General features: G+C 35.7%; 3 protein-coding genes and 2 pseudogenes across 3 annotated transcripts; 3 read left to right on the top strand and 2 right to left on the bottom strand.

Annotated features, from left to right (window-relative positions):
• The first annotated feature begins 15422 nt into the window (after positions 1 to 15422).
• LOC103932267 (mediator of RNA polymerase II transcription subunit 12) lies at positions 15423 to 28375 on the top strand. Its single transcript, XM_009341829.3, has 13 exons — positions 15423 to 15761; positions 16975 to 17194; positions 17551 to 17610; positions 17878 to 17983; positions 18347 to 18415; positions 18549 to 18602; positions 18775 to 18882; positions 19401 to 19550; positions 19668 to 20009; positions 20106 to 22501; positions 23069 to 25681; positions 26622 to 26946; positions 27508 to 28375. The coding sequence occupies exons 2-13, from the start codon at positions 17076 to 17078 to the stop codon at positions 27958 to 27960; spliced, it is 6795 nt and encodes a 2264-aa protein (XP_009340104.2). The 5' UTR covers positions 15423 to 15761; positions 16975 to 17075; the 3' UTR covers positions 27961 to 28375.
• Positions 28376 to 29480: 1105 nt separating this feature from the next.
• Positions 29481 to 32618, bottom strand: LOC103932268 (rop guanine nucleotide exchange factor 2). The gene is made up of 7 exons (XM_009341832.2): positions 32034 to 32618; positions 31708 to 31824; positions 31447 to 31601; positions 31291 to 31365; positions 30903 to 31196; positions 29973 to 30317; positions 29481 to 29777 (listed from the first exon to the last, which is right to left on the bottom strand). The coding sequence occupies exons 1-7, from the start codon at positions 32344 to 32346 to the stop codon at positions 29655 to 29657; spliced, it is 1422 nt and encodes a 473-aa protein (XP_009340107.2). The 5' UTR covers positions 32347 to 32618; the 3' UTR covers positions 29481 to 29654.
• Positions 32619 to 44871: 12253 nt separating this feature from the next.
• Positions 44872 to 46328, top strand: LOC103932273 (annotated as a pseudogene).
• A 780-nt stretch (positions 46329 to 47108) lies between these two features.
• LOC125468878 (transcription factor EGL1-like) lies at positions 47109 to 48736 on the bottom strand. Its single transcript, XM_048565503.1, has 3 exons — positions 48074 to 48736; positions 47517 to 47945; positions 47109 to 47277 (listed from the first exon to the last, which is right to left on the bottom strand). Exons 1-3 carry the CDS (start codon positions 48722 to 48724, stop codon positions 47206 to 47208), a joined length of 1152 nt encoding a protein of 383 aa, XP_048421460.1. The 5' UTR covers positions 48725 to 48736; the 3' UTR covers positions 47109 to 47205.
• A 5702-nt stretch (positions 48737 to 54438) lies between these two features.
• Positions 54439 to 55439, top strand: part of LOC125468928 — a 1513-nt pseudogene continuing 512 nt past the window's right edge.

The following is a 55439-nucleotide window of genomic DNA, read 5'->3' as shown; positions in this document are numbered from 1 at the left end:
TGAGTTCTCAGAAACAAAACTGTAACTGCGTGATCGGGGCCAAAGCGGATATCGTGCAATGGTGGAGTCAAGCTCGGGATGTGGTGGGGCCCTAAGCCGAGATGTGACAATTTGGTATCAGAGCCAATCCCTGGCCGGAAGTGTGCCGCCGAGGATGTCGGGCCCCTAAGACCAACTCCAATGGTTGGGCTAAAAGCCAAATTTTTTAGACTATAAAATTTAGTTTTTTGGCCAGAAACAGCTTTTCTGTTGCAATCCTTTTGGCCTAAAATTTTAGTCAGGGATTATTAAAGAATGAACTTAGGCTATTTCTTTTCTTAAATTAAATTTAAAAAAAAATAAATATATGGACTAACGTAAATTAATTTTATGAACATTTTAATCTAAAAATATTTAAATTTTGATAAATATTGAAAAATCACTAAATTTTTCACAAAGCAAGCCTTCAACTTAATACAACTGATAATTCATAAACCGCATAATTAATAAACTAGATAAACTTAATACAAACGACAATTAATAAACTTAATTAATAAAGCACATAATTCATATACTACATAAACTTAATAATCATATCCACCATCTTCACTTGGTGATGGACTTCGTGATTGAATTAGGATATAGGGTTCAGAGGATTCATCATCTTGAAACATACTCCTTAAGGCAGACTTTCGCAAAATTTCCTTTTGCTTACCACGTAAAAACTTCTTCCTCTCTGGAGTATATTTGCTAAGGTCCTCCATCATCAAATTAACTTCAAACCTCTCTTGCTCCCTATCTGAGATTTCCTTCATTTGCAAACGCATTCGGGTTATTTCTTCTTGGCAAGCGCTATGGGTTTCGTTCAATTTTGCAATTCCAATAGCAAAGTGTCCACTCATCGGATCTTGGGACTTCCCTTTTCTCTTTGCTTCCTTTTGCTTTTCTCTTTGCTGGGGCCTTGCAAAAGAAGGAGATGGGGTCATTTCATCGACACCTTTATCTCCGGCATTTGTCTGTGCAACTTCACGTTGAAATAATCTTCCCCATTGTTGGTCCGCATCGATTCTCCACCTCGGACAATCCTTGAGGATGTCCCAAGCATGTTGCAACTTAAAAACTTGATTTTTGGTGTTACTCTTGTCTTGTAAATTTCCATTGCTTTGTCACCTTATGCAAAAAATACATAAAAATAATTAGTTGCAAACTAATATTATGTACATGACAAATAAAATAACAAGAACAAAACTCACAATTTCTATGACGCTCCTTCCACTAGGCATGCCAACCACGGCTCTCTCCAGCGTCCTGTCCATAAAGTGCATGCTTTGTTGATAGTCTTCCACCGATCATAAACACCACCACCGTCCCGTCTGCCGCCGTTGCAGTTTTCTTGAAACTTTGCAATGATTTTATCTCACAAAACTTTTTTATTTTGATTTGTGCCAATTGCACCATCTTGGCTAATAGAAACTCATGCCAATCATAAAGTAACATCTTCCTCACAGGTCCAATTACGACCTCTAATATGCTCACTTGCCATGTTGAACAATTTGGAAATTGAAAGAAATGGTAGAAAGATAAATTGGAAGAATTGTAGGAGAAAATTGAGTTTTGTGTGGATGTTTGAACAAATACATTGGTATTTATAGAGTTTTTGGGTGAATTTTGAGTTAAATAATTTTTTTTAATTAATTTAGCTGTTGGATTTAAATTTGGGCAGTTAGATCTTTTTTTTTTTACTGTTAGATTTGATTATATTTGATCTCAGCCGTTGGATTCAATGTCCATAAATCACATCCCTTGGATGTAATTATAGCCATTGGGAGCCTAAGTGGGTGGCTGACACACAGCCTGACAAAGGGGCCCACCTTGTCGGGAAACCCTTGCAGGCGCACGCATGGGGCGAGTTGGAGCTTGGACGGGCCGAGACTGGCCCAAGTGCCAGCAAGTCCACTCGCACAGGGGGGAATTTGGGGGGGGGGGGGTATTTGGCTTTTAGCCCAATGTTTTAGCTTGGGGCGAAAATTTGGGGGAAATTTGGCATTTAGCCCACCATTAGAGTTGGTCTAAGGGGGGTGGCTTGTAACATCCCACATCGCCGAGGGGAGTGGATCATGTAAGCCTTATATGTATATTTTCATCTCTACCTAGCACGAGGCCTTTTGGGAGCTCATTGGCTTCGGGTTCTGTAGGAACTTCGAAGTTAAGCGAGTTCGCGCGAGAACAATCGCAAGATGGGTGACCCACTGGGAAGTTCTCGTGTGAGTTCCCAGAAACAAAACCGTGAAGGTGTGGTCGGGGCCCAAAGCGGACAATATAGTGCTACGGTGGAGTCGAGCTCGGGATATGGTGGGGACCCGGGCCGAGATGTGACACCAGAGGCTAATTTAATAGAAAGAAAAAGAAAAACTCTAAGCATACAATGGACATTGAACATAGAGAACACAATCCCAATGAAAGGAATGACAAACAACCAAAAACTTGTACAAATATGTTGAACTTCTATATTATTATACATTCAAGTTCAGACATTTGAGTACAATAGAAAGAAAAGAAAAAGAGAACATAGACATTTACATATTAGAGTTACAATGAAATAATGGTGCTACCATTAGACTACAAATGCTAACATGAAATTTTACATTTGTTGAAAATTATAATCATTAGAAATGGTAGCAGCTCTATTTGGTTTAATGGTAATATCTCCAACTATCAATAGTTGTAATACTATATATTTCCTTCACCTAGTATGCTACTACTCTCAACCAACTTAAAACAGGAGTTCAAGAGCTCATAAAGTAACCAACTTAAAACAGATATCGAAAAATTTATTTCATCTCTCATACCTTCTTTCACAAACAAGTATCATGATTATAAAAAAACTATGGAAAAAAAACCCAACAAATTATTCAATCAACGAATTTGGAAAGTATAAAAATTGAATTGCATAAAAGTTGAAACACAACAAATAATACAATGAATTTGAATCGCAGAAAAACCCAACAAATGGTTACACAACATAAGAAGAAATGTGAAAGCGGGGGCTTTTAAGTGCCCACAACTAGAATTCATTGAAAAGGAAGTTCTTGATATAAAATGCATAAAAATTTAAGGGAAATTGCCAAAAATGACCCATTTTCTTAATCTTAGAATTGAAATAGGACAAACCAACCATGCACACCATGCACAAAACTGAAATGATGAAAATACCATATAAATTGTAAAAACTCACAGGTGATGATGTCATTTTTCTGGGTTAGAAGAAAGCGATGTCGAGAGAGAGCTGTAAGCTCTGAGTTTTTTGGTTGAGCTCAAATGTGCGAGCCTTGATTTTTAGGAGAGGGAAGTGCAAAAAGAGGTTAGAAGAGTGAGCTGGGTTTTGGGTTGCCCCATGCCTTTGACTTCAAACACAGGATGTTGAGATAGAGGTGAGAAGAATGAGGTCCAGATTTTCAAGTTTGAACTCAGATCTATGAGCTATGTGTGTTATTGTTCCATACAACAAATTGTTCCATCCTTAAAGATAGGAGGTTTGTACCGTATTTTTTGTTTTGTCCGGAAAGTTCCATTCTTTCCGACGACTGAAGTTTTGGCAGATGTAGTAAGGTAGGGTGTTTAGTTCCAAGTTTCTGCATCAATAATTTATGGAATAAATGGGTTGTTTGTAAGGTGAATTAATACTTAGTAAAATTAGAGTTTGTGTTTCATTTTGAGGCATATGAGTTGTGGAATAAACTTTACTTTTTGAGATGCTACAAAATTGGATGAAACAATTTATGGTTCAAGTGTTGGATTGTAGAAATTTGTTTAATTTTTTTCTATAATGTGCATGTGGTGTGCATACAGTATGCACGACTACAACTTAATATGAGAAATGAGAATGTTCACTAGTTATAATGCACATATATTGTGCCCCAAAATTTAGCGAGTATAACCACAACATAGTGTGTCTCAGCGAAAAACAAGATTAAGAAAAAACTTAGAGGACATTACAGGTCAAGTCCATGAAATAATGCCAGCGAGGATTATGTTTTCCACGTGCACGATTAAACGATGGTCAATATACGTAACAAGACTTTGCAAACTGTCATTGAATCCTTATATACATAACAGTTATGTTTTAATTGTATCCATTATACCAATAGGTTGCCATTAAAGTTTCTTATTAATGCAAAAACTAGGTCGTTGCTCGATTTCAAGTTCTATGCATACCATGTGCATGAAATGTACATATGATGTGCAAGTCGTGTGCATATAATGGATATGGTGCGTATTTACATATTTGATAATCTTCACATTAACTTAGTTTAGGACATGGTAGGTGTTGAAGATAACAATGATACATAGTCCTAATGTTTATTATCATGTAATAGTTAGCAAATACATTGCACAACTACATTACATTGCTTAACATTTAAGCCTTCAAATTAAGTCTACCATAGCTATTAAGCATAACCATGGCCGAACGATCACCGATACCAAATTTTATTAAATGATTCGACCTCCTCCACTGTCAAAGAGTCATATTCTGGTTCATGGGGTTCATTTCCCTTCACTACCTGATGAAAATCCTCAAACCCCTTGTTGCGTTCCTTCTCCATTTCGGTATTTCCCTCTCGGGAATGCTCATACGAGTCAATATGGTTGCGACGCTTCTTCTACAATTCAAAATTTATGGATGGGATAATTTCTCAAGATGTGTCAGCCTTCGTTTTCTTGTTGCTTGCACAATAGAGTGCTTCGTTGGCTTTACCGTTGAGGTCCACAAACTGTTTTTGTGCTTTCATTAGCTTGTGGTTCCAATAGTTGATGATGCCTGTCTCATAATCGAGTCTTCCACGGACCTATCTATATTTTTCAACAGCAATTCCAAGTTAACACAGTTAAACGATAATGTATGATTTGTCTTGGGTAACCTGGAAGTGGAAGAGGTTCCATGTTGTACCACCTATGGAACTTGGTGTCAAAACCCTCATTTTCATGTCTGAACTTGGACATGTTGGTGTTGTGAATTCTTTTGGCTATCTGAGAATTGGAATGGCTTTTTCGGTATGAGAATAATAGTTATGGCAAATAAGTGTGAGGAGCCTATTTATACAAGTGTATCATTGATGTGGAAGAAAACTCATTGGGTAAAAGAGGGATTATGTTGAAAGTGTTTGTGTGGTAAGGATTTGTTTCTTGTGATTGACAAAAGTTGTAGGAATCCCATCACTCATTTTTTGTCCCTTCTACTACTTTATTTCCAACGTATAGGTTAGTGCGTTGTTAAATCTGACACCCCCTGCTTCATTTTCAACATATAACTATCAACTCCTACTACTTCATTTCCAACATATAATATAATAATATAGGTTAGAGAAATTGATCAGTGGCAGAGCCACATGGATGAGAGGGTTAGTCCAAGCCTATCTTACAATGTTTGTACTATATATCAATTGTGTGCAAGTACAAGCAATATTAAGCGTCATGTTAGTTGGTGAGCATAGTTTGTTAGTTTCAACAAGGCATGGGTTCAAAATTTGATGGTTTTTACATCTTTTTTTTTTTTTCCCTCCTAAACCTAGCGTTCTGTTTTACCATACAAAATTCAATTCCTTTTTTATTCTATACAATTTAGAAGAAGATCTAATGGATCCCTAGATCTAATTATGTTCAAAGAAAATGTCATAGTAATAAAGTTTTAAGCCATGACTTTAATTTTTTTGTTCAAATTTAATGCGATAAATTTTTTTTATTAAACCTTGTTAAAAGTTTTGTTCTTATGATACAATCGACTCACTACTAATTTTTCATATATACTTTAAAACTCCATCTCTTGTGTTTGAGTAAAATTTACCATCTTAATGTGTCTTAGAACTCCCATAAACAACTCCTTGGCCAAGGAGTTTTTTTTTACATAGCATATGCATGTAGTGTGCATATCATGTGCATATACTGTGCATAACATGCGGACATAGTGTGCATACTACGTGCATATATTGTGTATGCCATGTGCATATAATGTACTCATGTATTTGTGTTTGAATATGATTATGATAACATGGTTTTATATGTATAACTAAGATGGATTTGTATATATACCTAACAATTGACCATTATTCTAGAATTACTGACCCTATAATTCATGTATTTGTGTTGGAATATGATTATGAAAACATGATTTTCACAGTATGTTTTATTTAATTAATTAATTAATTAATAAATTGTAAAAGATATGATTGTTGGGTATTTGAACAGAATAATGTGTAACTTCACCAAAAGAAGGTTCGTGTCAGAACCATTCCTTTTCAAGGTGAAATTGTCGCAAACCGCCATATCTTTTTCCCTTATTGTCCAAAAGATACAAACCATCTATTTCAGTTGTCTTCTTAAGAGTTTGTGTTTTATTTAAAAACCACAACTTCTTGAAACCAAAACCACCTTATGCCCATACAAAGTCAAAACCATAAGTTCTTCAAGCTAAAACCAAAACCAAAAGCACAAGTTCTTGTCCAAAAGATGAAGAAAGCCAAAACCACCTCAATGGCCATACAATCTCTTCCCAACGAACTTCTTCTCCAAAAATTAACGAAGGTTGCTTCCCTGTTTTTTAAGAACACGTTTTCAGCAAAGATGGTGTGCAAGAAGTTCAACCAAATTAGCCAAGACGATCATCATATATTTGAACACACCAACATTAGGAAATTTAAAGGTTTTAACCCCCTTACTTCATGGACCAATAAGGAAGATGTCTCCAGTTCTTGAAACGGTTTGAATCTTGTAGCATGTGATTCTGTGTTGTTAATCACGTTCGTTCAAAAGTAGACTAAAATAATTGAGCATAAACCCAAATTTGACATCTTTTAATGCGTAGAGCATGATCAAGCCATGCACATAACATGCCCATAGCATGTACATACCATGCTCACATTATGCACATTTGAACTATACAGAAAATAACACTTTCAAATCTCACTAACCTGCCACCATTCATCATTGGTAAATCAATTATGGTGGCTATAAAAGAGATAGAACAAACTGAAATAGACAGGAACATCCCATAAAAGAACGAAGTAGCGAAATTACAAAAGATATAAGAATATAAATGAAAACATTCATTTGAATAAAAACTTTTCAAAGTTTCTTCAGTTTGGCTTTTACAAGAGCCTTCAACAGAGGCTAGAACATTCAAATTGTCAACAATGTTTCCATAAAATTCTCAAAAATTGTCTTTTTAATTCTAAATAACAAATACGTCTTGTACAATAATAAATATGCTTCCTTAAGCTCAGAAGACTTACAAAGTCCAACAATAAGAACATTGAGTCCAAGAACATATCATCCCTTTTGGATCACCAATAGAAATTTGTCTTGCCTGAACAACAAGTAAAGCAATGTAAGTAACCAAATCAGGACACCACCCACTTCCTAAAAACCAGCTTCATGAATATAGATCTCCTTAGTTCCTTATCCATAAACACATATTTACCATTTGTACAATGAAAACAAAAGAAATAATATTGTAGAATCATACTATCAACCAAGGCACATGATTGGATTTACGGACTAGTGATTCAATGCACGTCAAGCATACTCAACATGCATGATGAACTTGACTAAAGTGATTACGATCATTTCACATTTCGAGAAAAATGAAAAAACTTTAGCTAGTCTTTTGTAGCTAGCATAGTCGTATCAAGAAAGCCCCTTCCATATTGAACATTACATGTCAACTCAGAAGAAAGTAGTAATCCATAAGCACAATTTGCATATAGTTTCCTAGTATCTGACAATGACATTTTCACTTGGTGTCATGTGTACCTAAATTCATTTGAAATGTCGAAACCAAGCTGGAAAATTCACATAAACCAGCTAGCTTAGCTAGTTTTGGTGCATTAAATGGAATAAAAAGAAACATTATCAAATCGACAAGAGAGAGGACGCTACAGTTGATAAAAGCATAACAAACCAAGATGTAATTCACATAACCCTAAAACAAGTTCCAAATCATAACAACCCATATAAACAAGTTCAATTCACACAATCCTAAAGCAAAGATACCAAAATTCTTCCCTAATGCTAATGACCCATAATTCAATTCCGCATATGCATGAAAATCAACTTCCCTCTAAGGAAATCACTTCTTGAAAAGTGCAACCAAACAAGAAATCACCATAAACTCAACCCCATTTCTACAATTCAAAGCACCAAATTTCATTATAAAAATACAACAATTTGCAAAATTTAAGCCAAAAATGAAAGGAAGATGAAGAAAGAAAGAGTGATAAAGATGCTGAGAACCAAAAACTAGGGAAAATGGAAGATGGAATTTACCTGTGGCATTATGCAGGTCATCGACATATCTAATGGAGTACGAACGGTGGGGAAGGCAAGAGAGGTTTTTTCTTTCTCTCCTATTTGTTTTTCTCTCTAAAAAAACGAGAAATGAGGATTTCAATTTCTGGGTAACCCATTTATATGGGAGGGTAATTTGGTAATTGTAAGGTTTAGGAAAATCCTATTTATGTCCTATTGTTGTGCATGGCTGGTTTGTCCTATTTCAGTCCTAAGATTAAGAAAATTGGTTATTTTTGACAATTTCTGAAATTTAATTAGCCAAACAGTTGATTTGAACCCTAAAAAAAAAATCAAAAAAAAAAAAAATCAAAATCCCAATTTTATAAAACATAGAAAAATTTGAAGAGATTGACTTACCATTATGATTGAGTGGCGGCGAGTTCGACTAGAGTGGATGGAGTCTAGCGAGGTGCATGTTATGAATTGGTTAATTGGTTTAAACCTTGTGATTGTCTTAATCATAATAGAGTTAAAGGAATTAATAGTTTAATAATTAAGTGGTTGTAATTGCAACCTGGCAAGTAGTGTTTTGGGATGTTGTATAAGTACCAATGTTGTGATGACGATAATTTTTTTTAATAAAAATACAATATTGCAAAAATATAGTTCTCTTTGTCATCTCCTTCCTTCATCCATTTTTCATTGCTGGTACTAGTTTTACCTGCATGTCTAAGATAGGGTTTGAAAGTTAATCCTATCATTGGTATCAGCCTCTTTTTTTAGTGTTCCTCTTGTAAGCCCCACCAATCCAATAACTCCTGCAGTGTTGCCATGAACACTCATTTAGCTGCGTTTGAGTCATATATGGAATCTCTTCCTTAGATGATCATTTTTCCATCGTAGCTGTTCTGTCCGCCCACTCACATGACGTCAATACTAAGCTCGCTGTTGGATTTAAACAATTTCGTTATGAGCTCTTTTATGGTGAGGGTGGTATTTCGGTTTCAAATCCAGTTACGCCAACACCAAATCTAGGTGTTCCACCACCCATATTGCGGCTGACATAGATTTTTGCAGCATAATAACTCCATGTAACCCTCGTCATGAACATCTTGAAAGAAAAGGCATTATGCCCAGACCTTTGCGTCAATAAAGCATCGATTTCCCCATATTTGCAGATGGTGATGATCCATTAGCTTGGATCTATAAAGCTTAACAATATTTCACCTTCTATAATGTTCATGAATCTTAGAAGGTGATAACTATCTTCTTTCATTTGGAGAATGAGGCACTACAATGGTTTCACTAAAGAGATTGCTTGAACTTTACATCGACTGGGGAGAATTCACAAGGGCTCTTTGTCAGAAGTTTAGGTCATCGAAGTTTGAAGATTGCACAGAGGCCTTGTTAAAACTCTGGCAAATAGGTACTCGCAAAGAATATATCACTGAGTTTCGTAGATTGGCTAATCGTACAACTGATATATGATTTATCTTGTTGAAAAGTTATTCTTCAGGAGGTTGAAACATGAGCTGAAATTTTATGGTAAACTATTAAAACCCTTCATTATGCCAAATTAACTGAGTCAAGACCACTAGCTCTTAAGCCTTTGCAGAGCCATAAATCTATGCATACTCCAGTACCTATTGCACCTGTACTAAAACCAAAACCTCATTCCTTGCCATTTAAGAAACTTGCCCCAACAAGAAGTATGAATAAAGAAAGATAGGTGGAATGTTGATTATGTGAAGAAAATGGGTTATTGGGCACAAGCGTGCACATAATCAAGTGTGCACATAACCAACTCTTAATGCTTGATGTATTGGCTAATGACATAGAATTAGAGGAAATGGGAGAACCATTGCATACTAAAAAGCTTGAACTGCAGCATATGGAGTTGAGTGAGTGTTTTTTATAGCACATCCTCCAACTAAACTTTATAAATCATGAAAATAAATGGTGTGGTCAATTGTCAATCAGTGACAACTTCCAGATTCTAGTAGTATCCATAATTTTGTGAATGCTAGGCTAGCTAACAAAATGGGGTGGTAAATACAAAGCATTAAACCATTTGAAGTGATGATTATTGATGGAGGTAAGGTGAGAAGCCAGGGGTTATTGCAAACAAGTTCCTATGGAAGGGGGTGATTACCATTGTGCTACTGATCTTTATTTTGTACCCTTGGGAGAATGTGACATAGTATAGGGGGTGCAATGGTTATCTTTAGTGAGTCCAATGTTGTGGGACTTTTAACCTCTTACTATGAAGTTTGAGGTGATAGAGAAGTACAAATTAGAAAACAATTTATTACCACAACCTTATGTGCAAGAAGTTTCTCTTCAACAATTAGACAAAGAGTTCTATAATTCTAATCTAGGGATTTTGTTGTATTTGAGAGTATGGTACTACTAAATAGGAATGCACCCCTCAGACATTAAAAAACTGTATTTCTAGACAAATGAGTGACAATATGAATTCTTTATGATGCTTTTGGATTAACCAATGCCACAACCACATTCTAGAGTCTAATGAATGACATCTTCAAACCATTCCTCAGATAGTTTATATCAGTGTTCTTTGATGATGAATAGGTGTACATCAAGAATTGGGAGGACCACTTGTTTCACTTGTAGTTGACATTTGTGCTATTAAGGAAGTATCAGTTGTATGTGAAGAAGCAAACTATTCTTATGGGCAAAGTAAGAGAATATATGGGACACTGTATCTAGGAATGTTGTGGCAGCTGACCCTACAAAAATTCAAACTATAATGGAATGGCCAATTCCAGTAAATGTAAAAGAGCTTAGGGGGTTTTTGGGACTCACATGATACTATAGAAATTTTGTGTTTGGTTATGGTAAAATATGTCAACCTCTTTATCAATTGACAAAGAATGATGGGTTTCAGTGGACTCAAGAAGCTCATGAGGCTTTTCAACACCTCAAGTATGTCATGACATCTCATCAGGTCCTAACTTTACCTGATTTCTCCACTCCCTTTGAACTGGAGCGATGCTTTAGGAAATGGCATTGGTGCTGTCTTGCAATAAACAGGTAAACCAAATGCTTTTACAAGTCAGACCCTAGGACTAGAAACCAAGCACTCTTTACATATGAGAGAATTAATTGCCATTGTCTATGCCATCAAGAAGTGGCAAAACTATCTCCAAGGACGCCACTTTATGATCAAAATTGACCATAATAGTTTGAATTACTTCCTAAATCAGAGAGAAAATACTCTCTTTCATAAAATTGGTGGCAAAGTTGCTGAGATTTGATTATGAGATCCAATATAAGTCTGAAGTTGATAACAATGTGGCTGATGCATTGCCTAGGGTTCTAGGATCTTCTATCTTCCCTAAAAGACATTTGGAAGATGAAATTCAAGGTCAATTGTGCAAAGCCATTTCACATCCATATTTTGGGTGGTTGGATAAGCTCAAGATGAGTCTAGAACAAGATCTATGGATTTCACAAATGGCAAGTGAAGTGAAAAGAGTTTTGCAGGATCAAGTTTCAAGTGTGGATTCAGCTATATCCAATTATCACATAGATAACGTTTTTCTGAAAAGCACCATTTTACTCCTATGGCAGGTCACGAAGGGGTTTTAAAAACTTATCATAGCGTCAAAAGGAGTTTTATTAGGTAAGGGTGAATCTTTGGCTACGACTGTAGTGACACTTCAGACAATTAATTTTAGTTTTAGGGAATTCAAATATTCTACTATAATTGGAGAAATTCTTCCATACAAATGTTGTTTTTAGATTAATCTTCCAAATACAAAGTTCTTTTTATATTTACTGTTTCTCTTGCTAGTCTTGATAATTTAATCAATTATTATTCACATCCACACTTTTACATGCTGATCTTGATTATTTGATCAATTATTATGAAAAACATGTCAACTTGTGTATTAGACAATCAATATGTAATGCCCTAATATATATATATATATATATATATATATATATATATATGTCTCTGTGTGTGTGTGTGTGTGTTTATTTGCACGCATGCAGAATTTTGCATTTTCGCGCTTTGAAAGTAAGCTCTCATGCTACAAATGGAGAAAGGAAGCCTAAAAGTTCATTGCCATTAGTGGAAGTATGTTATAAAAAAGGTATGATATTAACCAAATGCATGCACATCTCCAAGGATGAGACATATATAGTCATCTAAGGGAAGTCTAACTGTTTGGAAAGGGCAAGAGCAAAGCAAGGGAAATGATATGTAAATAGCTCTCTTAAAAGATAATTGTTTTTTTGTAAGTCCATCCGTTCAGTAAGAGCAAGGCAAGAACAAAGGCAATTGTTATTCACAAATATATATTTTTTAAATTATTTATATGTGCAAGGGTGTTTACTCCAATAATTTTAAATACATATTGACCTCCTATTTACTTCTTCCATATTCTTTTTCTTCGACGAAACTCTCTCCCTTTCCTCTTCCCACCACCTAATTTTCTCACCAAATCCATAAAGCCCAAGAAACTTTCTCTACTCCAACACCCAAACTCTCTCCCTATCCCTTCCACCACCCAATTTCCTCTTACCACCCAAACTCTATCTCTTCTTCTTCTAAATGACAATCTGCCGATAACGATATTAGAGCCAGAAGGTTCATTGGTTCCCACCTCTGCAATAAGCTGATGTTAGAGATGCTCCACAAGGTCCAAGATCTGGATATCTATAATACAAGATCAAGCACCTGCTCAAGCTGAAGAACGCACACATGTGGTTAGATCACACCTAGTTCCACTGGTACAATGTCATATCGACGTCAGCTTGTCCGCTGGTGCAAGGCTGGACTTGAATTGCAAAGGCAGTTGGCGGGCTTTACATGACCCACCAATTGCCCTCCACATAAATGAACAGCTGAAAGTGGTTTTTTGGACTAAAGGGCAATTTGATAGCTCTTACCTTGCCCTTTGGATAACAGGTGGACTTGCTTTTAGGGCATATAATGGAAAGCTACATCACTACCCTCCATTTAGGATGGTGTCCTAAGAGAATCCCTGATGGAAGCTTTATCCTTTTTGAGGCTGCTACATTTTGTAGCTTTAGTGAAAAAAATTCATATTCAATGGGCAAAAAAATGGGGTTACATCCACCATATGAGCTAACAACTTCATTCATTAGGTAGCAAAAAATTAGGCTATATCTAACCCCAAAAATCAAGGGACTCGTAACAATTGAGGACCCAGTCTTTTTTTTTTTTTTTTTTTAGTTTAGAAATGGGTAGGCTCGATTTCTAATTCCAATAATAATCTCAAGGATTTATTTTTTAACCATTTTTTTTATTAAGAAAACATAAACAAAAGACTATTGTTTTGTGTTATTGATCAATAAAAAGATATTGTGCTTTGTGTTTAATTTTCTAGATTGAAAAATGATGCAATTAATAGTGATAGTTGAGAGACCTAAACTGAAAACATAAATAAACAACATAATCTAAATTGTAAGGGCATTACAATTTTGTTATTTGAAAGCGTAAACAAACAAATCCAATGGTTGTTATGAAATAAAATTTTATTTTGTCTGATTTCATAGAAACAAACCAACAATTGAGTTTGAGATAAGAGAATCTAATCCAACGGTGCATAAGTCATAAAATCTAACTTCGCCAGAATTTGAGTTTTTTTAGGTTGAAAAGTTCATAAGAAAAATTTAGGCTTATTTTAGCTACGGCCCTGGAACTTCATTTGAATCTTACTTTGCCCCCTGTAATTTAAAAGTCATCACTTTATTCCTTGAAACTCAAAATTCGTTCTACTTTAACTTGTGGACTTTTTCTTCTACCTGAAACTTATAGGTCGTCTCCTAAAACATATGAGGGACCCAACACTCAATATGCCACATGTGGAATAAATTTGATTGTAAGTATCCATTATGGGTCAACATTCAACAATCAGAGAATATTAAGTATAAAGAAATTGAAGAGATGCGAAAAAATAAAAAAGAAATCGATTAGCCTGACTCATCGAAATCAAATCCATTTAAGAAACTAATATATCTTAAGGTAATGTGGAGCGAATTTTGAGTTTTATAGAGACAACTTTCAAGTTTCAGGGAGCAAACTGAGATCAAAATCGAGTTCTAGGGGGCAAGACGCAATGTGAATTGAATTTTGAGTTTTAGGAAATAAAGTGACGACTTTTGAGTTACAGGGAGCAAAGTGAGATTAAAATGGAGTTCTAGTGGGTGTAGCTAAAAATAAGCCAAAATTTAAGATAACACGTCCAAAATCAACCTAAGAAAAGTTAAGACAAAAATAAAGTTACTGGCATAATCAAATTACTATACAAATACATATGTAGCTTCATATAGAGTTAGAAAGGTATTAGCCTCTCGTTGAGAAAGATTTTTTTAGACCCCCAAAAAGTCCTTGAAGCTATAAATAAGGTTATATTCACAATTTTTTCAACTCCATATAGTCACTCATTGTGGAAGCTCTAATATTATCCTAGGGACCAAGGAGAATAACTAAATCCAAAATAGTATTTACCTTCCATACTTTGACCTTGAAAAGTAACAAAATTTGTTGGTGAAAACTTTAGTAGAATATTGAGATGCATAACACATGATAATACTAATCCTTCAATTAATTTGTCTTGCAAATTTCTTCAACATTAGGCGTAATTAAATTAAAGAATACCAAACAAAATGTTTGAAAATTGTTACTTTCTTTCCCTAAAATCCAACCAATTCTAAAGTGTGTAACAACTCACTTGTCGAATCAACTAACTCAGTTACCGACTTAATTATTTCACTTTTCGACCATCTGTCCATCAACCCACCATAAGAGAAAGAAATCTACCATGTAAAGATGAAGCATTAATTATGAGCATCATGTTAATCTTGGCGTGGATGTGGATCAAATCAAACCATAAATTCGTTTAAATTTTGTATATTTCTTACCAAATCCTAAACATGAGGATGCAGATCACCAATTTTCTATTAAAATCACAGAAAAACACACACCAATTTTCTATTCAGCTTAGTTAGGGTATCCCAACTTTATCCCCATTATACCCCCCCAAAGTTGCCATTCTGCAGAAATCTAGCAAAATCAAAGAAGAAAGGCAAGGGCAAAATTGGAACAAAAGGTAAAAAATGCAGAAAATAATTTTATAATGACTTGACTAGCTCCAGATTGCCCATCCTTTCCTCTTTATTCTAACCCAGGAAGCAACAGACGTATCATCGTCATCATCAGCAACAAGATTAAAGAGTCAAACTCCTCAACCCTTCTTCAGTTCTTCCCAATTTTCTCTCTCTACAACTTTCCCTCTCTAAAACCCATCTCCTTCCTCTTGGAATCTCAAACCTTTCAGAGCCAAGCGTCTGCAATCCCAAATCTTTTTCATTATTTTATTATACAGTTTGGTCCCCAAGTCTTCGCCTTTTTTACACCCATTGCCATAAAAACCCTAGCCTCACTTGCTGCTGGAAAACCCAATTAGGGAAGCTCCCGCAATAGCTCTCCCGTGTGGAAATTGGTATTTTGTTCAAAACCCTACCTGCAATTTATGGTGCTTTTGGTGTTAGATTCGATGATTCGGAATGCGAATTTGTTTCAGTACCGTTTGGAACTTAGCTCGGATTTAGGGTTCTTTGAAATTCTTTGGCTCAATAGCAGATTTAGGGTTGTATTAGTTCTTAGGTTTGGTATTGTTAATATTACTTTGTTTTGAAAATTGTTGTGTTTCTATTCTGGGCACATAACCGATTGAGCTTGCAGTTTAAATATTTGGAATTTCTAATGTATTTTAGATAAAGAATTGCAGATCGAAATGTTTGGGTTAAGTTCTGTTGCTTTTTTTTGCCATGTGGTTTGAAATTTGGGACTTATTATTTACGTATATTTGTAATGTGAATGATATGAACTTTACGAAACTGGGTTGCGAATTACGAGGCCAAAGATTTTATTAGGTGCTCTAGGAATTTAACGTTTTGTTCATTATATCAAGTTTGGCAACTTTAAGCAAATGCGCACGTCTCATTTTAGGTTTGAATGCTCCCAAGTGAACTTAATATTCGCCGAGAGCAAATGAAAACTTTAGGCATTTCTTAGATATGTTATGCCTGAACATGCCTGTGTAAAATTCTATATGTTAGTTGTTTTAGTAGAGGTGGTGTTTTTTTTTCCTTCATATTGGGACTCCAAACTATTTCATGAGAAGCTTTAAAAGTCAAATTTTCAACATTATTTGTAGGATTAGGTAATAGACTAATAACTAATCAGCAACAAATAGATTCTGTACTTGAATCACACTTTTTGAATCATCCATCTTCGTTGTAATTTGTTTCTCAGAACTAAACATCTTTTGCTCCATACTCCATCTGTCTCGTCTATATATATATATATATATATATATATTATACATATATAATTCTAGAATTGTGGCTTGAAGTTCATACATTATTCATACCATGCGATTCATCATAGGGTCTGAAAGAGTATGTCATGTTTAGTAGAAAAGAGTTTTGCCTTGAAGGAATGTCAACTTGCATTATGTAGCTTATGACTGATAATATATGCATACATTATACTCATGAGGTGAATCCTTATGTAGCTTATGACTGATAATATTTGCATACGTTACACTCATGAAGTGAATCCTTGCAGGTTGCATCCATTATCATCTCAAATTTGTATTTCTGCATTAAACTAATGTAACTGTACTTTCTTCTGGTGATGGTTTTCATCAGAATTAACGGGGGAACCAAGATTTTAGCGGTCTAGTTTGGCAGCTTCTTGTAGCAGTTCGATGCTGGGCACAGTATGCCGATGATAGTTGGGAGAAATACAAATGTATCGTGGCACTAGCTGCACTAGTGCAGTTAACAACACAACCATAGGTGGGACATCAGGGAGGGATTCTACCCGAGCTGAATCTGCCGCATTGCCTAACGTACCTCTAGCTTCTAGGTAAATTTGCTCCACAAATATGTTGCATTGCATTCTCTTTCATGGAAAAAAGTCTTTGTTTAGCCTTTTAGGTCATACTGTAAATTTAATTTCAATGGTATTTATTGTCTAGTTCTTCTATTTTTTTAATGAATAGTGTGTTTTTCATAAAAATTTAAATGAAATTTATTATGTCATCATTTATAGTCTAGTTTGGCTCAAAATTTTGCAACTTCTAACATTTCCAATATTATATTTTCTCTATAATGGTTGTATAACTTAGGTTTTTCTTATACGGAGTTACTCAGTCTTTTGATTATTGATAAGTTGACTGTTTCCTTGTTATAAAATTTGGTGACCTGTTTTCAACTATGCAGGCGCACATCACAGTTAAACCCTTACAAATTGAAGTGTGATAAAGACCCTTTGAATTCCCGGTAATGTTCACAAATATTAGTGCCCTTTTCTTGAAATATCTGTAAAGATGAGAATTTATGTGCTGTTACAGTCTCGAGTTCTTTTTTTATTTTATTATAATACTTAAATGAAACATGTTGCAGGAGTTTTTTACTGCTGGATGTGCTAACTTCTATGTTATTTTCAAAATGTTATGTTTATTTTATTTTTATATTTTTTGTTCATAAATTTATGTCTGCTGATTGTGGTTCTCAATTATAAGTCATTTCCATTTTATTTAATGTTAGACTTGGGCCACCTGACTTTCACCCCCAAACGCCAAATTGCCCAGAGGAGACTCTTACCAAGGAATATGTGCAAGCTGGATACAGAGAGACTGTTGAAGGAATTGAGGTAAAATTTTATGTTCTACTAATTGGTTGAAATATATCAAGATGCTCTTAATTCTTAAGAAAGACTACCTATCTGAAAACCCAATATAGTTGTCTCTTCACAAAAACCCACCGAAGTTTATTCCTTATAACCATTTGTGAGCATCCTTCTACACTTTTTTGAAGAGTCTTTTTTTGTCTTTTTCAATTTATAAGCATTTATGCTGCATATTTTAATGCTGAAGGCCATTTTTATATGGTCTGCTCGTATTGGATAACAATAATTATTATTACTATTAATCTTATTACGGTATTTTGTGATTGCAATTTTTGTGGGTCCAAACACATGGGTGTTTACGATGACTTCGCTTGCCAAATTTTCCAGGAATCTAGAGAGCTTTCTCTGAGTCAGGCTCAAGCTTTTAGCAAGCCTCTTGTCTTCAGGTGCAAAGAGGTACTCATTTAGTTTGGAAAGTTGTGTGGGCTATATCTATTTTGATAGTGAAGTAGTCTACCACTTTCTTTGGTTTCATATATTTTTCAATACTAGTAGATTATATGATATTTTGGGTTGTCTTAATTTGCAGGCCATCAAAAAACGTTTTAGGGCTATCAATGAATCCCGTGCTCAAAAGAGGAAGGTAGTTTATCCTGGCTCAGATTTTTTTTTTTTTTTTTTTTAGTTTAGGAAATTTATTTGGCCGCAAAAATACATATTGCCATATTCTTTTGCATTAAAGTGCTTTGGGGGGTGCTATATGACTGATGTCACATTATGGACTGCTGTATGTTTATTTTTTTTTTGCATGGCAGGCTGGTCAAGTGTACGGTGTTCCTCTTGTTGATTCACTGTTGTCAAAGCCAGGTGTTTTTCCTGAACAAAAGCCCTGTGGTGAAGAGTTGCGAAAAAAATGGATTGAGGTATGCCTTTTAGTTTCTTGAATACATAGTTGCTTCTAATAAGTGTTAACCTTATTTTTGTATAGAAAGATTAAAGGCATAGACCGTGCACTCCTTTCTAATTGCGCACTTTTGCTTGAGAAACTTTGAAATATAGAACTAGCTAGTAGCTATTACCCATTTGGTTACACTGTCAACTTATGTAAAGAAGAAGCTTTGTGATATGGTGACTTGGTTCTTGCCAAACATCTTAATGTCTTGCTGAGGGCAGCAAAATGAGGGCCACAGTTTTTATTATCTATACCCAATCAACTTGTCAAATGTTTTTAGACACAAGGGTTCATCAAAATGATGACAACCCAGTATGGCCACATAGTGGTGAGAATTTGATAAGGATGAAGAGGTATCCCCCAAAAACTGGTGGAGGGTCTCCCATGAAATACTAAGTTGGTTTTGTTGTTGAATTCGATGACTCGATAAGTCTTTGTATTTATTCTTGTTTATAATCTGATTATAATATATTTCTCATTCGCTTCCAGGGTCTATCACAACAACACAAGCGCTTGCGTTCATTGGCTGATCATGTCCCTCATGGGTATAGGAAAAGATCTTTGTTTGAGGTTCTTACAAGGAATAATGTTCCATTGCTGAGAGCAACTTGGTTTATTAAAGTAACTTATCTTAATCAGGTAGGTATTCCCGCACAATCATAACAGAACTGGGTTTTGATCATAACCTGTTTGCCAATACTTCTCATATTGGAAAGTAGCTGACACTGCACCATATTATTTCTGTATTTTCTGCAGGTCAGGCCAGGTTCTACCAGTTTATCATCTGGGACATCTGATAAAGCTCAGTTGTCCCGCACAGAGCTTTGGACAAAAGATATTATTGAGTATCTGCAGTACCTTCTAGATGAGTTATTCTCGAGAAATAAATCTCATTCCAGTTCAAACAACAGAGATAGATCACCACAAACTTTATATGCTGCGTCACAAAGGAATGATCCAGCATCAGCAGTCCTTGATGGTGAGGAGCCTTCCGTACATTTCAAGTGGTGGTATGTGGTGCGGCTTCTGCAATGGCATCATGCCGAGGGGCTGCTTCTTCCTACACTCATCATTGAGTGGGTTCTAAGTCAACTACAGGTATTACTTTTTTATGTGTTTATTTTTTTAAACACTGTTTACTGAGGTTTAAATTATCGTAGTATGCCTCTTATATTCATATTTGTTCTCTTGCAGGATAAAGAATTGCTTGAGATTATGCAGTTGTTTTTGCCTATTATATATGGTGTTCTGGAAACTGTTGTTTTATCTCAAACATATGTGCGCAATCTTGTGAGAGTAGCTGTTCGTTTCATTGCTGAACCTTCTCAAGGTGGATCAGATCTTGTAGATAACTCCCGTAGGGCGTACATAGTGTCTTCTATGGTTGAGATGCTTCGCTATTTAATACTTGCTGTGCCTGATACGTTTGTAGCTTTGGATTGCTTTCCTCTACCATCGTCTGTAGTTTCCTATGTTTCAAACGGTGGATTACCAAAGATGTCTGAGGATGAAAGAAAGATTAAAAATGTTTCAGCAGAAGTTGCTTCTGCATTAAGAAGCAAAGTTTTCGATACTCAATATCAGTGTCTGGCTTTTGATCGTATTGTTTCATGTATTCAGAAATGTGCTGAAAATCTTGCAAAGGCTGCAAGGCCTAGCTATCCAGGCCATAGTATAGCTAAAGCTGTACAGGCCCTAGATAGATCTCTTGTGCAGGGAGATGTTCGAGGGGCTTATAGATTTCTGTTTGAAGATCCTTGTGATGGAGTTGCAAGTGAAAGTTGGATTGCAGGAGTTAGTCCATGTTTACGAACTTCATTGAAGTGGATTGGGACTGCCAACTTGTCATTTGTTTGCTCTGTATTTTTCCTCTGTGAGTGGGCAACATGTGATTTCAGGGATTTTAGGACTGCCCCACCTTGTGAGCTGAAATTTACTGGCAGAAAGGATTTCTCTCAGGTATTTGTTGTTACTAGGCTTTTGAAGCTAAAGATAAGAGATTTGCAAAGTTCAACTCAACGAAAGAATGACAGCGTCCTTGGAGTCAGTAGTGTTGCAAAAGGTTCTACCCAGCAGAACAATTTTCCTGTCAGAGTTTCCTTGGGAAATTCCTGTGAGGTTAAACCAAAAAATGTTGATCAAAGAAGTATGAAATCGTCAAATATATTTGAGAGCCCTGGTCCTTTACACGATATCATAGTGTGTTGGATTGATCAACATGAAGCAGGCAAAGGAGAAGGTTTGAAGCGCCTTCAACTACTTCTAATTGAACTTATCCGGTCTGGTATTTTTAATCCTCATGCTTATGTTAGGCAGCTGATAGTTAGTGGGATTATGGATATGAATGGACCGGTGGTTGAAGTAGACCGGTGGAAGAGGCATTTTCGTATCTTGAAGCTGTTGCCTGGGCTTTTAATGCATGATGCTCTGGAAGAAGCAGGGATTGCTGTAGGGCCACAACTTTCAGAGGCCATGAACTTCTACTCAACTGAGCGCCGTCTAATACTTCGTGGGCTTCTCTCCAATCAAAATAAAAATGTGTCTGTTCTGAAGCAAAAGCATTATCCCATTCCTGGAAAAGATGGTGGTTTGCCAGTTTCTGTGGATCAGTGGAAGGCTGTTCAGCCATCACCCAACGTACTGCCCGGTAAAAGTGGCAAGACTGATGCTGATGTTGAAGAACTAAAGGAAGCAATATCAGTTCTGTTGCAATTCCCAAATACTTCATCCCCAACAACAGATACGGGGCTTGATGAATCCCAAGGGAGTGTTAAGAGGCCTTTTGGGTCAATCTATAACAAGATGGATCTGGGAGAAGGCACCCCTGGGTGTGAAGAATGCAGAAGAGCAAAGAGGCAAAAAGTGAGTGGCGAAAGGAGCTCATGCATCCAAGGAAAATTTTCAATTCCTTCAGATGATGAAGATACCTGGTGGATGAGGAAGAGACCTAAGTCCTTGGAGCCATTGAAGGTTGATCCACCTGTTAAATCAACCAAACAGGTCTCTAGGAACCGGCAGAAGATAGTTCGTAAAACTCAAAGTCTTGCTCAACTTGCAGCTGCTAGGATTGAAGGTAGCCAGGGAGCATCTACGAGTCATGTCTGCAATAATAAAGTAAGCTGTCCACATCATAAAAGTGGAGTTGAGGGGGAAACCCCGAAGTCTATAGATCCAACCAAAATGAACCATGGTGGGGATATTGTTTCAATTGGAAAAGCTTTAAAGCAGCTCCGATTTGTAGAGAAGAGGACAATTACGGTTTGGCTGATGACTGTTATCAGGCAACTTGTTGAAGAGACTGAAAAGACCATTGCGAAGGTTGGCCAATTTGGTAGGACTTTCACATCTGTTGATGATAGGAGCTCCATGCGGTGGAAGCTTGGTGAGGATGAACTTTCTGCTGCACTGTATTTGATGGATGTTTCAAATGATTTAGTTTCGGCAGTCAAGTTTCTCCTTTGGTTGCTGCCAAAGGTTAGTGGGCCTAGTTCTCCAATCCATAGTGGGAGGAACATTATGCTGTTGCCCAGAAATGCTGAAAATCAAGTGTGTGAATTGGGGGAGGCATTTCTGGTATCATCACTCCGAAGGTGCATTCTCAATCTTTATATCCTGTAAATTTTATACACAATGTTGAGATAAGTCTGTTTCTCTTATATGATTGCAGATTTACTTATCCTTCCCTCTTGTCATTTTTCGCTTTAAAAAATGACTTTTATTGTGCAGGCATGAGGTTCACTTTTTTATTCTTTTGGAAGTAGATAGAATAAGCGAAATGAAGTTAAAATCTTGAGAGCTTATTGTACAAACCACATTCAAATTAGTTTAGCCCCCTTTTCTTTTCATTTTTTTTAATACACTTGTTCTTTCTATTTGCAACCTTGCACCTGAATTAAAGTTGTTTAGAAACACACTCTTATCAATCCTGTATGAAATAGTTTTCATGAAAGCAAATACTCCATCTTTGGAAGCTGTTTGTTCAAATTTTAAAAAATTACGTGTACTTACATCATCATCAACATCCTTGTCTAATACTTTTTAGTAGTATGTGCCCCATCAAATTTCTCCTCTTATCTGCTTGTCACTTGACATAAACACTTTCCTTAAGCATTCTACTTTAGATTCTGTTTTGTCTCCTAACAATGGATTTGGTTCAGGTATGAGAACATAATTATTGCTACAGATCTTATTCCAGAAGTCTTGTCTGTTACAATGCATCGTGCTTCAGCCATAGTGGCATCTAATGGAAGAGTTTCAGGTTCAGCTGCCTTAGCATACAGTCGGTATTTATTGAAGCGATACAGCAATGTAGCTAGTGTCATTGAATGGGAAAAGAGTTTCAAGCCAACATGCGATAAGAGACTTCTTTCTGAACTTGAGTCTGGACAGTCAGTGGATGGAGAGTTGGGGTTTCCGCTTGGTGTTCCAGCCGGAGTCGAAGATCTTGATGATTTTTTCCGCCAAAAGATTAGTGGGGTTCGGTTATCCAGGGTGGGTTTAAACATGAAAGAAATTGTGCAACGAAATGTGAATGTTGATGATGCATTTCAGTATTTTTTTGGGAAAGAGAGAAAGCTCTTTGCTGCTGGTGCTCCTAAAGGCCCTCCTGTTGATAAATGGGACGATGGATATCAGATATCTCAAAAAATAATTACAGAACTGATGGACTGCATTAGGCAAACTGGGGGTGCTGCTCAAGAAGGGGATCCATCTTTGGTGTCTTCTGCCATTTCTGCTATTGTGGGTAATGTAGGGCTAACTATAGCAAAGGTTCCAGATTTTAGAGCGGGGGGTAGCTATTCAACCTTTCCATCTGCCACTGATTCCTTGAACTTTGCTAGGCGTATTTTGCGTATCCATATAAGTTGCCTATGCCTCCTTAAGGAAGCTCTTGGAGAGCGCCAAACCCGTGTGTTTGAGGTAGCTCTTGCGACAGAAGCTTATTCTGCTCTTGCTGGGGTTTTTGCTCCTGGAAAGGCCCCTCGAAATCAATATCACTCCTCCCCTGAATCCCATGATTCAAACACTAATATGTCTAATGACATTTTGAATAGTAGAGTAGTTCTTGGGAGGACAACAAAAGTTGCAGCTGCTGTTTCTGCACTAATCGTCGGGGCGGTTGTTCAAGGTGTTACTAGCTTGGAGAGATTGGTGACCGTATTCAGGTTAAAGGAAAGGTTGGATGTAATTCAATTTGTAAGGAGTAGTAGATCCAACTCTAATGGCAATGCTCGTTCTGCTGGGGCATTTAAGGGTGATAACTCGCTTGAAGTTTATGTGCATTGGTTTAGACTTCTCATTGGAAACTGCAGAACAGTCTCTGATGGATTGGTCGTGGAACTCTTGGGTGAACCCTCTGTAATAGCTCTTTCGAGGATGCAGCGTATACTCCCTCTTGATTTGGTTTTTCCACCTGCCTATTCAATATTTGCTTTTGTTATGTGGCGGCCATTCCTTCTTAGCACTAGCTTTGCAGCCCGGGATGATTTTAACCAATCATATCAATCTTTAACAACAGCTATAGGTGATGCTATAAAGCACTCTCCTTTTCGTGATGTGTGTTTGAGAGATAGTCAGGGTTTCTATGATCTTGTAGCTGCAGATGGTAGTGATGCTGAATTTGCAGCCATGCTAGAGCTAAATGGTTCGGACATGCATATAAAATCCAAGGCTTTTATTCCATTACGTGCAAGGCTTTTTCTAAATGCCATAATGGATTGTAAGATGCCGCACTCTTCATTTACACAGGTTGAAGCAAATCAGGTCTTTGGACATGGTGAATCTAAAGTCCAATTTGCAGAGCATGAAACAAAGCTTGTAGATAAGCTTGTACATATTTTAGATACCCTGCAACCTGCGAAATTTCATTGGCAGTGGGTAGAGCTTAGGCTCCTTTTGAGTGAACAAGCCCTCATTGAAAAACTTGAGAATCAAGATGTGTCTTTAGTGGATGCCATTCGGTCGTCATTGCCTAGTCCTGAAAAGGTTGCTGCCTCCGAGAATGAGAAATATTTCATTGAGATCATCCTTACGAGGTTATTAGTTAGACCTGATGCTGCCCCCCTTTTCTCGGATGTGGTTCATCTTTTTGGGAGATCACTAGCAGATTCTATGTTGTTGCAGGTCAAATGGTTCCTGGGTGGTTCTGATGTTCTTTATGGACGAAAATCCATTAGACAACGTCTTCTTAATATTGCTGAGAGTAAGGGTCTCTCAATCAAGACCCAATTTTGGAAGCCATGGGGATGGTGTAGTTATGATGCTGATCCCATGACAAACAGGGGAGATAAGAGAAAGTTTGAAGTCGCCTCCCTTGAAGAGGGTGAGATGGTTGAAGAGGGAACAGACTCGAAAAAGTATGGGAAAGGGGCCACTCAAACATTGGACATTGAAAGCTACAATGTCACTCAGCAGCATGTGACAGAGAGGGCTCTCATTGAATTACTTCTTCCATGTATAGATCAAAGTTCTGATGAGTCGCGCAATGCATTTGCAAATGATTTGATCAAGCAGTTGGGTAATATTGAGCAACAAGTTAGTCCAGTTACTCGTGGGACAAATAAGCAAGCCGGACCAACTCCTTCTGGAGTTGAAGGTCCCACAAGCAAGGGAAATAGCCGCAAAGGTATAAGGGGTGGCAGTCCTGGATTAGCTAGGCGTGCAGCAGGAGCAGCTGATTCTGGTCCACCATCCCCTGCAGCTTTGCGAGCTTCTGTGTCGCTTCGGTTGCAGTTGCTCTTAAGATTGCTTCCTGTCATTTGCGCAGACAGGTAATTGTACATTTTTTCATGGTGGTCTTGAATTGTAATTTTGTTTGCATGAGCATGTGCCTGCTTGTCTTGGTTAGCAGTTGCATGTATGATGCATCTCCCAGGCTGCTGATTGTTTCCATATTAGGGTCACTGAATCGTGATCATTTGATTACCTTGTTCATCCAATTGTGATTTGAGGGGTAGCTATGGTGTTGCAAGACTTGCTTCTTGAATATCTATTCGTTTCCTTTTTCTTGCTTATGCAGTCTCAATCTCTTTTTTTAAACAATCTAGTTCGACTGCGTATTTAATAACCTGTTTTTTTGATAATTTTCTCTCTTGTAATTGTGTAAGGATGTAAACAGATGTGAATTATGAGTATATTGATGCTCATATATAGGGTGCATCAGGTAGTAAAGAAACTGAAATTTCTATAAGGATTATTATCAGGAGGATAATTTGATATCTTCTCTCTTTATGTTCTCTATGTATAGAAATGTTGTAGGGTAAAAGACACTTTAACCCCATAAAACTTGGTACCAAGTTAACTAAGAGTTTGCTTGTGATGCAATACCCTCTTGACATTCGTTAATGATTTCAGTTAGTACTTTATCCTTCAAGAATCCAACCATAACTAAGTAAGAAAGATCTGAAATGAAAAAAATACAGTTGTTCTATATGGTTAAAAGCAAGAAATTTCCTTTCTTATGCCACTTATAATTTTCTATCACTAAAAATATTTGGTGTATTCTCAGGGTCTTCAGTTGCCCTGACTGTTGTAATTTGGTTATTTTAGCCTAGATATACATGCCTTTTGTAAGATGAAGTTCTTGCTTGGTTTAGTGTTACCTTTTCAGCATTTGTATGCAGTATGTGTTGTGATGGTTTGCTCATGATTATAGATAAATGCTGAATATGTTCACCAGATAGACTAATTTAAACATGTTGGATCTGTCAGGGAGCCATCTGGCCGGAACATGAGGCATGGGCTTGCCTCTGTAGTACTACGTCTTCTAGGAAACCGAGTTGTGCACGAGGGTGCAGACCTATGCTTCAATATCATACAGAGTACTTTCTCTAAGAGGGATGCAGAGTCTTCAACAGAAGCTGCCTCTGCAGCTTTTGCAGAATTGTCAAATGAAAGTCTCTTTGACCAATTATTGTTCGTTCTGCATGGGCTGTTAAGCAGTTGCCAGCCAAGTTGGTTGAGGTATACGAAGTCAGCGAATGAGGGGGGAAAAGATTTAGCTGCATTTGATCGTGAACTGGCAGACAATTTGCAGGTTTGCTCTTCTGTAACCTTCTTCATATCCTCACCCCAACCGTGTCCTACAAAAAATAAAAATGGGAAAGAAAAGAAAGGAGGGAAGGCAAAGTTTTAAAGTGCTTCTCTTTTGGAAGTAGTAGTGGTATGTTATAAGTTACATTAGAAACTTCTTGTAAGCTTTATAGAACATACCCTGCGCTCCAAGAAAGGAAAAAGAAAGTGCCAAAGTTCTACCACTATATAGAGTGGGCACGGTCATTTTCAATTTTAGTTAACCATGAAAAAAAATAATTTCATTGTTTCAAAGTCCTCCGCCACTCCCCTCTTTTGAAGTTATGTCAAGTGATGTATATGGCATTATAAGTTTGCATTCCATGAACCTTACTGCATGAATATAGCTGTGATGGGATTTTCGACAAAATTAATTAAATTAAAAAATATCCGTTTATATATTCCGTGTCTTGTTGAGTGTTAGTACACTTTCGCCATTGTCTTTTCATTAGTTAATATTGATTTAAGAATTTCAGTTTAGGTAATTGGTTTTCTACCTGTCTTATATGTGTACTTGTGAATGCAGAAAGACTTAGATCGTATGCAACTTCCTGAAATGATTCGCTGGCGTATCCAAACTGCAATGCCAGTGGTTATCCCTTCTGTTCAGCGCCTTGTCTCTTGCCAACCACCACCTGTTCCAGATACTGCTTTGGCCATTCTTCAACCCAGCATATTGGTTTCTGGGTTGCATGCTGGAAGCTCAAACCCACCTCAAAGAAATCAGGCTCCTCTGGCTCGGATAGTAACTAACGTACCGGGGAAATTTAAACCGTTGCCATCACAGGATTATGATATGGATATTGACCCATGGACACTGCTGGAAGATGGTGCAGGTTCAGGCCCATCTTCAAGTAATAGTGCTTTGATAGGCAGTGTGGACCATGGCAATCTTCGAGCATCTAGCTGGCTCAAGGGGGCCGTGAGGGTGAGACGAAAGGATCTCACATACATTGGTGCTGTGGATGATGACAGCTGAGTTCAAAAGAAAATTTTGTTGTTGATTTTGTCCGGAATGAGAACCCCCTCAGCAGGTAACTTAATGTTTACATTCACTGTGCATAATTGGCATCAGTATCACCGTGTTGTGCGGGTCCATTTCTTTGATGATGGAGAATCTGTTGAGAGGGAATTTTTTTGGAAGGACGCACGGGGTCCTTTTGGAAGAAATTTGGAGATGTTCTTATTCAGCCCATACAACCAGGTCTTTTGGCTGCTTGACTACTAACCCTTCGATCACCCCCCATCCAACCGTGCACCTCCTCCATGCTGTTCAGAGGTCTGTTGTATATATAGATGATTTGTTCACTTTACCAATTGATCTGAGTAAGATATCTGCAGAATGATATGTAGCTGTTCTTTTTTCCCCTTATAATCAATCTCTACGTTCTCTCTCTCTCTCTCTCTCTCTCTCTTTCTCTCACTCATGTACACACAAACGTGTGCCTGCACAAACAAAAAAAACTCACATGCATATTACATATTTCCATATTTATGTTGTCTAATGATTATTATATACATTTACATTTATTCTATTGTCTGAAAATGGTCCTTTCCCTGTGTGTTGTCGATGAAGATGGATATGATTTGTTAAATATAATCAAGGAAACAAGGAATACTGGTAGATGCTAGTAGTGGAATGGAGAGCACCGCAGTGTCAGAAAAACACAAACCTCACCTGCTTTAGTTTATCGGTCTTGTCGTACGAAATAAGCTTTAGGAATGGTTGAAGGTTCATTTGGATGTCTTGTCCACGTTTAATCTGGTCAGATTCAAAAGCAAAGGAGCTTATAGTTTACTTGGGATTTTCAGGAAGATTGATTGATTCTTCAATTTCAATTGGTAGTGACTATGCATCGAATTCACGTTCTCTTTCTACTTCATTTAGTTAGTCATCCCAAAAGGTGTGACGTATTTTATAGCGTTGTATTTTTCCAGCATTATCGTTGGTATTATTGGATGGATGTTATGCATTTCAACGAAACTTGTTTGTGATGAACGCTTAGTCTGTGCCGAGTATTCGATTCATATATGTAATGGTGATTTCCTACAGAGATCTCTGCTTGGAAGTTCAAGGTTGCAATGGTGCTGTAGTATTTTGTGTATGCTATTTTGACATGATCTTTACTACTTCCCAACGAAAATTACTTTCGCGGTTGAATTTGTTACAATTGCAAGTATAAAGAGGTAATTGTGCGATGCTGCTGTCAATCTTGTGAACAAAATGTTATGATCATGGAATGAAATGTCATCGGATTTCTTTTCTTGATACGGTAGAAATGGTTTCGCGCTCTTGCTGTGTGTCCGATAATCTTAATGGAAAGAGTCTCCGCAACCACGGTTCGTGTCCGCTGCTGAGTTTTCTTCCGTCAGGAATAATATACAAGTCCTCGTAACCGGGGCAACAGCCGGGACTCCGGTTCGTTTCATTTTTGTGTTTCATGCAAGCTTCATGGAATAGAGGATTTCATATCAGAATAGGAGTTCTACAACAAACTTAAAATTTGTTTGATTTGTTTTACTGGATGCCAATGTACAGATTCATGGCCGAGTACTAAAAATTAGCTTAAAATACAAGTAAATAAGCGGCCCAAGTTAAATTGTTTCAAAATTCGTGTAATCAAGCGGGTAGATTTGACAAGAATGGTTGAACTCGATTGCATCGGAGTCTCTCTATTTGTCTTGGTTTCTCGCGGATCTCTCGACACAAATTACGTCGTCAATCCAAGCAACAATGTTGAATGCCGAACTCTCCAACACTCTTGAGTAGCTCTCCAGTACTGATTGCCCCACATCCTGCAAAAACCGCCGATAACAAACACTTTGATCAATTAGTCAAAATTTTACCCGTGCTCCAAGTGATCGCGTTTTACTCGTTTTCTGACAAGATATTGTCATGTTATCTGTCACGTTGTTTGGTGAACTAATTTAGAGTCCGTCGAGTATGTTTCGTGTGATTTAGATGGATTTATTGACTGTGTGAGTGCTTACCTTATTGCATTGGATTTTGCAAGTATCCAAGGATGTCTGAGAGAGCTCAGGATATCTCTGCTTCAAACACAACAGCAAACACTCGGCTCTCTCCGCCAAAACATGATTCTTGTCGTTCCGGTCTGTTTCAGACATTAGATCTTTTACCATGATCCATGAAGATTTTGAGTTGCTCATGCACGCTTTACGTCTCCACGTGTACATCGAAGCTTCGACCCTGTCTGCAAGATCAAGTGCTTCGTGTTCAGTTGCTATGTTAAGGCAGTCCAGAAGGTGGTCTGGAGAGAACTTGTCTGTGGTGCACATGTAGCGGTATATGGAGTCTCCAAGACAAGCTCTTCCACTCTGACAAACAAATTGTTTTGTAGAAGAGGAGAAAAGCCAAGTTAGATAAAGCCTACTACTTTACACGTAACAAAACGAACTAGGGTGGAAGAAGAAGTGATTTCCGCACACTTGTTTTCTCACATGCGTACTCGTATTGATTTCTGACCTTTAAATTGAATGAATCAAAGGGAAATTAGGAGATCAAAAATAAAGAGGCGTGTGCAAAAGGATAAAAGAGTGCGGAAATCATTTCCCTAGCTTTTTGGCATTAATTGGTTGATATTCTTCCAATATTACTCCTATAGGGTTAAATATTGACACACCAACTTCAAGTCAAAAGGTTTCATGTTCAAATTTGGGGTGTCGCCTGATCAACAAAAAATCGAAATACCTCCTTCTGTTTTGACAATGTAATTTGATTTTCGGACTAAACCCATCACCCGAAATTTGTGGTACTTGCATTTTATTTTTCGTGTGAACATGCACGCCCCATTTTAATTGTTCGTCTTAGACCCCAAAAATCTCAGGCGCGTCCTTGTATCTAAGGAGTCTAGGGGTTTTCGAAAACATAACAATATTTATGTTAGTTGATTGAGGACTTACCTTTGGAAGAGTTGACATGTATGAGTCTGGGATTTCCATCTCAGCAAGAATACTACTATTGATTGCCATGGCTGCTTTGTGGATTTGATTAGAACTGTCACGTTTGTGTTTCAAATGTTTCCTTGCCTTCTCAGAGAGGCCTCCCGGAGGAACACATGGAACCGGCAACCACCATTTCTCCTCATTCCGCTGAACAACCACCCTTCGAAATGATCCTGTACGCGTTGAATTTGATGAAATGCTCCCTTTTTCTGCATACCAGAATTCTGTATCCTGGAAACTATCAAGTACTTCCTGCCCAAAGAAAAAATTCACGAACTTTCAGAGCTTGATTGAATAACCAAGGGTTAATAATATGCGATATTTTACCGCAGAAGGCAAGTCTTACAATAAGCATTGCGTCAAGCTTTTGCAAAGCTGGAAGGTTGATATAAAGATCAGATCTTGGCCTGCTTTTCATGAACTGAAAACCAATGAACTTTATGTTAAAAACAGGCAAAGATGGCAGAATCTAATCGAACAAAGACGGGTTTTCGACAACCACCTCCACTTCTGTCCCATCTTGTAAGTTTTGTGATATGGGGATAAGTTCTACGATGTAATCACAGACCGACAGAAGACAGTTCATCTCCCTCTTCCACATGGCTTTCTTCTCAGGATTCAGTGGCTCCAGCCTCAAGTTTTGTCCAAACACAGTGGCTGCAGAATATCCGAAAAGTTGACCCGTTGAAATTGAAATCGACAAATCAACATGTTTACTTCATAATCATATGCATCTTCAAAATTTGAAGGTAGAGAAATTTACCGTAGAGGTTGGTTATCGAATTTGATATTGTGACCGCGGTGCATACACCTTTCCCACTTCCTGACATGTCTTCACCCAACAAGAGCTTTGCAAATCGTTCTTTCATCATCTCAAGCTCTGCCAATTTCATAAACAGTTAAACAGTTACTTATTACTGCTTTTAAATTGTTATTTCGAGAGGGAAGTGATTTCTGCACACGTTTTTACTCCTTCTGCAGACCTCTCTTTATTTCCGTCTCCTCCGATTTATTCAATCCAAAGGCCATGAAAAAGGAAGGTGCGCAGAAATCATTTCCTTATTTATAAACAAAACTATTGAAACCTACCTGAATCAACTGCGTCGTCATCTTGAAGCGTTTCATCAGAGGCATTCTTGTTATGCTGCTTCATTCCAAGTCTGGTAAGAGACGCCCGGTTGGATTTTACATTTGGGCAGAACCAGGGAGAAGCTTCACCAGAGTAGCTGCTGTCATCCAGAGACTCAGAGAAAGCCGAGGTCTCTGAATTTGTCCGGCGGTACATAAAAGAATCGCCACTTGTTGAAGTTTCTGCGAGCGAATGATCAGTTTGGTCCACAGAAGAAGGTGAAGGCTGGTAACCCAGATCATAGTGTTCATCATAACTTGGTGAATTGTCCATTTCAGCTCTAAAACTTGTGGTCTAAGTCTAAATCTCAAAAACCTGCAAATACTTTAGTCATTTAACAAAAGTTACAATTTGGGTTTGTGGTAGGATTCAAAATCCAAAAAAGAAACCTGGGAATTGGTTTATATTCTACAATTTAGATTCAGAAAGACAAATCTATAAACAGAAACAAACAAAAAGAAGAAAAAAGTATGATTCTTTTTATGCTTTGAAGGAAAAGCAAAAGAGGTTTGTCATGCGTTGTTTTCATCAGAGGACCAAAAATAAATTATTGACTGATATGCAGCTAAATCTAAAAGCAAAAAAGCAATCTTGGAGGGATTTTTTAGGCGTGAAAACTGAAAATTATTTAAAACGCAAACGGTCGATTGAAAAAAGCAAATGGTATATTGTAACAGTCTATTTTTACCTTTTAATGCATGGATTTGAATTTGAACTGTTGAAGTTGGCCGACGACCGTTTGAAATAGCTCCCTCCTTATAGCATTTGCCTTTGATCTTCAAACACTTACTCTTTTCTCTTTCTAAAAGAAAAGATTTCCCAGAAGTGAACATGATCATGGAAAATGCAACATGTTAGCCGTTCGATCGTCGAGTTCTTGAGTGATGGATTAAACAGCACAAACCCAGAAGGAAAAATGGTTGAAGTTCAGACAGGTGGACTGTATCTTAGTTGGACATGAACATAATGTATATATGGTTCTGCAGGGGCAGGGTTATATATATGAATCTGAATATGTGAAATATAATACAAACTTTAGAAGGGAAAAATAATAATTTGGAAACAGTTTGGCAGACTAAATTAAAAACTAAATTGTAATATTAATAAGGAAATATTTATGTACGTTAACATTTGTATTGACTAATCAATATTCCCTTGTGATATAGAACCAAAAATAAAAAAAAAATATTCATATGATGTGTGGTTATGATGCGTTTATGAATCACACGTAGCCTGCTCAATTATCTCCATCAACTCCCCATCAACTTTAATCAAATCACCTCCATCTGCCTTATTTTTAGTTATTTGATTTTTATTCTTGTAATTTCCACTTTAGTGACATTTGTATAAATTGGTGATTTATCTGGTGTAAAGTACTTATTTTTCGCAAGAGGTTTGTGATTTATTTGAATTTTTTTTAAAATACAAGCCATGTTAAATTAATATACATTAAGGCGATGGAGAGGAAAGCCCTATTTACCTAAACAATCCATCACTTGCTTGTGACTCGGTGACTGTCATAGTATTTTCCATTACACTTTAGGTTCGATTCCTCCTCCCATTATCGCTTGTGTGAAAATAAAAAAACCACTAGTTATGACTTAGGACCAAAAAAATAAAATAGAAAGTAAAATACAACATGGGGTCTCAGTTGCATGTTTGTGAATTTAATATGAAATATATCAGTTAGCCCGGTCGGAGGTTAGATTAGAAAGCATGTGTGGAACTTTATAGTAAGCCCTTCCTAACTTCGTATTATTGGACCACCCGAAAAACTAAGACTTGAATATTTAAAGCTTCGTTGAAAAAAAAAAAAAAAAATATATATATATATATATATATTTAAAGCAAAATTCAGCTACGTGCCTCCCATACATCCATTTGTGACAGAACGTTGTTACAACTTGATCTTCATTCATTCTTCGTGCTTTGGATGCGTGATAAGGCTGACAATAATTATACTTAAGGAGGTCAAAATTAATTAACCAATGCATAAATCTGACTCTCTATGTCTCTGTTTTTTTTTTTTTTTTTTTTTTTTTTTTTTTTAGAGATAAACTTTAGTGGTTTTGTTCAATAATTTAAGAAAGCATACAATCTTTCAAGAGGACATCCTTGATCAAGTCCGGAAGGGTTTCAAACCAACAAAAATTTAAATCTAAGACTAAGGCCAGCTTGGCCATTTGGTATGCCGCAATATTGGCGGATTGACGGATGTGGCAGTCCTTGGAGGAGTCAAGGCCTCTCAAACTAACTTGAATATCTTCAATCAGCAAGTAAGTAGGCGAGGAGCCCCCCTGTAGGCTACCAAGTGCTTGAACCACCTGGAGAGCGTCACTCTCCAAAATAACATGTGTCCGGTTCTGTTGTAAAGCCCAGCAAATACCCTCTCGAGCAGTAAGGACTTCAACCAACAACCATGCCAAATGCGAATGGACAGACCATTACCCACCCTCCAGCATGTCCCTCTTTCTAGAAGTGACCGGGCTTCAAAAATTCCTCTCCAACACGCCGATGGGGAAGTGCCTAAAGTCGCATCCCAAAATGAATTATGAGGAAAATATTTTGCTTTGAGGAGCCGAGATGCAAGTGAGTCAGGGTTCAATATTTTTCTTGACGGAGCTGCACAACCGTAGCCCTCGCCGACGGAGATATGTCGCGGGGAGGAGATGGCAAGATCCGGGAACGGTTGTGACGCACCAAGCCATCAACCTCCAAAGAATCGCCACTTCATTTATCACCAGTTCGAAGAGTTAAGGAGGCAAATTGCCGGGGGCTGATATCTTGTTGGTTGCCCTCTGCAACATTCGACGATTGCCTATTTCACCTGGTTAAGGTTTGATGTGCTTTTAAAATGTCTGAAAGTGCTTCTACAGAAAATGTTTTTCGAATCAATCTTTACTAAAAATGCAAGTAAATCTTGAAAAATCACTTAAAGTGCTTTTGGACCCAAAAACGTTTTCACTAAAAGCTCTTAGACGGAGATCCCAAAATCTAGCAAATAATTGGATTCAAATTGAGGGGTCCTGAGTTGGGTCGGTTGGTGGGCCAAAAAATGGGCCTCCAAGCCCAAAAGGGGTCTCGAAATCTACTCTTAAAGACAGTGACTACACGCCTTTTCGCCCCTCTAAGACAATATCTCTGTATAACAGGTTATGGTGCCCTACTTTTCAGGATACAACAACCTATGATATTTATAAACGTACACTCGCAACACTTGAATTGAGTGAATAACTCGATTCTTTCCTTTGGCATCAATGTTTTAAAAAGCTCGCATTAGGGTGTACCTAGACGCCCTGTGAGGCTAGGCTTGAGGGTTGACGCCTAGACACGCCTATGGGGATTTTGATTTTTTTTTTTTTTTTTTTTTTTTTTACTCCTAAACCCAAATTTTGGGTAGGGTTTTAACTGCCTCATATCTCTTCCTTGCACTATCGTTTCTCTACCTCTTTTTTCCTGATTTTTTTTTATATATAATGGATGTGTGTGCTGTCTGCGTGCATTATTATATATGTGCTTAGTGTGCTTTTCATCCTCTATTTTATACACACACACACACATAATATAATATATGTATATATATGTGTGTGTGTATATATTATAATATATGTGTGTGCTCAGGGTGATTATTGATTAATAATCTTTTTTTTTAATATAATATATGTGTACGCTCAGTGTATATATTAAAAAATTTAGGTTCCGTGAGACTTCACCTCACGCCTAGGTTGGGCTATCCCTCGGAGGCCTCACGCTTTTAATACATTGTTTGGCATATAAAAAGTGGAAATTATAATAGCATTTGAGATAATAGAAGAAATTGGGAGAGGAGAAGATGGTGGGATTGTTTTTAACTAGATGGGGTTTGTCCGTTGAAGGAAAGAGATGATTACTCCTCAAAAACTCGCCTTTGCCTCAAAGAGAGGATGATATTATTACAAGAGTTTTAACGAAACACTTCCGGTACTGTTCACCTTCAACGAAAAATCAATATTTTTACCTTTTCCTGGTACTATTTACTACACCTTTATTTGTCATTTTTCATTAAAACTAAAGTTTTTAGACTTTTCGTTAGTTTTCCTTATTACATATAAGACAAAAAGGCTATACAAGAAGGCCATTTAACAAGGTCTAGAACGTTGGCCTTTATAGCCATAACGATTACAAATTAGTTAATGCTTCAGTTTTTAGTTTTACAAATAAAAATAAATAAAAAAACCAAAAAAACTGAAATAAAGACTTTAAAACAAATTGAATAATATTAAAGTTGCTAATGAAGAGTTGTATTTTGAAATACCCAATCAAAAATTCCAACAGCATGCACCGATCTCCATCTGCAGTTTCCGACGAGGAGCAACAGACGAACTCCGACAAGTTCGAAGCCAATTCCTCCACTAAATCCTCCAATCTTCTTCTGGTAAGTTTATGGACTGTTGGTATGTGTGTGTAATGATGAAAATCGAGTCAGAGAGGCTCTGTAAATTCCTATGTGTTCTCCATGTGTTGCCCAGTTCCCGGCGAGCTAGTTCGAAGGGAAGTTGTCGAATCCGGTGGATTCGGCCTCTCATTGTCCTAAAACGATATTAGGTGAGCTCCTAGGCATTTTAACTACGTTTTATGTAATTTTGGAGCAAAAATGTGTTGAAATCCAGCTGGGGGGAAGCCTTAACCGTTATCTACATATTCTACAGTTCCGGCTGTACTCCAGCTACGGTGTCGAGGTCAACCGAGATCTTGTTAAACTTAAATGATATCTAGAGATTATTGGTGATTTATTTTCACCACATGGTCATCATACATATCATATAGTTAGCTGCGGTCGTAGGTACTTAGTTATATTTCTAGTAGAGTCTAAATTCCAATAGATGCTCGTTATCGACTAGGTAGAGGCCATTTCACCTGCTTGATATACATTTGATTTACTTTGATTGTGTGAATGGACTTACTTTCTTTGATATAATGAGTGATGTGATAATGTTATGAACCTGATCACTATCATGGTAGTATCATATGTATGTAGCTTTTTACTATATATGTGATTTTTAAAACGGGAGTTATTGCTTTCGAATGATTTAAAGTTTTAACTAGATATACTTGATCCACTCACACTCTATTTTTAGACCCCTCAAGATATAGTGAGAATAAGGGGAACCCCGAAGGTAAGGAGTGGGCGTGGCAGTGAGGCCTTCACCTTTAGATTTTGGTGATGATTCATTTACTGTAGTTTATCTTAATTTGTAATAATTGCATGATCATACTTTCGATTATGCATGACACTGCACTACTTTGTGTTTATAACAATGAAACTACTATCAACTCTGGTATGATAATCAACAATGGGATTGTATGCCTGAACATATGTCCCTAGTGGGAAGGCTGATTAGGAACGCTTTGTAGTTGCTTTTTACTAATGAAAAATGAACTGTTTAGTTCAAATTATTTGACAGCATAATTATCTTACTATGGCTTTCGTTATTAAGCTGCCTTGTGACGTCATCTCATGATGGGATTATGTGGTCAATTTAGTGGCGATCAGCACATCACGGTCTCGTAACTTGTGTTAGTGAGGTTAGAGTGTGTCACTCATGACTTAGAATTTTATGGCGTGTTTATGTACCCGTAATTGGAATCAAAATGTGGAATTATTGAATACTCCAGCGTTTACTCAATCTTGAGGAATTGAAAATGTGGTGGGACCCACAAAAATTTTGGAATTCAATTCCTTCTTTTGGAGGAATTGGACTCCTGAGATATATGAGGTATTTCAATTATGCCTGCTATGGAGAATCTGGAATACAAATTTTCTACCACTTATATCCTCACTTTATTTTTAAAATTCTAGCACTACCTTTTGCATTAACAGAGAAGATCCACCTGCCGCTGTCCAACGCTAATGTCCAGTGCCACTCCCTCCCCCAACATTGCAATCGCCCATGCCCAGTGACGCAACCCAAACCCACTACTTCCACTCCACGCCATATCTCCATGTTTCCCCAGGAAAATTTTGAAATCAAATGCACTGGGTTAGAGAGAGAAAAAAGACGAAGAGAGAGGGAATGAGGGAGTTGCAGTGGAATTTATTTGCCATCAGATGGCCAAGACTTGAAATCATAATGGAATGGATTGAGATAGTGAGAGGTGGCTGTGTGGGTTCTTTATGAAGAGAAAGATAAGGAGGTGTAGTCAACTTGGATTTCATAGGATTTTAATAGACTTTTTTTAGGTGACAAATTTGAAAAGATTTTAATAGATTCACAATTATGTGGATTTTAACAGCTTTATATGGATTTTTATTATAGATTTTTATAGATTTGTATAGATTTCTTTCATAGATTTCTTAGAATTTTAGTTGATTTCTACAACATAAAATAAAATTCTTTCCTAGTTCACAATCTGAAAGGAACATAAACATATATCTATTGATATAGAAATACAAACCAATGAAATATGTAAATAGAATGGGTCATTGAGAATATTGATCCAAGAGTTTGAATAATTGTTAAGGATAGCTTCTGCTTTAGAACACCATTTCCATTCAAGAATGATGATTTCAAGTTCAAGAATAGCACATCCAATCATGAATAATAATATATGTGAAGGAATACCAAATGGCAATCGAAATTGAGTAGGAACATATATGGGCAGCAAAATCCTGGGATAAAAACATTTTAACTATGGCAAAAAAAACATTTTAACTCAAAAATATGGACACTAATTATTCAAAAGTGCAAATGGGAAATGTTGCAAGTGTGGCAAACAGGTTCGTTGGGGCAGTCACGAGCAAGGTGACTGGGTTTCCGACAGTTGTTGCAGGCCTTCTCATTTGTGCAATCGACTGCAGTATGACCCAGCATGTAGCAATTGTTGCAGAGCCTTGCATCGCGGGATGAAAGACTAGGGTTCAAGCAATCACGAGCCAGATGGCCTTTCTTACCACACATATGGCAGACTGGATCACTGGGACATTAGTTTGCAAGATGTCCAGGCTCCTTGCAGTTCCAACACGTAGTTGTTGAGTTGCATTCAGCAGCAATGTGGCTGATAAAACATATAGCATTTGAATATTAAAAACACTTTCACCGGAGAAAATCAGGATTTGCGGTCCTCCATTAAACCTGTTTTCTATAGCTCAGAACCTTAAACGGAAAATGAAAGGTTCGGCAGAACTCACCCAGGAAGTCCGCAGTTGTCGCAGACTCTCATATTCGGGCAATCTCTTGCAAAATGCCCTGGCCGTTTACATTTATTGCAAAGATTATCCTGCCTGAAAAATAACTGAATAATCATTTTGACATGAACTTGAAGGTGAAACAGCAAAAGGCTATATCAGTTTTGAATCTTTGATAAACATATGGAGTCCAAATACCAAGGAATCAGTTTGGGTGCAATCTACATGAATAGCTATCAAATTATTATCAGAAAGGAGGACTCAGCCAGTGAAAATTAAGTCAACTTGAACAGTTTAAACAAAATTTCTTTGAGTATTCAAATGTCGCACAGGCACATGAACACAGCAAAGTTTTACAGGATAATCCCAATTCAAAAAAATCATGGTCCGATTGTTACTCATCTTCCTAGATGAACAAACCAAGAGCATGAATTCAAAAAAATACAAAAACACGCAAAACGGGGGAGTCTACCGGGAAATTCTCTGAACTCATGGTAAGACTGTTCATCTTCTATGGTTTGGTGTGAAAAGAAATTTGAGGGGCGAGGGGTTGGATTGTTGATAGCATTTGGTATTTATATTACCCACTTTCAAATCCATCAAAATCCTTCATTCACAAAAATCCTAGCAAATCTTTGACATTTCCACTACACCTAGATTTGTATGGACTTTTTAAACTTTTAATTGACTACCTATGAATTTGGATGTATTCTTTAAATCCTTCAAAATCCTAATTTGACTATCCTATTATTTTAAAATCTTTTAAAATCCACGTTGAAACTCCTAATTGACTACACTCTGATTTTAAATTCTATTCAAACACTATCAAATCCTAATTTGACTACACCCCCTAAGATTGGTTTGAGGTATATTCGCTTTTTTTTATGAATTATTATACAAAATTTTAATATATAGATATTGAATAAGGGTATTTTTATTATCATATTGAATTATATTTCGATTTTGATGAATTAGGAAACACTTATACGGAATCAATACTTTTTTAACTCTAATTCCCGAAAATTTAAGTAAACAATTTCAATAGGAATTCAATTCTAACTCATCCTCATTTCAACTCATCCTCAATTCAATTTTTCTTTAATTCAATTTTTCTCATTCTGATTACGGATTAGTAAACAGACTATTAGTTTGTTTAGTATGTGTTTTTAGGTAGTGTGGGTTTGGCAAAAGATTGGGCTTACTTTTCATGATGTGGGTTTTTTATTTGTTGGTTCGGCCCTTTGTATGGTTAAATTTGCCCATGCGCGTGTATCTTTTTTTCTGAGTGTGATGTACGGTTGAGCTGGATGGTCTATTCCGATACAACTCGTACTTTTGTTGATCATTTTATGTGCATAGCCTCCATAATAGTGGTTACCATTGACTTCTTTTACGATTTCTTTTATCTACTGCTTGTATTCAAAAATGTTCCTTTACTAGTTTTATCTGGTGGTTTTATGTGCAAAATCCGTCGTGCTACGCTTTATTAATTGGCTGAATTTCTAGTTGTCAAAATTGAAGTTCTTTTGACTTTGGAGTGTGATTTGTGTTCCTAAACTACTTCTAGTGTTTGTCAAGCACACATATCCATCAATATGGTGACTATTACATTCACCAAATTGCCTTATTTTTTCCTTTTGAGTCCTTCTGATTTGAAGACTCCTCAAATTTAATCCATAATGCCTTCTTTTAAGTTTCTACATTTTATTAACTTTATATTTAGGCAATTAAGTACATGGCTTCACCAACAAATCCAGCATCTGCAAATAATTCAGTATCCATAATTCTGAGTTTGAGATAAGTCAGCTTTTTCCAATTTGACAAGGGAAATTTAAACGTGATTTTTACATTCCAGCTAACCTTTTCATCTTCACCTGCATGCATCACACAACCCATTTAATCAATTAGCGAAAGGATGATATATATATATATATATATGCTATATATACATGCATATGTCTCCAAATGGGAGTCCAGATCTGGAGAGGAAACAAATTTAAGACATACCTGATGACTGTTTGCTTCTATATTCTTGATTTCCACACTTTATGATCACGTAGTAGGATGGTCTACCTGTAACGGTAATTGAGTGCAATGTGACTAATGAGATAACAAATGTTCAAGAAATTAATTCGAAAAAAAAAAAAGTACGAAAAATAGGACATCATTGTATAAATATTGAGGATCTTTTAAATTTTGACATGGATTTTCAGGTACACATTGTGTTGATCTATAGTAAAAATAAGTGAAATCCACTGTTATGTGATAAGTCCCTTCTGAATTTTACTAGATCTTAGCGCGTACTAAACATAAAGGGAAATTGCTCCTTTCGAGAAGGGAGAAGGAGTTAAATTTGGATTTAATCATATAATCATGGCTTACCAAGAAGATTTGCCTTTAGCATCAACAAGAAGCACTTCAAGGGTTCCTCCTTTCATGTATGGCTGCATGTTGGCATTCTCTCACATTTCACAGAAAGAACCTGTATATGCATAATATATATAATGCTATAATATTAATTAGAAAATGAAACCAATGGTGCATGTCAGGTTGACTAAACTGGACGTTTAAAGGAGTAAATCTGAGCGTGTTTTGGTTTAATGAAAGGCTTATACACGTTTCATGTCATTTAATAAAACCATATATGTTTTTTCTGGTATTAATGGAAAAAAATATGGAGTGAATCGTAACGGTATTTGTTTTCACTTAGTTGGAGGAGCTCTTATGTTTCATTTGTATAAATGATGAAGACGATATATATTTTTGATGAGTTTAATTTTGACTACGACTAGACAGTTATGAGTTTATTTCCTCCAATGTAACAACAAAAAAAGCTTCGAATCATGTAATTTGTAAAAAAGACTTGTAACTCAAGTAATTATAAGTATTTATTCCTACACTTGAAGATGGTTTGATTTCTACATCCCCACTATGGTTTCCATGTCAAATCTGATGGGTTGTGCCCGACTTGGGCTCATTATGGGCCTAAGCTTAACAAGTCCCAAGAAAATAAAGTGTAGTTTTTGCCCTTGAAAAAAAAGAAGAAGATGCTCAAATACTTCCTCAGTTTAATTATGAGCACAAAATCGTAAGTGGCCATTTATCATAACGATGAAATGGAGTTGAGTATTTGTATGATGACTTGGGTTTGAATTTTATCAGTGGCTAATCTAACAAAATCTATCGTTTGACAAAAAAAAAAAAATTATGAGCACAAAATCTACAACGTTATAGCCTAGTGGGATTTGCCTACGTGGTATAAGCAGTGTTTAAAATTTCTTTGATATGATCCTTTACATGAAATTATTCAAAAAATCAAAGATAGATATAGAATGTGGGTGAAGTCTAAACTTCACCTTATATCGGATAAATTCTTAAGTTTAGGCTAAAATCGACATATATTGTTGATATCTCTGACACATCTGTTAAATATCGGAGAAACTCTTATATTTCGTCCAAACCAATCTTTGACAATCCCTAAAGTTTCATTTTAACTTTCCATTATTTCCATCGAAAGTAACCGATATTGATATTGATGTTCGCTATATCTATCGATATTTCTATAAATTTGCATATTGATATATTCACTGATATTAATATTGATATTCGATATTCGATATATCCATCGATATTTCCATAAATTTACATATCGATATTTTAAACGTTGGGTATAATTAAATTAATCGTCAAGTGAAGAGGTTCACGCTGAATACTTCTTTGACAATTAAATGGGAATGATGGTGCAATTTCCTAAATGCAAAACAAAGGCCACTAGTAGCTCAAAGTTGCTTACTTTTTCTGGAAAATAACAATTAAAAAAAGGCAATTGGCTAAGATGATGAAAAATTAAATTTTAATTGTCAAAATGGTTAGGTGTCTTTATACACAATTTATATCACCTTCATAGACTCACCACCCATCATTTTTTTTTAAGTTAAAAGTTCAGCACTTTGATTTATAGAATCCTTAGAACAGCCAATCTGCCTAAAGAAAAAAAGATCTGCTAGATTTTCAAATTGTCCTCATTTGCATGAATTGTTCATCATGGATTCATAGAAAGAAAAAAAACTACAAAAGATATTGGCACTTAGCTGGTAACTATTCTACTTTATCCTTTGTTTTGATATTTGGCCATTGTAGATGTCTAGATTAATTACTAAAAAGTAAAAACTAGTCATCATGGATTGCCCTAATTTTGTGCCCAATGTATGACTCATCGGCTTGCTCGTTTTGGTTTGTCTAATATTTTAATTTGTTTAGTTTGAAGTGCCTTCTGAATTTATCAGGACGTTCTTATTAGCGAATGCTTCCAGCCATATATATATATATATATATATATATATATATATATATATATATCTGTCTTTCAGTTGTTTTCTAATTTCATTATCTAAATAAAGTTTTTTCCCGTACCGTGAACGCTAAAAAGATAAACTAAGTGACATGCCTCTTTTGATTTTTTTTTTATCTGCGGAAAACTAGAGTGGCAGACAAGCAATGATACTTTATATACATAATGTTACACATGATGTCCATTAATTCTTCTAAACCAATGTATAGGTTTCACGTGATGTTCTATCTTCTTCTTCTACTACATATGCTTTGCTGGTCAAAAACGTTTTCCAGGAATAACTATATATAATTGGGGTTTTATATTATATAGAGAACCCAGAAGCCATGCATAACATGCTAACAAAATTTAAGAAAGTCCATACATATGACCTGGATACCCACCTACAGCCTGTACTCTTGGCTCTTAATTTGTGACTGCAAATTAAATTATTTCAAATAAAAACAAAAATTTAGACTTAAATTTCAAGTCTATATACTCAAACATGATGTATACGGTTGATTTTTGGAATTACATACAACTAATTTACTAAAGTTCTGATATATTATTTTAGTCAAAATGATTTTAATTATATGAAGAAACAGTTTCCAAGAAAAAAAAAATTATATGAAGAATCAACTAAATTTCCACTTTCCAATGTCAATGTATTTGGAAAAAATTATGTGAAGAAACAACTAAATTTCCATTTTCCAATGTCAATATACAATCAATGCCCCATCATTGTACACCATTTTATCTGCGTTACCAAGATATGAGAAACCTCGCCCGTACGGGGAAGCTTTATTACTTTCGGTGCTTAAATTAAAGAAAGCATAAAGTCTGACTTTGACACCACTCATTATCTAAAAGAGCGTCTTGAATAATATTAAGACTATAAAACTATTCAGGAATATAAAATTTGATCTCCCTAATGCACAACAACATTTATTATCTAAAAGGTAATGTTAGCGAGATCAAAATTTTGAACTAAATTTGCAAACAAAATAATGCGTCACTAATATGAAATAAGTACTTAATCAACGCTTAAATAATAATCAAATCATCAACTACCACATCATTTGGTTTGCAAATATTTTTAAAAATTTTGATCTCTAATATTATCCTTATCTAAAAGAGCATCCTAAATATATCAACATCGTAAAATTACTAAATAAAACCCGCACACAATAACGCGTATCAAACTAATCTACGTGCTATCCCTTTGAACTAGACTTTAACCAACCATCTATTTAGTACCTTAAACCCATATGGACAAAGTAAACCTTTTGACCTACATTCTAGGCTTTAGACACTCTAGGTGCAATGCCAGAAATATCTCAAACGTCTGTGAAACTCCCCACGCTAGACATTTCTCAGGCAATATTGGACTCAACTTCTCTATCCTCTCTAGCTGAAGCCTTCAAAACATGGGGCTTCTTCCACATCACCAATCACGGGATCTAAAGATCTTTTCAGAAAACTATATTCTCTGTCAAATGACCTTTTCAGCCTCCCTTTTGATACCAAACTCAAACTTGGCCCTTTGTCTTCTGCCAAAACTTATACCCCCACTTCATAGCCTCTCCCTTCTTTGAAAGCCTCAGAGTTTCTGGTCCCAAGTTCTTTGATTCTGCTCAAACTTCTGCGCACGTTCTCTATGACCAACACAACTCTGAATTCAGGTATTATAACTGTATCTATGTACTCTGTGTTTGTGTATATATATAAGACTATATATATATATATATATATATATATTCTATAAAGATGTTTCTGTTTACCTTTTCTTTATGTAATTTCTCTTCATCCTAATTATCTTGAGGTCAGAAAGGGAGTTGTAATTCAAAGTTAAAAAGCGCTCACTCCTGCATCCGAGGTCCTATGTTTGATTTTCCCTTTGATGCAATGTGGCTTGTATCGAAAGAAATTTTGCTTGAGGTTATATATTTTTTTTTTTTTTTTTTGATCATTTATTTCTTTCTACTAGTGAAATATTACAGGAATATGGGAGCAAGATGGCAGAACTATCAAAGAAAATCGTAAAGATTGCTTTGATGAGCTTGGGGGAAGGATTGGAGAAGAAACATTACGAATCCGAATTCAAAAAGTGCCATGGTTACTTGAGAGTGAACAACTACTCAACCCCTCCAGAAAGTTTGGAAGATCAACATCAAGAAGTTGGACTTGGAATGCACACTGACATGAGCTGTGTGACGATTGTGTACCAAGACGAAATCGGAGGGCTTCAAGTGAGATCAAGGGAGGGAAAGTGGATGGACATAACTCCATGTGAGGGGACCTTGGTGGTGAACGTAGGAGACATGTTTCAAGCTTGGAGCAATGAGAATGAGAATTTGAGGTCATCAGAACATAGAGTCATTTTAAAGCAGCCAAAAAATGGCTTTTCGATGGCCTTTTTTTGGTGTTTCGAGGATGAGAAGGTGATTTTTGCACCAGAAGATGTGGTGGGAGAAGGTAACGAGAGGATCTACAAGCCATTTGTTTGCTTGGATTATTTGAAGTTCAGAGAGAGCAATGAGAGAGGGAAGTTTGAAAAAGTTGGGTTTACTGTAAGGGATTTTACTGGGATTAATCACCAAATTACCAAAAGTGACAGTTAAAAACGAATTGAAAGTCTCTTGTAATAAATTTAGCAAAATTAGGAATTGTATTATATGATAATCTGGCTTTAAAATTGTAATGGTTGTGATTAAATTTGTATGTACCAGTGTGCTTGTGCTTATTAGCATTATTTTCACACTAGTCCTTGTATTTTATCATTATTGTCCTTAATATAAGCATGTTTATTTTTCTATAATTCCAAACAATTATTCGTTTCATCTTGGAAAATTTATGGAAAAATGTATTTTCATGTCATAGACATCTTATCTATTCTACTTGTTTGGTCATGTTTCACTCGATTTGCATTCCTCGATTTCTTTCTATTTCTCGCCTCAAGTGATAAATGACGTAGATGTTACTCTCTTTCGCCTATCACTTTTTGTTTCTTTGAAGAATTAGCTGAAAGAATTATTTAATTTTGAAAACGTGAAGATGGTGGGCAATTGGCAACTTGGCATTGCCTTGCCAATGCATTCCAAATAAAGTAATCCAACTCCAACTTACAAATTCAATGATGCAACTACTGTTGATTGGCGAACACTTTATCTTGAATTCTATGTCTAGAAATTGAAGGAGATCCCAAAATTGTTATATATGTTGTGCTCAGAAGGTGTTAGAAATTCATGGGACATGGCCTTCCTTTCATCTAATTTTTTTTTTTTTTTTATGTCAATAAATATATGCAAATTGGAATCATGCTACACAATATTCACGAAAATTCCATGGTTCTTCGGAAATGAAGAGAAAAACTTACTACTTTATTAAAATCACATATGATACTAGACAAGTTACATTGGAATTTGGATGTTCCATTTGTCCATCACATTCACATGAACAAAGTTACTACTACTGAAGCTTATTATCCAATGATAAGGTTAAACGGTAAAACTGGGGAATGCATGTTACGAACGAGACCAAACAGCCCCAGTTACTGCTACAGATTTTTCATCAAGCAGCTACATTACTCTTCCTGCATAGAAATCCTACAACTACAACATTAGCTTTGTCCGGCTTCTCAGCACTTACCAGCAATTTTCCAAAGCGCCTGCTTAATCATCCCCACTGGTGAAATCGCCGCTCCTCGAAACTGAAACCAACTCAGAAAGAGAACAGTTAATGTAGCAGCATCAGAATGTTTGAATATGAAAGCAAACCAACAAAAGAATTCAAATCGAATGGAGGACTTATTGACATTGGATTGACTAATAATGTGGATGATTCAGGACGGGCATTTAGGTCACCGGATATGTTGTAGAGCCGGTTAGAATGCAACTACTAGTTCCATCAATCGTATTGTATTACACCAGAAGGCTCAGAAGTACAAACCTTTGATTTAAGGCTCAACATGAGAACACCGTCAAGGATGGATGATTGGACCGAGTGTGCATCTAAGTACAGATTGTTAATGGCATCCATTATATCAAGCAAGATATATTCCCGGTAAGGGCATCTCATCTCTATCAGAACCTCTTGCTCGTTTACGCACACTTTCACATCTAGTGGCAAGCTTTCTCCGGAAACAAGCATATTGGGATAGGGGTCAGTTTTGTCAATGTCACAGGCCTTTCTCTTCTTTACTAAAGACTTTTTCACATTGTTCATCTTTGTTTTATCATAGTTATCTGATGTCTTCTCTACCCTGTTCAGGAATTTCCCTCTAGAAATAGCTTCCACGGTGTCCATGCAGGATTCCATCTCTTCTGCTCGTGCCTCAAGCTCTTTCAAGTACTTGATCGTATCATCAAGGATATCAACCTAAAAAGAAAATTCAGTAAATTCAAATTACGGAAAGTATGTTATTACAAAATAGTACATGACAGAACATGAAATTTTTAGTCAAAATAAATGTAAAGATGGTTTTCAACACAGGCATCTAAAGTTACCTCAGTGATAGAAGGAACCATCGACCTGAGGACCAACAATTTTTCGTTCTCTCTCCTTTTTTCATGTTCCCTGTTAATATCGTCACCTTGCAAATTTGGGAGCAAATCTTTTCCCGTATTTTCTTTACCGGTTGCCATACGAGAGCGAACACCATACATTAAAGGAACTGTGAACAAAATCTTCTTTAATGTCTTCTGATGTCCTGTTGACCTACAACTACGAACAACTTCTTTCTTCCATTTCACAAAACTGGATTTGCTCTCTCCGTCGCAAAAACATGGATTTTCAATCAGCCTCATTGAGCTTCCTAGAAGAGTAGAAAGAGTTCTTTTGTAGTGTACATGTTCATCAACAGATCCAAGATACAAAGAACTTAGTTTTGCGTCATTGAAGTTTTGAAGTTCCTTTAAATGGATATGGTTCACATTCTCGCGTTCAGCAAAAGAGTGAGCCTTTCCTTGATTAACAAAAGCTTCAGATATGGAGTCACTAGAATTCATGGAATCTTGAACGCCGCTGCCGAAGTCTTCATCCATGAAATGCCAACTCTGAACCTGAGAATCCACAGCATTGGTACCTTCAAGCATTTTGTAGTCTTCTGTCTGATGATTGTGATCACAACCATTAGAACATTCATCAGAAGAGTCCATGTTGACCTCTTCATGGATATCAATGTTCTCTATATCTATCGATATTTCTATAAGTTTGCATATTGATATATTCATTGATATTAATATCGATATTCAATATATCCATCGATATTTCCATAAATTTACATATCGATATTTTAAACGTTGGGTATAATTAAATTAATGGTCAAGTGAAGAGTTTCACACTGAATACTTCTTTGACAATTAAATGGGAATGATGGTGCAATTTCCTAAATGCAAAACAAAGGCCACTAGTAGCTCAAAGTTGCTTACTTTTTCTGGAAAATAACAATTAAAAAAAGGCAATTGGCTAAGATGATGAAAAATTAAATTTTAATTGTCAAAATGGTTAGGTGTCTTTATACACAATTTATATCACCTTCATAGACTCACCACCCATCATTTTTTTTTTAAGTTAAAAGTTCAGCACTTTGATTTATAGAATCATTAGAACAGCCAATCTGCCTAAAGAAAAATGGTCTGCTAGATTTTCAAATTGTCCTCATTTGCATGAATTGTTCATCATGGATTCATAGAAAGAAAAAAAAAACTACAAAAGATATTGGCCCTTAGCTGGTAATTATTCTACTTTATCCCTTCTTTTGATATTTGGCCATTGTAGATGTCTAGATTAATTACTAAAAAGTAAAAACTAGTCATCGTGGATTGCCCTAATTTTGTGCCCAATGTGTGACTCATCGGCTCGCTCGTTTTGTTTTGTCTAATATTTTAATTTGTTTAGTTTGAAGTGCCTTCTGATTTTATTAGGACGTTCTTATTAGCGAATGCTTCCAGTCAATATATATATATATATATATATATATATATATATATACATATATATATATATATATCTTTCTTTCAGTTGTTTTCTAATTTCATTATCTAAATAAAGTTTTTTCCCGTACCGTGAAGGCTAAAAAGATAAACTAAGTGACATGCCTCTTTGGATTTTTTTTTTTCTCTGCGGAAAACTAGAGTGGCAGACATGCAATGATACTTTATATACATAATGTTACACATGATGTCCATTAATTCTTCTAAACCAATGTATAGGTTTCACGTGATGTTCTATCTTCTTCTACTACATATGCTTTGCTGGTCAAAAACGTTTTCCAGGAATAACTATATATAATTAGGGTTTTAGATTATATAGAGAACCCAGAAGCCATGCATAACATGCTAACAAAATTTAAGAAAGTGCATACATATGACCTGGATACCTACCTACAGCCTGCACTCTTGGCTCTTAATTTGTGACTGCAAATTAAATTATTTAATTAGCTTCCTTGAACCGACTGACTTAAGAGTGCTTCAAATAAAAACAAAAATTTAGACTTAAATTTCAAGTCAATATACTCACACATAGGCCTGACAATTTCTGACACGATCCGATAACCCGACACGACACGACACGAAATTAACAGGTGTTTGGGTCGACACGATAACGAATCGAGTCTTATCGGGTAACCCGATAAGCACCTGTTAAGATAACGGGTTGGTTCGGGTATACACGTGGGTAACATGATACACGATAAGCATAATATTATTTTTATAATTTTATAACCCTAAAAAAATACTGTAATAATTATATACATTAATTTTACAATTTTATACCCCTAAAAATTATAATAAATATATATATATATATTAAATTAACTATAAAATTTATAATAATTATAATAATTATATATACTATAATAATTATACCCCCAAAATATTAAGTCTATCTATAATAATTATATATATATATATTAAATTTTATAAAAACTATAATAATTAATAATTAATAATTTAATATGCATGATCATGCATTGCATATTTGCATGATTTTGCATCCATTGAAATTTGATGCGTCAGATGTGATTTGTTTCCATTCAAATTTCAATAATCAATTTTTTGCCATTGCCATTTGCCAACTTGCCGCCCTTTTTGAAAAAAAAAATGGAGGGAAAATGAAAATGTTAAGAAAAGTTGAAAATAAAACAAAAAAGTGAGGGAATTAGAGAAAGATGTTGGAGGGAAAAGTGAAAATGATAAGAAAAAGTTGAAAAGGTAACAAAAAGAGAGGGAAAAATGAAAATTAATAGAAGCGGTGAGAAATTTTTTTTTTTTTTTTTAAGTTATTAACTTTTTATCACACACATGACTGTCATGACATATCTCACTATTTAACGGTTATTTTAACTCCGATTTTGATGATTTTTTATAACTACACTCCTTGACCCTATATGAATACAATAAATGAATTCAATCTTCAATTTAAAATATTTACACAAGTGGATACCACAAAATCTTATGTTATACTTAATGAAAGTATAAATAAACTCTAAGTGTTAGTCAATCTATCGTTTTACGAATTCTCCAAAACTAATTTCAACGATCCAAACCATCAAAATTGTTTGTATATGCTTGGAGATCACATCAGCAAAAAATCACAAAAAAAAAAACATTCAGAGATCAAGTAACGGGACAAAGCTTTTCAACGGTTATAAACGAAAAATCACGATTTAATGGTTATTTTAACTCCGATTTTGATGATTTTTTATAACTACACTCATTGACCCTATATGAATACAATGAATAAATTTGATCTTCAATTTAAAATATTTACACAAGTGGATACCACAAAATCTTATGTTATACTTAATGAAAGTATAAATAAACTCTAAGTGTTAGTCAAGCTATCGTTTTACGAATTCTCCAAAACTAATTTCAACGATCCAAACCGTCAAAATTGTTTGTATATGCTTGGAGATCATATCAGCAAAAATTCACCAAAAAAAAACATTCAGAGATCAAGTAACGGGACAAAACTTTTCAACGGTTATAAACGAAAAATCACGATTTAACGGTTATTTTAACTCCGATTTTGATGATTTTTTATAACTACACTCCTTGACCCTATATGAATACAATGAATGAATTCGATCTTCAATTTAAAATATTTACACAAGTGGATACCACAAAATCTTATGTTATACTTAATGAAAGTATAAATAAACTCTAAGTGTTAGTCAATCTATCGTTTTACGAATTCTCCAAAACTAATTTCAACGATCCAAACCGTCAAAATTGTTTGTATATGCTTGGAGATCATATCAGCAAAAAATCACAAAAAAAAACATTTAGAGATCAAGTAACGGGACAAAGCTTTTCAACGGTTATAAACGAAAAATCACGATTTAACGGTTATTTTAACTCCGATTTTGATGATTTTTTATAACTACACTCCTTGACCCTATATGAATACAATGAATGAATTCGATCTTCAATTTAAAATATTTACACAAGTGAATACCACAAAATCTTATGTTATACTTAATAAAAGTATAAATAAACTCTAAGTGTTAGTCAATCTATCGTTTTACGAATTCTCCAAAACTAATTTCAACGATCCAAACCGTCAAAATTGTTTGTATATGCTTGGAGATCACATCAGCAAAAAATCACAAAAAAAAAACATTTAGAGATCAAGTAACGGGACAAAGCTTTTCAACGGTTATAAACGAAAAATCACGATTTAACGGTTATTTTAACTCCGATTTTGATGATTTTTTATAACTACACTCCTTGACCCTATATGAATACAATGAATGAATTCGATCTTCAATTTAAAATATTTACACAAGTGGATACCACAAAATCTTATGTTATACTTAATGAAAGTATAAATAAACTCTAAGTGTTAGTCAATCTATCGTTTTACGAATTCTCCAAAACTAATTTCAACGATCCAAACCGTCAAAATTGTTTGTATATGCTTGGAGATCATATCAGCAAAAACTCACAAAAAAAAAAACATTCAGAGATCAAGTAACGGGACAAAGCTTTTCAACGGTTATAAACAAAAAATCACGATTTAACGGTTATTTTAACTCCGATTTTGATGATTTTTTTATAACTACACTCCTTGACCCTATATGAATACAATGAATGAATTCGATCTTCAATTTAAAATATTTACACAAGTGAATACCACAAAATCTTATGTTATACTTAATAAAAGTATAAATAAACTCTAAGTGTTAGTCAATCTATCATTTTACGAATTTTCCAAAACTAATTTCAACGATCCAAACCGTCAAAATTGTTTGTATATGCTTGGAGATCACATCAGCAAAAAATGACAAAAAAAAAACATTTAGAGATCAAGTAACGGGACAAAGCTTTTCAACGGTTAGAAACGAAAAATCACGATTTAACGGTTATTTTAACTCCGATTTTGATGATGTTTTATAACTACACTCCTTGACCCTATATGAATACAATGAATGAATTTGATCTTCAATTTAAAATATTTACACAAGTGGATACCACAAAATCTTATGTTATACTTAATGAAAGTATAAATAAACTCTAAGTGTTAGTCAATCTATCGTTTTACGAATTCTCCAAAACTAATTTCAACGATCCAAACCGTCAAAATTGTTTGTATATGCTTGGAGATCATATTAGCAAAAAATCACAAAAAAAAAAACATTCAGAGATCAAATAATGGGACAAAGCTTTTCAACGGTTATAAATGAAAAATCACGATTTAACGGTTATTTTAACTCCGATTTTGATGATTTTTTATAACTACACTCCTTGACCCTATATGAATACAATGAATGAATTCGATCTTCAATTTAAAATATTTACACAAGTGAATACCACAAAATCTTATCTTAAAAACAAAAACTCTTTATCCTTGCACATTTAATATTTGTAATAGATTAGTAGTGTATGTATTATTTTTTTATTAGGCTTTTATTTTTGAGTGTAGATATAGTACTTGAACGAGAAATGTTTTAATGTTTTGAAGTAATATTTACGTGGCAATGTGTGGTATGTGCAAATTTAAAAAAAATATATTTTTTTCTTAACGGGTCATAACGGGTGTGACACGACACGACCCGTTAAGATAACAGGTGTTACACGAAAACGACACGAACACGATAGACACGACCCGTTTGCCAGGCCTACTCACACATGATGTCTACGGTTGATTTTTGGAATTACATACAACTAATTTACGAAAGTTCTGATATATTATTTTAGTCAAAATGATTTTAATTATCTGAAGAAACAGTTTCCAAGAAAAAAAAAATTATATGAAGAAACAACTAAATTTCCACTTTCCAATGTCAATATATTTGGAAAAAATTATGTGAAGAAACAACTAAATTTCCATTTTCCAATGTCAATATACAATCAATGCCCCATCATTGTACACCATTTTATCTGCGTTACCAAGATATGAGAAACCTCGCCCGTACGGGGAAGCTTTATTACTTTCGGTGCTTAAATTAAAGAAAGCATGAAGTCTGACTTTGACACCACTCATTATCTAAAAGAACGTCTTGAATAATATTAAGACTATAAAACTATTCAGGAATATAAAGGGTAATGTTAGGGAGATCAAAATTTTGAACTAAATTTGCAAACCAAATAATGTGTTACTAATATGAAATAAATACTTAATCAACGCTTAAGTAATAATCAAATCATCAATTACCACATCATTTGGTTTGCAAATATTTTTTAAAATTTTGATCTCTAATATTATCCTTATCTAAAAGAGCATCCTAAATATATCAACATTGTAAAATTACTAAATAAAACCCGCACACAATAACGCGTATCAAACTAATCTACGTGCTATCCCTTTGAACTAGACTTTAACCAACCATCTATTTAGTACCTTAAACCCATATGGACAAAGTAAACCTTTTAACCTACATTCTAGGTTCTAGACACTCTAGGTGCAATGCCAGAAATATCTCAAACGTCTGTGAAACTCCCCACGCTAGACATTTCTCAGGCAATATTGGACTCAACTTCTCTATCCTCTCTAGCGGAAGCCTTCAAAACATGGGGCTTCTTCCACATCACCAATCACGGGATCTAAAGATCTTTTCAGAAAACTATATTCTCTGTCAAATGACCTTTTCAGCCTCCCTTTTGATACCAAACTTAAACTTGGCCCTTTGTCTTCTGCCAAAACGTATAGCCCTCACTTCATAGCCTCTCCCTTCTTTGAAAGCCTCAGAGTTTCTGGTCCCAAGTTCTTTGATTCTGCTCAAACTTCTGCGCACGTTCTCTATGACCAACACAACTCTGAATTCAGGTATTATAACTGTATCTATGTACTCTGTGTTTGTGTATATATATAAAACTATATATATATATATATATATATTCTATACAGATGTTTCTGTTTACCTTTTCTTTATGTAATTTCTCTTCATCCTAATTATCTTGAGGTCAGAAAGGGAGTTGTAATTCAAAGTTAAAAAGCGCTCACTCCTGCATCCGAGGTCCTATGTTTGATTTTCCCTTTGATGCAATGTTGCTTGTATCGAAAGAAATTTTGCTTGAGGTTATATTTTTTTTTTGATTATTTATTTCTTTCTACTAGTGAAATATTACAGGAATATGGGAGCAAGATGGCAGAACTATCAAAGAAAATCGTAAAGATTGCTTTGATGAGCTTGGGGGAAGGATTGGAGAAGAAACATTACGAATCCGAATTCAAAAAGTGCCATGGTTACTTGAGAGTGAACAACTACTCAACCCGTCCAGAAAGTTTGGAAGATCAACATCAAGAAGTTGGACTTGGTATGCACACTGAAATGAGCTGTGTGACGATTGTGTACCAAGACGAAATCGGAGGGCTTCAAGTGAGATCAAAGGAGGGAAAGTGGATGGACATAACTCCATATGAGGGGAC

Source organism: the organism of the source record quoted next, unplaced genomic scaffold (genome assembly GCF_019419815.1).
Source record: "Pyrus x bretschneideri cultivar Hongxiangsu unplaced genomic scaffold, Pyrus_bretschneideri_v1 Contig4, whole genome shotgun sequence".
NCBI lineage: Eukaryota > Viridiplantae > Streptophyta > Magnoliopsida > Rosales > Rosaceae > Pyrus > Pyrus x bretschneideri.
Note: the sequence above shows the minus strand (reverse complement) of the source record. Positions and strands in the feature narration are given on the sequence as shown.

What these genes read in the sequence shown, in the direction of transcription:
- LOC103932267 (XM_009341829.3), top strand. Translation starts at nt 17,076, where the DNA reads ATGTATCGTGGCACTAGCTGCACTAGTGCAGTTAACAACACAACCATA. An exon ending in AAAGACCCTTTGAATTCCCG is followed by an intron (nt 17,611 to 17,877) that starts GTAATGTTCACA and finishes ATTTAATGTTAG; the next exon opens with ACTTGGGCCACCTGACTTTC. An exon ending in CTGGTATCATCACTCCGAAG is followed by an intron (nt 22,502 to 23,068) that starts GTGCATTCTCAA and finishes GATTTGGTTCAG; the next exon opens with GTATGAGAACATAATTATTG.
- LOC103932268 (XM_009341832.2), bottom strand. Translation starts at nt 32,346, where the DNA reads ATGGACAATTCACCAAGTTATGATGAACACTATGATCTGGGTTACCAG. An exon ending in TTCGATAACCAACCTCTACG is followed by an intron (nt 31,602 to 31,707) that starts GTAAATTTCTCT and finishes GATATTCTGCAG; the next exon opens with CCACTGTGTTTGGACAAAAC. An exon ending in ACATGTCAACTCTTCCAAAG is followed by an intron (nt 30,318 to 30,902) that starts GTAAGTCCTCAA and finishes TTTGTTTGTCAG; the next exon opens with AGTGGAAGAGCTTGTCTTGG.
- LOC125468878 (XM_048565503.1), bottom strand. Translation starts at nt 48,724, where the DNA reads ATGGACTCTTCTGATGAATGTTCTAATGGTTGTGATCACAATCATCAG. An exon ending in TGGTTCCTTCTATCACTGAG is followed by an intron (nt 47,946 to 48,073) that starts GTAACTTTAGAT and finishes TTTTCTTTTTAG; the next exon opens with GTTGATATCCTTGATGATAC. An exon ending in TGTTGAGCCTTAAATCAAAG is followed by an intron (nt 47,278 to 47,516) that starts GTTTGTACTTCT and finishes AGTTGGTTTCAG; the next exon opens with TTTCGAGGAGCGGCGATTTC.